The sequence below is a fragment of the Carex rostrata genome, chromosome 1 (genome assembly GCF_964058835.1).
Source record: "Carex rostrata chromosome 1, lpCarRost1.2, whole genome shotgun sequence".
Classification (NCBI taxonomy): domain Eukaryota; kingdom Viridiplantae; phylum Streptophyta; class Magnoliopsida; order Poales; family Cyperaceae; genus Carex; species Carex rostrata.
In genome coordinates, this window is record NC_135918.1 from 15,399,021 (window position 1) to 15,471,109 (window position 72,089).

Here is a 72,089-nt window from a genome sequence, read left to right on the forward strand (position 1 = left end):
AGCCAATTAATGGTTTGATTGAGACTTTAATTATATTAATGCAACCAAAATTATATTTATGTGATAAATGACAGTGGGAGGGTATTATAAACCCTCTAGGCTCTGTTTTGGGGCTTAAAGAATTATTTTGAGTGTCCAATATATTTTAAAAGGTTATTTTATTATGATTATACAGAGCTTCTTTTGGAATTACGGTTTTTCAAATTTTTTGTGTCAATTTGTAAAAGTTGCGAATGGTTTTTTGGACATTCCTATCTCTTACTTGTTGTGTGTAAATACAACCTGTTTTTTAATTAAGACAAGCTAGGTGAATTTAGAATTAATTAAGCGGGTTAAATGCATCAAAATGTTCATGTAGGAAATGTATATTGTATATATGCTATCTTTCTTTTGAAGGAATGACTAATGTGGGTTTGTATGATCTCTATTCAATGCTTTGTGTGATGTATTAAATGATGTGAATGATGTGTGTAACACGGCTTTTGATTGTCTTCTTGTATTCATTTGTGGTTTGCATGCTATTTTAATTTGGGATTGTAAATTCTCAATATATATTTCATTTCCAAATTCATTTTAGAATAGTTCTAAGTATAGAATGGCAATGGACTTTAGTTGCTTAGGGGTAACATTAATCATGCACGTTATGGATGAAGCATTGAGATGAAAGTAATTGGTCATACAAACTCACACAACAAGAATGAGACACTTTTCGCGAGGATAAAAAAGTAACTTTTTGCGACGGACTACTCTCATTGTTCAGCTTTTTCTTTCTGCGACGGTACTTTTAGCGACGAACGACCGTCGTAAAAGCGTTTTTTCTCTCGCAAAAAGTATCTACTTTGTTGTAGTGTCACAACGCATGTAATGTGTTTTGTGAATATTATGTGTTTAAGATTTCTGTGCATGATATGTTATAGGCTAGGTATGGGTGTTACACGAACACCAAACACATAAAGTGAAATTCCCTCTAATATTAAGACAATCGCACTCCTTGCTCTTCCCTCCTCAATTTGTCTATCGTTAGTGGCGTGACCTGCTCATTATGCGTCATTATCCATCTTTGGTGCGAAATTTGTTGACCTATATGAGATGTTTCTTAACAAACCAAGAGTCACATGGTGATATGTTCGGTAGGTTTTACCTACCAAAAATAAGAAAGTTCAAGTTTGATGCTGACGTTGGTTTGACTTGGTGAAAATATGAATCTTGGACCTACTACATATTTGAGACAATGATAAATTGTAGTAAAAGTTTTTATTAAAGTTGTTTAGTGAAACATAACCAGAACAAAAATCTAAACCTTTACTTTTAATGTTGTAGATAATGACAAATCAATTCTCTTTCTTGTTGCGTTATTTTCTTGACATTGACAAGATCTCTTCCCACGGTGTTAATTTCATGAATTGGCATCGGACCTTGAGAATTGTTCTCAGGCCAGAGAAGAAAGGATATGTCTAGTCCACCCCGATTTCTGACTCATCAGGAGATGTTGCAACCCAAGAGGGAAATGACAAATATGACAAGCATTTCGAGGATGAATATAGTGTTCAATGCATCATGATTGCTTGCATGGGTCCTGAGCTTCAGAAGCGATTCATGGACTCAGGTATTGACGTCTTCTCTATGATGAACCAGCTCAAGAAAATATTTCAAAAGCAGACTTGTATGGATTGGGTCAACGTGATAAAGTCTCCTATGGGTTGCAAGATGGTTGAGGGTAGTCCCATAGGAGCTGTTCGGTAACACAAGTAGGATTAAATTTTACTCCGTGCTAAAGAGCTCATGTTTGGTTGTCTTAATTAATGGGTAAAAGCAAAGGAGGGTTAATTCAGGGTAGAGATGTCTTAAGCCTAAATGAGGGGTTCTTAATTCTTGCTAAGGAATCAATATTCGGAAAGATCAAGCGATCAAGGATGCTAAGGGATGTTCAAGGAAGCTTAAGGAGGCTTAATCCACCTTTGCCGAACAGCTCCATAAGGACTCACATGCTAAAAATGATGAGCTAAATGGATCAAATTGTGATGTTGGACTCTTCCGTGGGCTAAGGGTTGGCCATGGACATCCTCCTCAAGTCTTGCCCTCCGAGTTTTCTTGGTTCATTAATTAATTATGAACTATCGTATGCATGGCATGGCGAAATCTTTGGATGAATTGAGTGATTTCATGAATAATCCAGAAACCAACCAAAACATTAAATATAACAAGCTTTTGAACAACCGTTTTCAATCACAATTTGTTACCACCGAACTATATATACACGAAACCAATCAAAACATTAATTAGTAGATGTTTCTTTCTTATGATTATACAAGGAAAGCATTGGTATTGGCATTGAATGGTCCATGGACAAAAGCCACCTACAACCAAATAATTAGAACAAGTCCATTTTTGCATCTTTTAGGTATCACGTTTTATGTTTCGAACGAGAACCTTAAAAAAAAATTATGCATTTAATTGTATCTGTTAATGTCTGCATGCAGTTAATTAAAGATAAAATTAAAATATCAAACACTTAAAAAATACGGATATATATGATAGTAATTTATTCAGCTTAGGAAAAAAAAATGAGGACACAGCTTAATTAGAAATTAATAATTAGTTATTAATATTATTTAATTTAGTAATTTATATTTCTGTATAATATTATTTAATTTAGCAATTTATATTTCTGTATAATATTATTTAATAACCATATACATCTTTGGTATGCTTAATACTATTATGCACATGTTAAATTTTGTTGAGTATATTTTTTATGGCTATTTTTCAACATGTGGAATTTGATAATTTTTTTGTTAATTGTTGTAATTAACCTTTCGCGATCTAAATATAAAATATAAATAAATATTGATACAATAATAATAAACTAAGTTTTAATTATATATGTACATGACAACATTTCTCCTCATTCATACGCTCATAGCTACACAGTATTTCTCCAAGTCAATTGTCTTTAATTTCTTTTGATAGTACCGAACTAGTGATAGTATCTTAATTAGTATAATGGTATCCTCATTAATTCATGGTTGTGATTTCCCGAAGTATATAGTGCTCGGTGAATCAATTTTCTCTACCCACAATGGATAATATTCCCACCCAAACTACAACTGCCATCTTAAAATTGTGGGAACAAAAAATTCGTTGCTCAACCTTGATGGTTTTTTTCCAGCGATTACAACTATTTTCTTGATAATCTTCTTTTTTGTTGTTAATATCCCCGATATATATGGGAATGAAAATGAAAAAGACAAAAAAAAAGTGTTTATTTTTATCGTCCTTATTTAACCTTGTTATTGATTCATGTAATAATCAATTTACTAATTTAAAATTTTCATTAGTCTTGGGTGATCGGATAATAAATTTTTACTGTCTAATGCTGTTTATTTAATTATACCAATAATTATTAATAAGTAAAATTATATGATCAACTCTGTGTTATACTCCTTTAGTTTTATAATTTAGATTGCTTTTGTCCATTAGTCACATGGATATACATATTTCAAGAACATATTATAATTTTCCAAAACAATTTATACTGTATAATTGAACATTCATTTGAAAACATTCCCATAAACATTTCCGTTCATACCCATGGGCACGTGTTTCTAAAAATTGATAAGCTGGTTCCCGTAACAACCGAACAGACCATAATAGTAATAACTTGCTATTAACGTGTGGCGAAATTTGGATAGGATCAACAAATAATATTATTTTCTTAATGTGTCGAACCCAACCCAATTTGTGGTCTTCTTTTTTTAATCTAAGGTGACCTGAGGAGTCATAGGTCAACTTAGGCCTAATTATTAAAAATTTACCAAGTCAAGGATAATATATATCAAACCGCATCATCTTCATAAACCAAGTATAATATTTAGAACTAAAGTACAAAATATTAGTTATTAATTTTTCCACTGATGACTAAAGTGGCGAGTCCAATTAATATTCGCTAAGGATGCAAGCGTCAAAAGTTTAGGGGCGAGTCCACTAATGACCATTTGAGTTCTTAATTAATTTTGGGTTAGCAAGTGTCCCACAGCATACAAATTGTCATATATGCGCGAATTGTCATTAACTATTTGTAAGAAACAAAATTCTTATACTTGATAACCATTTACAAACACGCTACTAACCATAGTTCCTTTTAATCAATTTGAGGCTAAACACATATGTAACAATAAAAAATTCTCAAATAAACTTCAATATCACATGATGAAAAGACTAAAATTGATAGCCTCGCCCTCACCTCCTGCTCCTCGAAGGGGGAGCTGGATGATGTGCACCGATAACCTTCTCATCTTCCTCCTCATCTTCTCTGTCTTCTCCACTCCCTCCTCTGCCCTCTTCCACTCTCGTCCAACTCTCTTTCTCTTCAAAAAATTCTAGTCGCCAGCAAGCGCTACTCTTTCCTGCCCTCTATACCAGCACTTATCTATTGGGAGAAGAGAAAGTTAACAATAATAACTCTAGTCGTCATCTCTTTTGTCTATCAGCACCTTCTCTTCCTTCACCATTGTCGGGAGAACTAAGAACAGTTGGCGGCAATAGCCCTAGTCATCGGCTCTCCTCTCTTTTTGCACTCTTACCACCGCGACACCCTGCCTTCTTCGTCCGCAAGAAGAAGAAAAAATGAGAAAAGATGTCTCATTTTTTTTTATCGCTAGCCATCACCGGTGTCTACCACTAAAGGACATGGTTTTTTTCTTTCGTTGTTTTAGTTGTTTGTGTTGTTAGATCTTGATGTTTATTAGATGTTGATGTAGTTTCAATGATATTTTGGATGTAAAACGATAGATGTATTTACGTTTTAATTAATGAAAATTATACTTGACAACCACTATCAAGAGTTCAAAAATAAAAAAATAAAAAAGAACTAAAATTGATTATTTTGATTGATAGGCAACAGGTAGTGTGCCAAGGACCCATACCTCTTGAAATTATAGTGGGTCATTCCTCCGTTGGTGGGCTCAAGGCTGCAATTAGTCCACCAACAACTTAAATTGTACGAGGTTCATGCTGCCCAGTAGTCACTATTACATGATTGAAGATTGAATGTACTTGGAGCATGCTTAATTCAGACACGACAGGTATATAGGTAGCGCACACAATATATGTCTACCTCTTTTGACATCCAAGTCGCTATTCATGTACTTGTTGGAATTAATTTCAATTAATTACAACATATATGGGCTTATATGTGATATAAATATATATTGAATAATAGACTGTCAAATATCTAATTAGACTCGTTATGAAGTGATCAAATTAAGTATTATTTATCGGGTCCAATATGTGTCATGAGGAGTGGGGCCTTTAATGTGTAGAATGCGTATTAATAACTTTATGATTTAGTGATGGTCTAAATTATATAAAGTTTGGAAATAATACAATTATGCTATTGGTCCCTGGGGAACACAATTAAATAAGGCAATGTTCTGTAAATAAGGAAATACCCAATTATTGGCAAGTTCTGAATTCAGACCCGCTAAGGATCCAATAAGAAAATAGGCTACAGATCCGCTAAGGATTAATTAAGCAATTAATTAATTAATTAATCAATTAAGAGGTGCCTATTCATTTTCTAAAACCGATTCTCTCTCTCCCGCTCTCTTTAAGAATTCAGATCTCTCTCTCTCTCACGTAAAAGAGAAGAAGAAAAGAAAAAAAAAAAAAAAAAATCAGAAAAGTTAGGAGAGGAATTAGAGAGAAGGGTTTTTCGATAAAGAACTTGCGATTCGGGTGTCTCTCCTTGTGCAAAACTTGAGATAGTTGCCGTTGCCGCCTCTCTCGATCTCTCCATCGGACTTGAGAGGGATTACTTGGAAATCTAAAGGCTTCCGGTGATCAACGGTGATTGTGTCTCTCCGGAAGATCATAGCTATGGATCAAGGTAATTTTAGAATTTCATATTTAAGGTTCTCTAGAGGATCATGGCAAATTTAGGGATAATGAATTGCGGTATGATTATGCATGAATTGAAATAATTCTATCAAGTGGTATCAGAGCCTACTCTAGATGAATCGTTAAATTTTGATTCTGGTTCGGATAAGATAAGGTTTGCGCAAAAGAGATTAATTTTCGGAAGTTTTGATTATGGCGCAATTTTGTTTCTCTGTTATGGTATCAATTCGGTAGTTCTGATCTTCAAGAATTAATGGTCAAAAGTTTGATTTGATGGTCAAAAGTATTAATTTAATCTACCAAAGTTTGGAATTTAATTTTGACCATGAATCTGTTAAGAATAATTTTATTATTTTAATATGGCGCATATATGTTGATATGGTTTGATTAATTTGTTAAGCCAAAATTTCTATTCGGCAATTTGTATATTGTGAATAAATAATGTAATATGCTCAAACGGTTCAGATATTCATAATAATGTAAATTGCCGTATATTTAGGAAATTTTTTATTTGCCACTAAATAAATAATTGCCGCATATTTAATGGAATCTGAATTGGCGCATATTTAATGTAAACAATTTTGATTTGCCATTAACTTGTTTGATTATGCCATTAACTTCCATTAACTTGATATGCGCCTCTGTAAATTCCTGAATGGCTTTTGATTTGTATAAAATAATTAAAAGCACCTCAAGACAATTAATTTTGGTATTTATGGCAATTAATTGTTTATGGGCAATTAATGGCGCAATTTTCTGATTGCTAAATCCGATAGCAATTTTGGTAAGACAATTAATATCCGCTAAAGGTTTAATTTTCTGATTCCTTAATGACAAATTAATGCCTTCATGAAATGCGCCAAAATGAAATACTTTGCATTAGTATATATATATATATTTCTGAAAATTTTGATTCTGTGCAAATTTTCAAAATTGATTCGGAAATATAAAAATTGATTATTTCTTTCTGCTATGATCATTGCTTAAACCAGAACAGAGTATATCCGAACCAGAACAAAATAAATAAAAATTTTATTATTCGGTCAAGTAAACTTTTGTTTACTATATTTGGTTAAGTCAGTAGAAGTCTATTTTGGATTCTATGTCTAACTCTTTTTTGCAAGTTACGGTATATGTGAATAGTATGACCCCGTTGCCTTGTGTGATATGTTGTAATGAATGTTTGAATGATGTGTGTAAATGCGGCCTAAGGTGCCCCGTGAATTAATTTATTTTATAATTAAAAGTGACTTGCATGTCGCTTATATGTATCATTTATGCGGTCTGCGAGCCGTTATCCTTAGGACTTTAATGTAATTTCTTTATTACTATTAGAGTAGTAGTTTGGTATAGAAAATTACATGAAGGATGGATGATGGCTATTGTCAAGTGGAGTCTTACAATATTGAAGACCATCGTGCTTCGGGTCATACTATCTCACTTATGATTTGGGCTCATGTTATTTATTGATTGTTTTATATCATTGCAATCGTATACCGTTATGCATGACCCCATTATGATTAATTCGGTTAAGCCAAATTTTGATAAATGTTTCTTATGGATAATATTAAATCATTATGAAGGCTTTAGATTGAGATATATTTTGGAAAATGATTGATAAAGGTATCATCTTACCAAAGTAAGCTCTCATACTGGCGTTGATCATTTGCCAATTTATACACAGAAGATATACATATAATGTTTGGTTATTGGACTGGCCCAAAGGAAAGACAATAATCAAGTATTGTATGTGTATACTTGTGGTAATGAATGGGCAATAGTCATTAAGTTTTGGATGTAATTAGTTAATCGGCCTAAAGGAAGGTTGACTAATTGACATCAATTGGACTGTTACATTCATTAGCTACACTATTTATCTTAGAATAATGACTGACTCCAAAGAGCACTTATTATTCGAGGATACTTAGTTGATGGAATATGCCTTATTTTGATTTTTATTATAATTCGGTAATTTCATTCGTTCTTTTTGTGAATATTTTCAGCAAAAATTACTGATCTTACAGCCGGCATTAATAGCATTCCGATGCTGACGGGTTCTAATTACAAGGATTGGAAAGATAATCTAGAGATTATCCTTGGGTGCCTTGATCTAGACATAGCGTTACAGGAGGCCAAACCACCTGTGCCTGTTGAAACTAGTCCTGATAAGGATCAGAATGCACATGCACGGTGGATGAGGTCAAATCGCTTGTGTCTCCGGGTCATGCAAAAGACCATTCTTGAAAGTTTTAGGGGACCAGTTTCTGATTCCACTCTTGCTAAAGACTATCTTAAGGAACTTGAGCAGAGGTTTGTCAGGAATGAGAAGGCTGAAATAGGCATTCTCTTAAACAAACTCTGCTCAATGAAGTACCATGGTAAGAGCAATGTCAGGGAGCACATTCTTGAAATGATGCATACCGCTTCTAAATTGAAGGGACATAAGCTAGATATATCGGATGATATGCTAGTATATTTGGCCCTTAACTCTCTTCCTGCCTCATTTGGACAGTTCAAGGTGAGTTATAACTGTCAGAAGGATTCATGGACAGTTAATGAACTCATCTCGCACTGTGTTCAAGAGGAAGAGAGGTTGAAGTCGGACAAGAGCGAAAGCGCAAACATTGCTTCTACCTCTAAGGGAAAAGGGAAACAGAAACGTAAGGCAAATTCAGATGCTGCAACTACAAGTTCGCAGAAGAAGCCCATTAAGGACAAGAGACCGGTTACCGGATCGGAGCCGAATAAAGACAAGAAGAAGGGTTGTTTTTTCTGTGGATCTGAAGGGCATGTAAAGAAGAATTGTACCAACTATCACGCATGGCGTGCTAAGAAAGGTATTAATTTTTCTTTTGTTTGTGAAGAAGTTAATGCAGTTTCAGTTTCAATAGACACATGGTGGATAGATTCGGGTGCAACTACTCACATCTCTGTGTCTATGCAGGGTTGCCGAAGTTACCGGAAGCCAAATGATGGTGAAAAATACATCTATGTAGGCGATGGAAACAAGGCAGAAGTTGAAGCTATAGCGCATTTTAGATTACTTTTGAAAACTGGCTTGTATTTGGACTTGTTTGATACTTTTGTTGTACCGTCTTTTAGGCGGAACTTGATTTCTATTTCTGCATTGGACAAATTAGGTTTTACTTGTTCATTTGGAGATAGAAAGTTTGGTTTGTATCAAAACTCCAATCTGGTTGCTTCTGGTTTTCTATCTGTTTTGGATAATCTTTATGCTTTAGATACTATTGCTTCCTATAATGAGACCTTGAACAATGAAACTCGAAACGTTAGACAGAAATTAACACATCAGGATTCAGCTGCACTCTGGCATAAGCGTTTAGGTCATATTTCTCAACAGAGAATAACACGTCTTATTCAAAGTGATATTCTGCGGCCCTTAGACATGTCGGATCTCGGTCCGTGCATTGAGTGTGCAAAGGGCAAACAAACAAGCATGCGCAAATATACAGCCAATCGTATGACAGACGTCCTTGAACTGATACATACGGACATATGTGGGCCATTCCCTACAGCTACTAGGAATGGGCATGTATATTTTATCAGTTTCATTGACGATTATTCTAGATATGGTTATATATTTTTAATTAAAGAAAAGGCTCAAGCTTTGGACACATTTAAATCCTTCAAGGCTGAAGTTGAGTTACAGCTCAACAAAAGGATTAAAAGCGTCAGATCGGATCGTGGTGGTGAATACTATGGTCGATATGACGGCTCAGGAGAACAACGTCCAGGGCCTTTTGCTAAATTTCTAGAGGAAAATGGAATTGTGCCACAGTATACAATGCCGGGTTCGCCCGCAATGAACGGTGTAGCTGAAAGGCGCAATCGAACATTAATGGAGATGGTGCGGAGTATGATTTCTCATACCTCGCTTCCATTGAACCTCTGGGGAGAAGCACTTAAGACAGCAGCATATATTCTGAATCGAGTACCGACTAAGGCAGCGAACAAAACTCCATATGAATTGTGGACCGGGCGGAAGCCTAGTCTTCAGCACTTTAAAATATGGGGTTGTCCGGCTGAAGCTCGGCCTTATAGGCCACAAGAGAAAAAGCTGGACGAAAGGACAGTTAGCTGCTATTTTGTCGGCTATGCGGAAAGGTCCCGGGGGTATAAGTTTTATGATCCCACTAATAGAACAATGTTCGAGACAAATACAGTTAAGTTCTTTGAGGATGTTATGGTTCAAGGGGGAAATACAAATCAAATTGTCTTTGAAGAGAAACAAGATTCTCCTATACAAGAGGCACCAACAATGGTACCAATTGTAATAAGAATATCTGGAGATTCATTGGTTCAGGATCGTACAGTGAATGAACCTACAGTTAATGAACCTTCAGAAGTGGAAGAGAATCCTGTACAAGACAATATTGATGTTGAAGAGGAACCTATACCACCTCAAGAACTTCAAGAACAAGTGCCTTTAAGGCGGTCCACAAGAGAGAGAAGAAGCGCAATATCTAATGATTATGTTGTGTTCCTTCAAGAACATGAATTCGACATTGGCATGATGGAGGATGACCCTCTCAGTCTCCGTCAAGCTTTGGAAAGTGCGAATTCTCAAAAATGGATCGAGGCCATGAATGATGAAATAAAGTCAATGTATGACAACAAAGTCTGGGATATCGTCCCATTACCTCAAGGTGTGAAGCCTGTTGGTTGCAAATGGATATTTAAGACCAAGAAGGATTCAGAAGGTAATGTGGAAAGATACAAAGCGCGACTTGTTGCTAAGGGATTTACACAGAAAGAAGGCATTGACTTTACGGAAACTTTCTCACCTGTGTCTATGAAAGATTCCTTCAGAATAATCATGGCTTTAGTGGCACATTTTGATCTTGAGTTACATCAGATGGATGTTAAGACTGCGTTTCTCAATGGCGACATTGATGAATCCATTTATATGGTGCAACCACCGAACTTCGAGTCTGATGACTCCAAGCAGATGGTTTGCAAATTAAAGAAATCCATCTATGGACTCAAGCAAGCGTCTCGACAGTGGTATTTCAAATTTCATCAAGTAATTATCTCATTTGGATTTGAGCCTAACTTGGTGGATGAATGCATATATCACAAGTTCAGTGGGAGTAAGTTTATGTTTCTGATTTTATATGTTGATGACATATTGCTTGCCAGTAACGATATACACATGATGCGTGAAACCAAGAGATTTCTTTTCAAGCATTTTGATATGAAAGATCTTGGCGAAGCATCATATGTGTTAGGCCTTAAAATACATAGAGATCGAAATAAGGGTATTTTGGGGCTTTCACAACAAGCATATATCGATAAAATTCTCAAGCGATATGGCATGGAACACTGTAAACCAGGAAATACCCCTGTTGCAAAAGGAGACAAATTTAGTCTCAATCAGTGCCCAAAGACAGAATTCGAGAAATCAGAAATGCACCAGATTCCATATGCTTCGGTAGTAGGAAGTCTGATGTATGCTCAGGTGTGTACGCGTCCGGATATTGCGTACATCACAGGAATGTTAGGCCGGTATCTCAGTAATCCTGGTATGGATCACTGGAGAGCAGCCAAAAGGGTACTAAGGTACTTGCAAAGAACGAAGGATCATATGCTGACATATCGGAGATCAGAAAAGGTTGAGGTCATTGGATATACTGATTCCGATTTTGCGGGCTGTGTGGATAGCTTGAAGTCAACATCCGGTTATATCTTTATGTTGGCTGGAGGAGCTATTTCTTGGAGGAGTGCAAAGCAGACAATGATTGCTTCTTCCACCATGGCAGCCGAATTCATTGCATGTTTCGAGGCATCGAACCATGGAATATGGCTAAGAAATTTTGTCACTGGGCTGCGTATTGTGGATACTATTAAGTTGCCACTTAAGATATATTGTGACAATAATTCAGCAGTGCTGTATTCCAACAACAACAGGAGCTCGTCGAAATCCAAACATATCGACATTAAGTTCCTTGCTGTGAAGGAAAGAGTTCAGAGTGGACTTATAAGTGTTGAGCATATTGGTACAGCTTCCATGCTAGCAGATCCGCTGACTAAGGGATTGGTACCCAAACAGTTTCACGAGCATGTCGCTCATATGGGTATCTATGTAAAAGAGGATTGTCAGATTTAGTGGGAGTCTGTATTTTATGTATCATGTTTATGTTTTATATGATATACTTTTACAGATATCATGAAGTTAATTTTTATATGATATTCTGTTATTTGTATGTATCATGCAGTTATTTAGCTTTCAGTTATTCAGTTTATTATGCACTCTGAAATTATGGTTGACCTCAAATTAAGATAAAGTGACCAAATTGGAGATAGACATGTGGATCACATTGCATGTAATTTCCAAACTACACATCCCCTTCATGATTCATGTCATTCAATTATGTTTACACAGTGATTTATATTGGTTTAGTTTCGTTTTATGAGACGGATACTAATTAAGTCCTTGTGGATATAATTGATGGACGGAATTGGTTGATGACGCAAAAGGCTATGACAGCACAGTTTGAGTACTCACTTCGGTTTTATCAATATATATTATTCGGATACACATATAGCCCAAGTGGGAGATTGTTGGAATTAATTTCAATTAATTACAACATATATGGGCTTATATGTGATATAAATATATATTGAATAATAGACTGTCAAATATCTAATTAGACTCGTTATGAAGTGATCAAATTAAGTATTATTTATCGGGTCCAATATGTGTCATGAGGAGTGGGGCCTTTAATGTGTAGAATGCGTATTAATAACTTTATGATTTAGTGATGGTCTAAATTATATAAAGTTTGGAAATAATACAATTATGCTATTGGTCCCTGGGGAACACAATTAAATAAGGCAATGTTCTGTAAATAAGGAAATACCCAATTATTGGCAAGTTCTGAATTCAGACCCGCTAAGGATCCAATAAGAAAATAGGCTACAGATCCGCTAAGGATTAATTAAGCAATTAATTAATTAATTAATCAATTAAGAGGTGCCTATTCATTTTCTAAAACCGATTCTCTCTCTCCCGCTCTCTTTAAGAATTCAGATCTCTCTCTCTCTCACGTAAAAGAGAAGAAGAAAAGAAAAAAAAAAAAAAAAAAAATCAGAAAAGTTAGGAGAGGAATTAGAGAGAAGGGTTTTTCGATAAAGAACTTGCGATTCGGGTGTCTCTCCTTGTGCAAAACTTGAGATAGTTGCCGTTGCCGCCTCTCTCGATCTCTCCATCGGACTTGAGAGGGATTACTTGGAAATCTAAAGGCTTCCGGTGATCAACGGTGATTGTGTCTCTCCGGAAGATCATAGCTATGGATCAAGGTAATTTTAGAATTTCATATTTAAGGTTCTCTAGAGGATCATGGCAAATTTAGGGATAATGAATTGCGGTATGATTATGCATGAATTGAAATAATTCTATCAGTACTATGTTGCATTCAATTGTAACCAAGTAAGTTATTAGTAAACAATTGGCGGTCCACTGGACTTGCCTGTTTCTTTAAACTTTAAAATTTTAATTCCAAGCTGCTGTTTCCTGTCTCACTACCGAATTTATATTATATATAAGAGGGCCAGCTCTGATGCCTTCATAACAATCACAACATATAAGTTAAGCTTTTCCCATTTCAGCAGCAATGAGAGGCATTCTCTTATTCCTTGCAATCTTTCTACTCCCTCTGGTTCAATCTTCCGATCTCACATCCCAAGCACAAGCTCTTCTCCAATGGAAATACACTCTTCAGACTCAACAACTGCTTCCTTCTTGGAATCTGCATGTTCATCCATGCAACTGGACCGGAATTACTTGCCGCAATACCAACAAAAGAAGGCAAGTCATCACTACAATCTCTCTTTCCCAGAAGGGTCTTATTGGAAAATTAGATGCTCTTAATTTCTCTGCTCTTCCATCCATCAAAATTTTTAATCTCAGCAATAATAAACTCAATGGAACAATTCCTCCATCAATATATCTCTTGTCAAAACTCACATATATTAATCTCAGTGATAATGATCTTAGCGGTTTCATCCCGTCTAACATTGGAAACTTGACAAACATAAAGAGTTTGTGTCTTTTGCGTAATAATCTCTTCGGACCGATCCCTCCTGAAATTGGTAAACTTAGACATTTAAGAAATTTAGACTTATCAGAAAACTTTCTGAGTGGAGAAATACCTACTAATTTCATAAACTTAACCAATCTTTTCTTTTTGCAACTGCGCAATAATAATCTCTCTGGATCGATCCCTCCAGAAATCGGTAAACTTAGACATTTGAGAGAATTAGAACTATCAGAAAACTTTCTGAGCGGAAAAATTCCTAGTGGCCTAGGAAGCCTAATTAATATGAGCATTTTTAATGCTTGGAACAATAGTCTCTCTGGACCAATCCCTTCTGAAATTGGTAATCTTACACATTTGACACATTTAGATCTATCAATAAATTTTCTTAGTGGAGAAATACCTACTGATTTAGAATATTTAACTAATCTTGTAATGTTGGACAGAGTTGAAACTACCCCACAACTTTTTGAGCGTTAATATACCTACTAATTTAGAGAACTTAACCAATCTTGTCCATCTGGATCTTTCATACAATAATCTCTCCGGACAGATCCCTCCAGAAATTGGTAGACTTAGACAACTGATTGATTTAAAACTATCAGAAAACTTTCTAACTAGAGAAATTCCTACCACTCTAGGAAACCCAAGTAATTTGACCGTTGTTCATCTATCATCAAATTCTCTATCAGGGATCATACCGGCAGAACTCGGTAGATTAAATAGATTGATTGAATTAAATTTAAGTCACAACAATTTAATAGGACATGTACCAAAAGAGTTGGGAATGTTGCATGCGTTATTAAAACTTGATTTATCGTCAAACAGTCTGACAAGTGTGCCAGAAGAATTAGGCAATTGATTGGAACAATTCCATCTCATTTTGGAAACTTGGTATACTTATTGGACCTCCTAGATTTAAGCACAAATAATTTTATCGGAGATATACCAATAACACTAGCCCACTTAATGAAGCTACAAATTCTTAATCTATCACACAACAATCTAACTGGTCAGATTCCGTCTTTATTGGGCGACTTGTTAAGCTTGTCTACTATGGATTTGTCATACAATCAACTGGAGGGTCCAGTGCCAGATAAAAAGTTTTTTAAGAAAGCCCCAGAACAATGGTTTATACACAACGCAAACCTTTGCGGCACTGTTCAAGGTTTGCCCTCTTGTGATGGAGTTAAAGATAATAATGGCTCAAATAAACAACGAATGGTTTGGTTGAGTGTAGCTCTAACTTGCGAAGGTGCATTAGTATCGTTCTTTTTATTATGGCTACTTTACCGACTATACTCAATAAAGAGAAAATCGAAATCAGGGCACATTGGGCCTCCTAATAGAGGAGACATTATATCTGTGTGGAATTTTGATGGGAGAGATGCATATGAGCAGATTATAAGGGCCACAGAGAATTTTAGTGAGAAATACTGCATTGGAAGTGGAGGTCATGCAAGAGTTTAGAAAGCAATTTTAGAGCCAGACAACCTCACACTAGCTATAAAAAAAATTCAGTTAATAGGTGGTGAAACCTCACTAGTTGTTGAAGCATTCCACAGAGAAATTTGCATCATAACTCACATTCGACACCGTAACATTGCTAAATTATTTGGTTACTGTTCCTCACCTCAAAATAAGTTTCTTGTATACAAATATTATGAGAAGGGGGATTTACATAATATTCTCAATAGTGAGGCAGCAATAGAATTGGATTGGGCAAAGAGGAAAACAATATTGAGAGATATTGCCTATGCTCTCTCACATTTGCATCATGATTGCTATCCACCAATAGTACATCGGGATGTAACTTCTAGAAATATCTTGCTCGATTCTGAGTTTATTGCAAGTATCTCAGATTTTGGTATTGCTAAATTTCTCAAGCCGGAGTCTTCTAATTGGAGCATGCTTGCTGGAACCTGCGGTTACATAGCACCAGGTTATGTATACTTAAGCACTCTATTATCATATTTTAATTTCCATGACTATACTTGTATAAAAAAATATAGTGGGAAATAATTGCAATCTGAATTCTTTCCTTTTGCAGAACTAGCTTATACCATGAGGATGACTGAAAAATGTGATGTGTATAGTTTTGGAGTAATCATATTGGAACTACTTATGGGAAAGCACCCTGGTGATATGATCACTCTGTCGGTTTCTGATGAAGATAAAATCATACTCCAAGATATCCTTGACCAACGCATTGAACCACCAACAGGAGAAGTCATCAATGAAATTCTCAAAATGATTCAAATTGCTTATGAGTGCTTGAATAATGACCCGTCACTCCGTCCATCAATGCAAGAGGTGGTGAATAATATCTAGACGTCAAAAGTCAAGTGCATCATATATTTGTTGAAGCAGACGATGCACCGTGTGTGCAACTTGTACGGACTGTGTACCTGGCTGCCAGACCAGATATGAAAGGCGGCAGCTGGCTCTTGTGGTGATATGGAAGGTGACAGCTGGGATCCGTTTGAGATTTACTTTATGTTTCTGAGTTATTTTGTTTCTTATTTTAGAAGATTCTGAGTTATGTTGTTTCTTATGTTAGAAGATTGTAATAATAAGAAAAAAGTAAAGAAAGGAAAAAAAAAAAAGAAAAAAGGAAAGTAGGATCTAGAAAATTGGAGGGAGGTTCCTTCTATAAAATCTACCCTTCTTCCTCTGTAAGATTTAGCTTTCTGAAAATAAAAAAAAGGTGTGTGTGAGTGTGGAGGACGTAGGTACCAAGTTGGTACTGAACCTCGTTAAATTATGTGTTCAAGTCTTTTTGTCATTGCTTGTACACGGACCATGTCCAGTGGTACACGGACCGTGTGTGAAGTTCTGTTGTTCAAACTGTTACAATATTCTGGTAATACGTAGCTTCTGTGTTTGAAGATTAGTTTACTTGGCTGTTAGAATTCAGTTTTAGAGCATTATACTTTAATTCGTATTTTGTATTTGAAAGTTGTTATACTTTATTAATATTCACTTATTCTATGAATGTGTGGCGCAAAATATTCATCGTGCTAATAATATTATTGTAATATCTTCTGTATGTTTTGTGAGTTTACCATCAAATATTCATCATGTAGTAATGATATTTAATTGCAACCTATAGGATAAGAATAATTTATTTTTTCACAGATCATCAAATATGTTGAATATACTAATAAAGCAGGCTGTAATGAGATTTAGTTGTCAGCTCAGAAAAAAAAATACAAACTTATCGACTAAGACTATCGATAAGAATTGTTGGTAGCATCTACTGAGCTTTAAAAAAAAAGACTGTCGATAAGAGCTATTTTGTATTTATTATTCTTGTGGTAATTAGTATGTACAAAATCATATTTGGCATTTATTAATCATTCATTTGAGCATATATTATTTGTAATGGAATGACTTGATTTTTCAAACATTTTGTATTGTATTATATAAATAAGTAATTGATATTTTTTTAATGTTACAAGATCTACAACTATATACATGTTTGCTATATTTTATGGTATTATGCATTTTTATAGCATAGTATTGATTGCTATTTTTTTACAAAAAGAATAATTACAACATAAGGTTGACACCACTCTCCTCAATTCCTCCCTTCCTTATTTTATATAATGTGAAAATTTTGTTACATAATTTGATGATCTACTGTAGCACCTCTAGATCTACATTGAGAAGGGAGCACCCTATATATATACATAGAGAAAAATAGCGGCTTGGGCATACCTTTTTCTGCCAACAAACTTTCCTAATTATTATGGTACATATTTTCTTTTATGTTTGGACCAACAATCTTTCCTAATTATTGTACATTTTTTTATTCTATATTTTAATATATAACAAAAGGAAACAAATTTTCCTCCTTGTATACCAAGGGTAAGCCGCATCAACACTCCCCCTCAAGTTGGTGCATAGATATCTGTCATGCTTAACTTGACAAGCACATCATCAAATGTTGCACTTGAAATGTCCTTAGTTCACTACAGCATAATGGATTTTTTGCGACCGGTATCAGCGACCGGGGCTGACGCCGGTCTCAGAAAGTTTATTTTCTCCCCAAAAAAAAATACAGCAGAAATCAGAAGCGACGATGAACTTTTTGCGACCACCTTTTGAGACCGGCGCCATCGCCGGTCGCTGAAAGTTTTGGGGAAAAAAAAATAAAGGCGCGCGCGCCATCTCTTCTCCGCAGAACCCTAGTCGACGCTCTGTCTCGCGCCAGCCAGAGGTCTCGGCCACCGGAGATCGTCGCTGCCGGCCTGTGCCTAAACCCTAAACTACCTTTTCTGTCCCATTCGCCAGCCTCTCTCCCATCTTGTTGATTCTCTGTCCCATTCGGTTCCTCTTTGCGAAACGCCAAAATCGAGCAGCCGGTGGTGACCGTCGCCTCCACCTGCGCGAAGAAGAAGGCTCGCCGTTGCTGCGCCTGTGCCACACTGCCTGTGCCATCTCTACTGTTGCAAGGTAATTTTAATTTTGAACGCAATGTGAGCCTTTTGATCGGTTCTCAAGTTCTGATTCAGTGTTATTTTGAGCGTAATTTAGACATTAATCAGTTATTACTGCCTGTGCCAGACTGTTCTGATTTAGGGTATTTGATTTTGGATTATATTTGATAAAATTTGGTCATGCAAATGCTACTGGATTGAGTGCTGTTCTTCTTTTTGCTTGCCATAATTCTAGTTCAACTCTATTCATCCTTTTTGTGTATCCTTCAATTATTGTGCGTCCCAAAAGCATGTATTAAGCACAGGCCCTTATAATTGTCTTATTTATGCTTATAAGCATTACACAGGGGGCTAAATTGTATTGTAAAATGGAAAAACAAATCAATGTGTGTCAAGGGGAATTTGAGCTAGTCTCGACACCTATCATGTGAAAATATATCTATTAGGTTTCAACTATAATGTAAAATTCTAACTATTAGGTTACACATTATTTACAAAGAAGGGTTAAGCATTCTTGGCATATGTTCGATTCGATTCGATTTTTTGGCATACTTGAGAAATTCTGAAATTCTGACCCTAATAGATATATTATTTTAAGATGTGAATATGAATCACATATTCCTATAAGATGTGAATATGAATCACGTGGCTTCCATTTGTTTTTTATGTTGCGTTCAAATAAAAAAATTAAAGCTGCAACTACCTAGTTTATTTTGAGATTTTTAAATGACCAACTGCATTTCTGGTTACAAAGGTGTCAAGCAGCAAGAGTACGACTTCGATTTGTTTGTGATCGGTGCTGGAAGCGGTGGCATTCGTGCTTCAAGGACTTCTGCTGGCTTTGGAGCAAAAGGTTTCTGTTTTTCATCTCCCTTCCCTAGTATTTCTGCTCAAGGTGTTAAATCAAACTCTTTTTAATTCTTAGAATTTGATTTTGTTGTGATTCCTAAATAGGTGGCTATTTGTGAGCTTCCTTTCCATCCTATTAGCTCGGAGGTCATCGGCGGAGTTGGTGGGACGTAAGTTCTATTTTCTCTTAACTTGTTGTTGTTCAAAATTGTACCTCATGCTACCTGTTTCACTTACCATAAAACAAAGTGTTTGTATCTATTTTCTCTTAACTTGTTAAGTTCAATTATGGTCCAGGGAATGTTTGGTAGTTGTATTGGTTGAGGCTGTGCTGGAATAAGGCCAGACAGCTATTCTCATTCTATAATGGAATCAATTTAATGAGTTGGTCAAATCCCTGCCCAATCTACACTATTTGTTCTGATTTGCTGGATTTATTATTTGTAAATCCTTACAGCACTGGAATGTAATTCTCTTGAGTTACATCAAAATCCTTACAGCACTGGTAATTGTTAAATGTTATACCAGTACCAGTACCAGATAAGGGTAGCCCCTTGTAATTGTATAGATTGATAAGGAGTGGACCATTTTGAGGAGTTGCAATCCTTTTCAAGGCTATTATTTTTTGTGACCATAATGCCCCTTGGTTGGATCAGAATCGTCTTTCCAACTCCCCAAGCCCGAATCAGAAAACAAACATTTTACTTATATCTTGTTGATGTATTAAGTATAATTTAACATGTACTGTAGCAAGTTTTGATTTTTGTTTGTTGCTATCTCATAGGAAAATAAGGAAAGAGGCTCAAAGAGAGGTACGGAGAAACTAATTAATTTTTATATCAGGCTAATATTTTTATATTTGTTTCTTTTTCAATTCGCTTGAGTGAAACTAATTAATTTTTATCATCTCAACTCTAGATATGGCACCGAGTCGAAAAGGGAAGGGAAAGGCACCGGCAGAAGAGGAAGGAGAGGCTAGTCAGAAAAATGGTCGCGGTCCAAATGCTTATATTGCGCTGGCGGGAGATCCGACTTTGTGACCAGTGCTTCGGATAGGGGGTTACAAGTAATATTCATTTTTTGTTTATTTTTTAATTATGCATTAATTGTAGTGGTTGTAATAATTATTCTTATTTGCAGGACTTTTGATGCAGGGCATCCGGAGAAGGCAAAGCAAGTCGCGAAAGTTATTTCGCAGACAGTACGTCAGAATTATCCTGGCCCGTACTACAGATACATGGATTTCCCTAAGGATAATAAGGATGTTATCCAGGAAGAGTTTTTAGTAAGTAAATCTTTCTGAAACAAAACCTCTAATAATTACTTTTTTTTTTTTTGAAGCTAACAAACGATATTAATTCTTAACTATACATTGCAGAAGCACTACTAGTTTCATCCGGATATACCTTTGACAGATGCATGGAGTGTATTTAGAAAGATAGCTGATGTACGGCTTCAGGATATGCTGAATAAATGCAAGGCGACAGCAAAAAAGTCGTACGGAGAGTCAATGCTCGAGTGGAAGGAGCGTGGGGCTGCTCCTCGCCCCTACGACGCCTGGATCCAGCCAGCGTACTGGCCCGGACTCGTCGATCACTGGTGCAGCGACGCTTTTGTGAGTCGGAGCCAGCGGAATGCAGAAAATAGGGCCAATGTTGAAGGTGCAGGGGCTTCGACAGGCTTTGTGAACATGCTTGTTCACAAACAGCGCTTCGTAAGTTGTTTTTCATTAAATTAATATATTTTCATTCTTATTGAATAAAATCGAACTAACCTTGATAATCTTTTTTTAAATGAAATTGTCTTTCAAATTCTTAACAGGAGCAAACACAAGGGCGCGAACCCAGATGGAGCGATGAGCTGTTTCAGCCTACCCATACGAACAAGCAGACGGGGGAATACATTAGTACTAAGGCTAAAAATGCACAGGTAATAGTACTTTCAAATCGTTGTATAAAATATCATGGTTCATATTGTATGTAACATTATTGTTATATTTTACAAAATTTGCAGCTAAAATATGAGAAAACTATGAAGGACAAGTATGGAGAGGATAAAGAGAAATGGCCCAGATATGACGGCGATCTCTGGTTCACTACGGGCGTTGATGATCAGAATGCCCACGGCGATAACTATGGTCTCGGTGCTCTAGGTAAAATAAACATTCTTTGAAATTTGAAATTTATTTTTAGTTTTGTCAGATAATTCTAATTGTCTTACTTTTCATGTTTCAGGCACTTCGAGAGGCATGTTTCGCTCTGGTGGGTCTACCAGTGCTTGGTCGCACTCGTCACAGTCATATTCTTCTATGCCGCCATCGACGCATCTCACAGAAGAAGATGTTGAGAGGATATCTTCCCGGTTACTTGATAAGATGGCACTAGTACAAAAAACCCCTTCACCGACCCTTAATCACCGACTGTTTTAACCGAAGCATCAGTGTTTCTACGCCTACACTGACCCTTTTATTAAATAATAGTCAGTGTTGTTGTTCAACACTGACACTTGAAAAACAGTCAGTGCTTGTTATCAACACTGACGGTTTAAAAAAAAAACAGTCAGTGTTGGTTGTCAACACTGACGGCTTGTAAAGCGTCAGTGTTGAACACCAACACTGACAATTTTTAAAGCGTCAGTGTTGCTACTCAACACTGACGCTTTAAAAACAGTCAGTGTTGATAACCAACACTGACTGTTTTTTGAAAAAGCGTCAGTGTTGGTGCTCAACACTGACTCTTTCAAAAACAGTCACTGTTGGATATCAACACTGATGGTTTTAAAAAACCGTCGGTGTTGAGCACCAACAGTGACTGTTTTTCAAGCGTCAGTGTTGGTTCTCAACACTGACGCTTGAAAAACAGTCACTGTTGGTGCTCAACACCGACGGTTTTTGAAAACCGTCACTGTTGGATATCAACACTGACGGTTTTGAAAAACCGTCGGTGTTGAGCACCAACAGTGACTGTTTTTCAAGCGTCAGTGTTGGGTCTTAATTGTTTTTTTTTTTCAAATATCATAATTAAAAATATATTATTTTGGTTTGAACATTTCATTGAACACATGTAATATATTAATTTATTTAATAAAATCAAGTTAAAACTTAAAAATCTTTCAAGTTTTTACGGATACGAATTTAATAATTACAAGATAATGCAAGAAGACGGAGAATCCTAAAGAAAATCACAAGTTATATGAAATGTGATTTCAACCGGGATTTTATGTCTGTTGACAAATTTTATAAGGAAATCCAATTAAGTAATTTGTGGATATTTTACAATACAATTATGTCTTCCAAAATTTTTAATATATTTTAAACTTTGATTAGTTGTTAAGGAAGTACATACATAAATAAATAATATGATAATTTAATTTATGTTAAACAAAATAAAAATATGTTAATTAGAAACTTATAATTTTGTAAATTTAAATTATAGATAGATTTCATGTTAGTCTTGAGAGGAAAAATGAAATTAATTTCACTTGTATATTTAAAAATAAATTGTTAGCAATGTATAACTATTTGAGAATAAAAATTTATGCACTGTGTATATTTTGTAAGATATTTAATAATTAAGTTTGATTGTTTAAATTTAATTTATAGATGCAATAAATATTTTATTGTTGTAATTCATAAAATATAAATCCTACCTTTGTACTTAAGAACACTCTAGTTCTACTCGTACTTAAGAACACTCTAGTTCTACTCGTATAGAGTCCGTATTTTTTACACAAACCAATCTACAAAGCTTGACATATTTTTTTACATTTTTTTTTTAGTTTAATTGAAAAAAATTATTACTAAACTTACCAAATAAATCCTACCTTTTAATGATGTAGGGATTCATCGTAGAAAAATTTATGAAAATTGATGTTAATTTTACTGTTTATCAAAATATTAAATGAGTAGAGTTAAAATGTAACATTTGTTTTATTCTCAAGTTATTCTCCACTTTTTTCCGTTTTTAAAATCTAAACAGTCGATCGGAACCGTTTAAATTAAAGAGCACTACATTTATTGTCTTGTATCAAAGTTTGATCAAAATTCGTTTTTATTTATTCATCCACCTAGTTAACCGAAAATTGAAGCATCGTATGGCCATAAATCATTTACTGACTGTTTATTTTCAGAGCCGTCAGTGTTAAATCATTTACTGACTGTTTTTATAAAAACAGTCAGTGTTGAACACCAACAGTGACTGTTTTTAAGGCGTCAGTGCTGAGCACCAACACTGACGCCTTAAAAACAGTCACTGTTGGTGTTCAACACTGACGGTTTTTAGAGCGTCAGTGTTGAATACCAACACTGACGGTTTTTAAGGCGTCAATGTTGAGCACCAACACTGACGCTTTGAAAACAGTCAGTGTTGGTGTTTAACACCGACTGTTTTTATAAAAACCGTCAGTGATTTATGTTTTTTTAATATCTCTAAAATTTTGGAAAAAACGCGCGGCTAGAAATATGAAACGCATGTCCCTCTTCGCCAAAAATCGAAACCCTCTCCGCCAAAACGCCCAACCCCAGACAGCACTCCCCCCTCTTCCCGCGCGCCACCCCTCTCCTCCCTAGCGCCCAACCCTCTCCTCCCGATCGAGACCCTCTCCTCCCACGCGCCACTCCTCTTTGAACAACGGCATATCGCGCCGGCAGCCAAGGAGTGGTGGGTCAAGAGACTCTCCAGGTCTGGATCCTTCAGATCTGGCTTCAATTTCTCTTTCTTTTGTGTAACTCGATTCAGACTTGTTTGCCTTTTTTTGTTTGGTTTTTAACCTTGAGCTTGTTTTGAACAGATGAAGATGGAACTTTAGAGATGCCACAATCAACAACCACCTGATTGAGAGACCACGCGAGCAAGAGAGACCGGGACAGAGAAAGGGAGAGATTGAGCCGAGGCAAGAGGAGGCGAGACAGCATGGCCCTTCATGGCGGGCGTGAGGAAGGAGATGACAGCTCTGACAAGAGTGTCGATGAAGACGAGGATGACGAAGAAGATGATTGAATTAGTATGTGATTGAATTCTAAGATGATCTCACAAGATTTTTGTTGGGTGGGTTAATTATCATGACAGGGTGGGTCACAAGATTTTTGTTGGGTTACAATTATCAAGGTTTCTGTGCCAATGGGTGTGCTGTTTATGCAATTCTGAACTCGGCTCCCTCTTCCGAGTATGTCAATGTTGCTAGGTGGTACAGCCACATTGATGCCCTTACAAGAATTTAGAGGTACTTGTTGGTTTTTAACTCAATTTAAGTCAATAATGAAATTAAGATGCTGATTTTATATCATCAGCTCTTATAACAAATGCTTGTCAATTCATGTAGAACACCAAAGGTGAGAGTTGTTAATTGCAATTTAGCATTAACATAGATGTTTTCTTTTAATAAATTGATCCTGATTATAAATGAGATAGCATTTGCATTAGCATTGACTGAGTCTGTTATTATCTTTGATTTCTTAGTTTAAATGAGATAGCATTTGCATTATAATTATAAAATGAAGTAAAATTGAAACTTTTGGGTGCAATTTACTGATATCAAAAGTTAAGATTTGCTACTTTTTAGTTAGTTTTCTGTTGCATGGTGCATCTTATTCTTTTTTCCTTTTTTAAAATAATGTATAATGATTCTTCGTTGCTGGTTTCTGACTTTGTAATTTTGAAGTTTTGAAGGGTATATAGAAAATTAACCCCTGTTAATTTGTTAATACTTGTAATTTTGGTATTGTGACTGAGGAGACAAAGGGTGTGAAGTTGTTATATAGTTAGAAATCAAATTTATTATTTTTTATTACTGTCATGTGCAAATAGTGTTCATGGTAGCTAAGGGTATAGAACTTAATTAAATTGTGTCTTACATTTCTTTTTGTTGATTTATTAATACTTGTAATGTTCAGTGGTGTGACCGAAGTGGGAAAGGGTGTGAAGATTGAATGCTCTGCCGTTGTTGAGGAGTCTCCTGTCACACCTCCAGTCACAGAAGCAAAGGTTATTTATAATCCACCCATCAGATTTTGTTGTAGCTTCATTCCAAAACTGTTGTAAGCTATAACTAAATTCTTCATTCTATTTTCAGGCACCAGCAGATGAGGATGACGATGACGACGATGTTGATCTGTTTGGTGAGGGTCTCCTCTGGGGTGTCTAAACTATTTACAAGACATGTAATGCTTTGTAAATTTTATTATATTTGCATGTTTTGTTCATATTTTAGTTGTATATTTTTTTTATCTGTCATGTAAATTTTGTTATAGTGTGTTCTTTGGTGAATGAATCTATTATGTTGTGTGTTTTTTGGTGAATGAATATATTATGTTGTCTAAATTATTTGTATGATACATTGTTTAACATCAATAAATGTTAAATAGTAATATATGGCTAGCAAGAATATGGAGGCTAGCCCAAATATAAACAGAACCATGCCGAAATTTTTATATCAACACTGACGCTTTTTTAAGCGTCGGTGTTGAACACCAACACTGACGGTTTTTTAACCGTCGGTGTTGAACACCAACACTGACACTTTTTTAAGCGTCAGTGTTGGTGTTCAACACCGACGGTTAAAAAACCGTCAGTGTTGGTGTTCAACACCGACGGTTAAAAAACCGTCAGTGTTGGTGTTCAACACCGACGCTTAAAAAAGCGTCAGTGTTGAACACCAACACTGACGCTCTAAAAACAGTCAGTGTTGTGCTCAACACTGACTCTTTTTCAAGCGTCGGTAAAAGGTAACCTTCACTGGCGCCGGCTTTACTGACGTCGCTATAACAGTCGGTGTAGGGGTATTTTAACAGTCGGTGAAAGGGTTTTTTGTACTAGTGTGGAGGCTCGCATCGAGGCTCAGGTGGAGGCTCGGTTGGAGGCTCGGTTCAGAGCTTCTTCGGTACGAAATTTGATATTTCAGTATGTTTTTTTAATTGTGAACTCTAAATCTCGCTCAGGATGATGAGGATGATGACGGTGATGATGACGAGGGGCATTACTCAGATGTCGCTGGCGATGGTATTGCTTAGGTCTTTTTATATATTTATATCTTGTTAGATGATACTGTTTATTGTTTATGGTATTGTTTACTGCTTGAGTTATTCGGATATTTATGTTTGATGAGATGATATACAGTTTCTTGATTTTTATGTTATATGCGATGTTTCTGTTGTATGCAATTGTTATGTTGTTTTTGTATCGATTTTTATGTTTATGTTATGATGTATGTTATATGCGATGTTTTTGTTGTATGCGATTGTTACGATGTTTCTGTCGGTACGTGTAGAACCAATTAATTAAATGGTGCAAATATAAATAACAAAAACAAATATCACAAACCTAAAATAAGGTATCTGCGACCGTTTTTAGTTTCAGCGACCGTTTTCTGTCATCGCAGAAACTTTTTCATGACGTAAGCAAGAACAACAGCGACGAAAAAAAATGGTCGCAGAAAAAGTATCAGCGACCGGCTGACGTCTTTCAGCGACCGTTGACGTCAGCAGAAAAGTAACTGCGACGATGCTTACAGCGACCGTTTTCCCTATCTGATACCGGCGACCTAACTTTCTGCCGTAGTGGTTAAGATATCAGCTAGTTGATTACCTGTCCTTACAAAGAGAAGAGAAGAGATGACATTTTGCTCTACATTTTTGTCTTATGAAATGTCTCCTCACTTCTCTGTGTTTTGTATGGTCAAGTTGTACAAGATTCTGAGATATGACAATGTTGCCTTGTTATCACAAAAAAGCTTCATTCCTTCTCTCTGATAAAATTCGAGTTCACTCAGTATCCTCCTTAACCATATTACCAGAAGAATTAATAAACCTAAAATAATATGTTGGAAGCTAAAAAACAATAGTACCACAACTCAAAATTTCAAAAACAAGAATCACATTGTTGCAGTCTTAATGTCGGCAAAAATTTGAACTCAGGCCCAAAGTAGCAAAATTCCAGTTGTTAATTTTTTTTTGAGAAAATTAGTTATTTGCCACTCCAAAATTTTCAAATTTGAAAAATATCATCCCGAAATTTGAAATTGTAATAATACCACTCTAGTAGTGTCCCAAAATAACAAGATCAAATGGCATTTACAACCCTAATACAACACTTCATTTGATGGTGTTTGGACCACCCTAGTAGTGTCCCTATATGACAAGATAATAGGGAATTTACAACCCAAATACAACGATCCAATTGATGGTGTTTGGAGCACTATAGTAGTGTCTCTATATGGCAGGATATTGGAGCACTTACAACCCTAATAGAACCTTCCAATTGATGGTGTTTGGAGAACTCTAGTAGTGTCCCTATATGACATGATAATAGGGCATTTACAACATAAATACAACACTCTAATTAGATGACTCTAGTAGTGTCTCTCTATGGCAAGATAATGGGGCATTTACAACCCTAATACAAAACTTCAACTGATGGTGTTTGGAGCACTCTAGTAGTGTCTATATGGCAAGATAATAGGGCATTTACAACCCTAATATAACATTCCAATTGATGGTGTTTGGAGCACTCTAGTAATGTCCCTATATGACAAGATAATAGGGTATTTACAACCCAAATACGACACTCAATTGATGGTATTTGTAGCACTCTAGTAATGTCCCTATATGACAAGATAATACGGTATTTACAAATCTAATACAACACAACAATTGATGGTGTTTGGAGCACTCTAGGAGTGTCTCTATATGGCAAGATAATAGGGCATTTACAACCGTATAACAACCCTCCAAAAGATGTGTTTGCAGCACCCTAGTAGTATCTCTATATGGTAAGATAATAGGGCATTTACAACATCAATACAACAATCAAATTGATGGTGTTTGGAACATTCTAGTTGTGTCTCTATATGGCAAAATAATAGGGCATTTACAACTCTAATACAACACACCAATTGATTTTGTTTCAGGCAATCTAGTAGGGTCCCTATATGACAAAATAATAGGGCATTTACAACCCTAATACAACACACCAACTGATGGTGTTTGGAGCACTCTAGTAGCGTCCCTATATAGCAAGATAATATGACATTTACAACACTAATACAATGCTCCAATTGATGGTGTTTGGTGCACTCTACTAGTGTCCCTATATGGAAAGATAATAGGGCAATTAAAACCCTAATACAACCCTCCAATTGATGGTGTTTGGAGCACTCTATTAGTGTCTCTATATAGCAAGATAATTGGACATTTACAACACTAATTCAACCCTTCAATAGATGGTGTTTTGAGCACTCTAGTAGTATCCCTATAGGACAAGATAATAGGGCATTTACAACTCCAATACAACACAACAATTGATGGTGTTTGGAGCACTCTAATAGTGTCTCTGTATAACATGATAATAGGGCATTCACCACCTTAATACAACACTCTAATTAAGGATGTTTGGAGCACTCTAGTTGTGTCTATATATGGCAAGATATTAGGGTATATTTACAACCTTAATACAACACTCCAATTGAAGGTGTTTGGAGTACTCAAGTAGTGTCTCTAGATGGCAAGATAATAGGGCATTTACAACCCTAATAGAACACTCCAATTGATGGTGTATGGAGCACTCTAGTAGTGTAGCATGATAATAGGGCATTTACAACCTTAATACAACGCTCCAATTGATGGTGTTTGGGGCAATCTAGTAGTGTCTCTATATGGCTAGATGATAGGGCATTTACAACCCTAATACGATGCTACAATTGTTGGTATTTGGGGCACTCTAGTAGTGTCTCTATATGGAAATATAATAGGTCATTTATAACCCTAATAGAACATTCCAATTAAAAGTGTTTGGAGCACTCTAGTAGTGTCTCCAGATAGTAAGATAATAGGGCATTTACATATCTAATACAACACTTCAATTGATGGCATGTGGCGCACTCTAGTAGTGTCTCTATATGGCTAGATGATAGGGCATTTACAACCCTAATACAACACTCCAATTGATTGTGTTCGGAGCACTCTAGTAGTGTCCCCATTTGGTAAGTTAATAAAGCATTTACAACGCCAATACAACACTCTAACTGATGGTGTTTGGAGCACTCTAGTAGTGTCTCTATATGGCAAGATAATAAGGCATTTCACATTCAAATACAACACTCCAATTAATGGAGTTAGAAGCACTCCAGTAGTGTGCCTATATGGCAATATAATAGGGCATTTACAACCCTAATAAAATGCTCCAATTGATGGTGTTTGGAGCACTCTATTAGTGTCTCTTTATGGCAGGATAATAGGGCATTTACAACCCTAATACAACCCTACAATTGATGGTGTTTGAAACACTCTAGTAGTGTCTCTCTATGGCAAGATAATAGGGCATTTACAACCCTAATACAAAACTCCAACTGATGGTGTTTGCAGCACTCTAGTAGTGTATATGGCAAGATAATAAGGCATTTACAACATCAATACAACACTCAAATTGATGGTGTTTGGAGCACTCTAGTAGTGTCTCTATATGGCAAAACAATAGGGCAATTACTACCCTAATACAACACACCAATTGATTTTGTTTCGAGCAATCTAGTAGGGTCCTTATATGACAAAATAATAGGGCATTTACAACCCTAATACAACACACCAACTGATGTTGTTTGGAGCACTCTAGTAGCATTCCTATATGACATAATAATAGGGAATTTACAACCCAAATACAATGCTCCAATTGATGCTGTTTGGACCACTCTAGTTGAGTCCCTATATGGCAAGATAATAGGGCATTTAAAACCCTAATACAACACTCCAACTGATGGAGTTAGGAGCACTCTTGTAGTTTCTCTATATGGCAAGATAATAGGGCATTTACAACCCTAATACAATGCTCCAATTGATGGTATTTGGTGCACTCTATTAGTTTCCCTATATGGCAAGATTATAAGGCATTTAAAACCCTAATACAACCCTCCAATTGATGGTGTTTGGAGCACTCTATTAGTGTCTCTATATGGCAACATAATTGGACATTTACAACACTAATACAACCCTCCAATAGATGGTGTTTTGAGCACTCTAGTAGTGACCCTATAGGACAAGATAATAGGGCATTTACAACTCCAATACAACACAACAATTCATGGTGTTTGGAGGACTATAATAGTGTCTCTGTATAACATGATAATAGGGCATTCACCACCTTAATACAACACTCTAATTAAAGGTGTTTGGAGCATTCTAGTTGTCTCTATATATGCAAAGATATTAGGGCATTTACAACCTTAAAACAACACTCCAATTGATGGTGTTTAGAGGACTCTAGTAGTGTATGTATATAGCTATATAATAGCGCATTTGCGACCATAATACATAACTCCAATTGAAGGTGTTTGGAGTACTCAAGTAGTGTCTCTAGATGTCAAGATAATATGACATTTACAACCCTAATAGAACACTCCAATTGATAGTGTATGGAGCACTCTAGTAGTGTCACTATATAGCATAATAATAGAGCATTTACAACTTTAATGCAATGCAGGAAATCACTCAAAAGGTGATTCCGGACGAAATATTTTAGTACTAACTTTGATCCCTATATCGGAACAAATTAATTAAGTAATAATTTGATGTATACGGAGAAAACTAATTATAATAACTAAATTAAAATTTCGTTGCTCGAAATTAATGTGACACCGTTACAAAAAATATTGTTCCAAGCAGTGTTGTAAATAACGATATGTATTTTTTGGACGGGCAGAACACTGCCAAGCGATTAATCAAGAATAATTGGAAATAATAGATCATAATTGAGAATAATTGGGGGAAAAAATCCATGATAATTTGATACGGTCAACAACTAATTGAATAATTAATCGACTTAAATTGATGTTTTTTATAACACTGGTTCTAAGTGTGCAACATATTGAGAAATAATAGTCATGAAAATATTGCTTGTGAAGAGAGACGGAAGAAAGAGATCAATAGTCACTGGAGTAAAAAATAGATAGAGGTCGGTGTGACGTGTCCACTATCCATCACTTAAAACGACTTAAACTTTGGCGGTCAATAGCATCATTTTTGTTTTTGATTTTAAAGCTCAAAAGACAGCTGAAGATGAATTTTTTTTAAAGAAAGACAACTAATTAAAGATGATTAAAACCACTAAACCTTTGACGCAAGAATCCCTAATTATGAATTTTTGGACTCACCACTTTTAGGCATTAGTGGTAAATCTAATAAGTGATATTGTTTTCCACTTTAGACTTGAATTCATATTTGTGCAGAGACTAAGAACACAATATGTATGCATGCGATTACTGGTTTCGAAATTTTGAATCGAGGAAAGTCCGTTTTTGTTCCTATTTAATATATTATTCTACGAAAAGACTATTGACTCAGAGAAATACTGTGTGGCTATGAACGTATGAATGATGAGAATTGTTTTCATATACCTATTCATTAAATCTCCTCATTGACACAAAATAAATAAAACAACATAAAAAATAAATAATAAATAGATCACAAAATAAAAATTAACCTTCAGAGAGGGAAGAGATGGGGGCAGGATCTTAAATCCGAATGATTGAGAATTAATGTTAAGATAGAGAACAAACTTCTAGCTTTAAATTCGCCACACGGAGAGATGGCTGGGAGAGAAAAGATAATCTTTTTTTTATCTAGAGAACACCATCGGTTGAATTAATGTAGCAGCTGCTGTTTAGTTGACCTAGATCCAATTATTTACCAGCGCTTCCCTCAAAAAAGCATCATCAGTTCAGTGAAAAAAAAAGCAGTTGGTGTTGATCAATCCAACACCAACAGCTCGTATTTACCCAAGGATGGTAAATGTCACCCACTCAATGCCATCGATCCCTGGAGCGCAATTTATGTCGAAGAGTCACTCAATACCAGCTGGAATAAAAATTTAACCGATCGCAAAGGAGAACCCATCACGCCATTGGTGGGTTAGACGCGAATAGTCAGTTAAAAGTTGCAAAAGTACTTACAACACTTCTGGATTCAAGCACCATCCTTTCCTTAGGCCATCCAATGGTGAAGGGGCGATGGTAAATATGTTTTTTTTAGTAGTGAACTAATTTTTTTTATTGAGAAAATCAAATATATATAATATTTAGGACCTAAAAGGGACTTAAGACTCAAAATTTATAAAGCAAGAATTACATATTGCATTCTTAGTCTCGGCTCAAACGTGAAATTAGGCCTAAATTAAGTAGAAAATATCACTTATTAGATTTTCCATTAATGCCTAAGTGGCGAATCCAATATTCATCAAAGATTTATTGATTTTAAACAATCTTTAGCTTTCTTTCATGGGCTGAAATTAATAAAAGATGCTTTTGACCGAGATAGTGGACACCGACCGAGATAGTGGACACTGAAATTAATAAAAGGTCTCTCTTTCAATTACAGAACTGAAAAGTACAGTCAACTTGTTCAAATCCCATTCTTGACCATTTTAATTTTTAGTTTCCCAAAAAATAAAAATAAAAATAAATGAATCTAGTGTTGACTCTCTGTCTCACCACTGAGTTTATAAGGGGGGCAGCAATCTGGTTCCTTGATAAGTAACTACAAGCTATAACTTGAGCTTTTAGCATTACGACAATGAGGGGCATTCTCTTGTTCCTTACTGTCTTCATACTTCCTCTGGTTCAATCTTCTCTCACATCTCAAGCACAACCTCTCCTCCATTGGAAATCCACTCTCCAGACTCAACAGCCACTTTCATCTTGGAGTTTGCATGTCCATCCATGCAACTGGACCGGAATCACTTGCCGCTACACTAACAAAAGAAGGCAAGTCATTACTGAAATCTCTCTTTCGAATAAGGGTATAGTTGGGAAATTAGAGGCTCTGAATTTCTCTGCTCTTCCATCTATACAAGCTTTTGATCTCAGTGATAATAAACTCAGTGGAGTAATGCTTTCTGGATCGATCCCTCCTGAAATTGGCAGGCTTACACATTTGATAGATTTAACAATATCAGAGAACTTTTTAATTGGAGAAATACCTACTAATTTAGAAAACTTAACCAATCTTGTTTCGTTGCGTCTTTGGAGTAATAAGCTCTCCGGATCAATTCCTCCTGAAATTGTTAGGCTTACATATTTGATAAATTTGGATCTAGCAAATAATATATTTTTTGGATCAATCCCTTCTGAAATTGGCAGGATTACACATTTGAAAATTCTTGCACTATCAATGAACTTCCTGAGTGGAGAAATTCCGACTTCTTTAGGAAACTTAACCAGACTTGTCCGTCTATATCTTTTTTATAATAAACTCTCCGGATCTATCCCTCCTGAAATTAGTAGATTTACACATTTGATACGTCTGGAATTGGCATATAACTTTTTGAATGGACTTGTACCTGCCGATCTGTGCAAAGGGGGAGTTCTTGAGTACATTACTTTGCATGATAACAAATTTGAAGGTCCAATTCCTAGTAGCTTGAAAAACTGCAATACTTTAATATGGGTTACTCTACAAAGAAACCTACTTCATGGAGATATATCTGAAAATTTAGGGGTTTACGAGAATCTATATTACATGGATTTGAGCTCTAATAAACTTTCAGGAACTCTTTCATCCACGTGGGCTCATTGTCACAACTTATCATTTCTAGACATATCAGAAAATAAAATTAGCGGAGTCATACCACCTGAGATTGGTAGCTTACATCAGTTACAATATCTTCGTCTATCATCAAATTCTCTATCAGGGATCATACCGGAAGAACTCGGTAAATTAAATAGATTGGTTGAATTAAATTTAAGTCACAATAATTTTATAGGAAATGTACCAAAAGGGTTGGGAATGTTACATGTGTTATTAAAGCTTGATTTGTCATCAAACAATCTTCAATTAAGTGTGCCAAAAGAACTAGGCAATTGTGTTAATCTTGAATTATTAAACCTCAGCAATAATAGGTTGACTGGAACAATTCCATCTAATTTTGGAAACTTAGTACACTTACTGGACCTCCTAGATTTAAGCTCAAATTTTTTAACTGGAGAAATACCAATAACCCTAGCACAATTAATCATGTTACAAAATCTAAATCTATCTCATAATAATCTTGCCGGTCAAATTCCATATTCTCTGGGCAACATGTTAAGTTTGTCAACAATGGACTTGTCATATAATCAATTGGAGGGTCCAGTACCTAATATAAAGATTTTTCATAAAGCTCCAGAACAATGGTTTATACACAACACAAATCTTTGTGGCACTATTCAAGGTTTGCCCTCGTGTGGTGGGCTTGTTAAAAATAATAATGGCTCGACCAGACAACGGATCGTTAAGTTGAAGGGAACTCTAATTTGTTGTGCAGCATTACTAACCTCTTTCTTACTATGGATACTTTACCTACTTTACTCAAAAAAGGCAAAAGCAAAGTCAGAGAACATTGGCAATCCTAGTAGAGGAGAATATTTTTCCGTGTGGAATTTTGATGGAAGAGATGCATATGAGGAGATTATAAGGGCTACAAAGAATTTTGATGAGAAATATTGCATTGGAAGTGGAGGCCATGCAAAAGTTTAGAAAGCGATTTTAGCACCAGATAACCTCACAGTAGCTGTAAAGCGAATCCAATTAGTAGGTGATGAAACCTCACTAGATGTTAGAGCATTCCACAGAGAAATTAGCACTATAACCCAGATTCGACACCGTAACATTGCTAAGTTATTTGGTTATTGTTCCTCACCACAACAAAAATTTCTTGTATACAAGTATTATGATAAGAGGGATTTACATAATATTCTCAATAGTGAGGAAGCAAAAGAACTGGATTGGAAAAAGAGAAAGGTTATACTGAGAGATGTTGCTTGTGCTCCTCATATTTGCATCATTATTGTTATCCACCAATAGTACATCGGGATGTAACTTCCAGAAACATCTTGTTCGATTCTGAGTTTACAACAAGTATCTCGGATTTTGGTACTGCAAAATATCTCAAGCCGGAGTCTTCTAATTGGAGCATGCTCGCTGGAACCTGCGGTTACATAGCCCCAGGTTATGTATACTTAACACCCCTATAATTATATTTTAGTTTCCGGCACTATACTTTTATAAAATTCTAAAGTGGAAATAATTGCTATCTGATTTTTTTTTTCTTTATGCAGAATTGGCCTATACCATGAGGATGACTGACAAATGTGATGTATATAGCTTCGGAGTAATCATGTTGGAAATGTTTATGGGAAAGCACCCTGGTGATATGATCAATCTATTGGCTTCCCATGAAGAGGAAATTATACTCCAAGATATTCTGGACCAACGAATTGAACCACCAACTGGACAAGTCATCAATGAGATTCTCAAAGTGATTCATATTGCATATGAGTGCTTGAATAATAACCCATCACTTCGTCCAACAATGCAAGAGGTGGTTAATCGTATCTAGAAGTGAATAACCAACTGCTTAATAAATTCTGGTTGTAATTCTATGTTTGAAGATTAGTTTGGTGTTGGTAGTTAGAATTAAGGTTTAGAGCATGATGCTTTATTTCATATTTTGTATTTGGAAGTTTTTATGCTTTATTAAAATTATGTTTTAATGGCATTTCAAGCATTTATGAGAATTTGTAGGTTGTGGAAACACTTGTTAACCCAGAAGAAATTGATAACTAAAACTGGCTTGAACTGCTATAAATGAAATGCAGAATATTTTTGTACTTACTTTGATCCCTTTATCGAAACAAATTAAGTAATAATTGAAGAGATAAATTGTTTAAGTAGAAGGCCGGGGAGCTCTGGAACATCAAAATTGTTTGTTGATGCGATCAAACCCACTCTTTTTCTCATATCCAGTCTTTTCTTTCTTCGAAATGACACCCTCTTTTCTAAGAGCACTCTTTTTTGTAGTCATTCTAGCTAGAAAGTCGCATATGCGCTTTCAATGTCTACTTCAAAGCCGATGGTTTCATACAGCAGAGCATTCAACCATTGTTTTTTGATGGAACTGGATAACTTGCGTGCGTAGTATCTCCCCTGGTTTCAATGGAAATCTTCACATTCACAGTCTTAACGTGATCCTGTACTGTAGTTCAATAATGATTCATATAAATGAGGAGTCTCTCAAAGTAACCAGCAAACCTCCCAACTTGGTTGACTCATATCATTAGATTGAAGATCTCAGGGAATCTTTGTTCCCAGAACTTTGTATAATGCATCAGCAACTTCGTATGCATCTGTACCCTTTGGGGAGGTGGCACAAATAATTATCTGAAGAGATTTGGGATACCGGTGTCGGAGGGTCAAAATGTAATTTGGGTAATTGTCACCGTCATAAAAAAATATTGTTTTAAGTGTGCTATATAATGAGAAAAAATAGTCATTAAAATATTGTTTGCAAAGAGAGAGACCAATAGTCAGTGAAAAATCATATTTGTGCCGAGGTTAAGAAAGCAATATGTGTGTGATTCTTGCATTCGAAATTTTGAGTTGAGGGCAGTCCGATTTTCCTCATATAAAATATTGGATTCTGATAATTATTTCCACATCTCCATCCCCGTATTTTTCCCCACATTAACTTCCATAACTACCATGGAGGACCATAAAAACTTGAGCACTGTTTTTTTTTTTTTTTCCTAAAGTATTCATACTTATTCATGTAAGTATTTATACCTAAAAAATGAAGTATTTGTACCTATGAGATAAATAATTTTTATATAAATAATTGTTTCTCCAACCAAATATCAAACTATATGGGAGAACAATACACATTTTTAGATGTAGTTTTTTTTTTCCGTTTAATCTCATCCACATTTTTTACAATATATGAAGAATTTTGTGATTCTAAAACAACGAACGTCTTCTATGCAATTTCTCCTTCAAATGAGACACATGATGACGTACTTCCGAGCTCATCGTCACACAAGTATTTATACCTTGTTATTCAAATATTTATACCTATACTTACAAGTATTCTTTACATATAACACAGACTGACATATAAAAGTATTAATATCAAATATTACAAGTATTTCTACTTATACACTAGAGTATTTATACATATGTAAAAAATACTTTGAATAATCACCTCGTATACATTTATCGTGATGAATATTTTTTTTGTATGGATAAGTAATTAGTGTGGACCATAGTATAACTTTTAATTTTAGAAGTGGATTCTCTAATTTTAGAAATATTTAAATAATTAGTCGGGACCATAGTACAACCTCTAAATAATTACCACCTCCTTATTTAACGTAGACCATATAATTTTAGAAGTGTTTAAATAATTAATGGGGACCAACCTTTCTAAATTGTAGCTGCAGGGATAGAGGGGGAATAAAAGTGTGGAGATGAATATAATTATTCCAAAATATTATACAATGAAAAGACTATTGACTTCTACAAATATTGTGTGGCTATGAACGTATGAATGAGGAGAAACGTTTTCATCGACATATTAAAAGTGTCGAAAGCAAGATTCACATACATATTGCGTTCTTACTCTCGGCCCAAATATGATTTTCCACAAATGCCTAAAAGTGGCGAGTCCAATATTCGTTAGGGATATTGCTAGCGTCAAAGGTTTTTATTGGTTTTAATCATTTTTATTTGTCTTTCTTACAAAAAAATCATCTTTAGTTGTCTTTGTTAGGCAGGAAAAAAAAGATATATACTTTTTGAGCTTTAGGAAAAAAGAAGAAGATGCTATTGACCGTTAAAGTTTAAATCGTTTTAAATAAAGGATAGTGGACACGTCACACCGACCTCTATCTATTTTTTAATTACCACAGTGACTATTGATCTCTCTACTTCAAATATATATATATATACACACACACACAAATATATATATGTATGTATACACAGATATATATGTATATATATATATATAGAGAGAGAGAGAGAGAGTAAGGCTTGGGTGCTATGGATAGCATAGAGGGCTACGGTGCTATGGCTCAATATTAGAGTTTTCAAAATACTAACGGTCGATCCGAACGTTCATCTTGTTTTTCATATTAATATGTGTTTGGAGACCAAATTTTACATTTTTTGGAAATTTTTTACTATTTTTTTAGATAGGTATAAAATCAAATATCTGAATAATGCAAAAATTTTTAGATCAAGTGATTTTCTACCTATCTAAAAAAATAGTAAAAAATTTTCAAAAAATGTAAAATTTGGTCTCCAAACACATATTAATATGGAGAACAAGATGAATGGTTCGGATCGACCGTTAGGATTTTGAAAACTCAAATATTGAGCCGTAGCACCGTAGCCTTCTATACTATCCATAGCACCCAAGCCTTACTCTCTCTCTCTCTCTCTCTCTCTCTCTCTCTCTATATATATATATATATATATATATGTTGGCTAAAATCAAAGTGGTAGTTCCTGAGCTTTGGTGCTACCAATTTGTTTTTCAATTTTCAAAGTTCAAAACGTCGACCCGAACCGTTCAAGTCAATCTCTATATTAAAATATGCTTGGAGACCAAATTTTATATTTTTTTGAATTTTTTTACTATTTTTTTAGCTAGGTAGAAAATCAAATATCTGAATAGTGCAGAATTTTTTAGATCAAGTGATTTTCTACCTAGCTAAAACAATAGTAAATAATTTCCAAAAAATGTAAAATTTGGTCTCCAATCACATATTAATATGGAGAACAAGATGAACAGTTTGGATCGACTGTTAGGATTTTAAAAACTCGAATATTGAGCCGTAGCACTGTAACCCTCTATGCTATCCATAGCACCCAAGCCTTACTCTATATATATATATATATATATATATATATATATATATATAGAGTATGACTAAATTGCTACTGGTAGCACTTCGACCTAAGTGCTTATGGGGTCATATCTTTGTATTTGATGTTCAAACAACAAATCCAAACCGTTAGATGTTCAATCTATATTAAAATGTGCTTGGAGACCAAATTTTATATTTTTTGGAATTTTTTTACTATTTATTAAGATGGTTTGAAATCGCTGTTTTTTAATAGTGCATAATTTTAATAAAAACAGCGATTTTCAAACCATCTTAATAAAGAGTAAAAAAATTTCAAAAAATGTAAAATTTGGTCTCCAAGCACATTTTAATATAGATTGAAAATCTAACGGTTTGGATTTGTTGTTTGAACATCAAATACTAAGATATAACCCCGTAAGCACTTAGGTTGAAGTGCTACCGGTAGCAATTTAGCCATACTATATATATATATGTATGTATGTATATATATTATTGATCTCTCTCTATCTCTTCAGAAACAATATTTTGATGACTATTTACAACAATAATTTTTTTTTCTGACGGAGTCACAATTCGAGCAACAAAATTTTAATTTAGTTATTTTAATTAGTTTAGTTAATATCCATCGAATTATTACTTAATTTGTTCCGATAAAGGGATCAATATAAGTACAAAATTATTCTGAATTGCATTTATACCAGTTCATGTCAGTTTTAGTAGTTAATTACTTGCCTTCAAACTTATATGTCATACTTGCCTTCAAACTCCAGCTGGCCGTGACTTTGTCCACTGGTGGGCTCCAGGCTGTAGTTATTACACCAACGACTTAAATAGTACCAGAGACTAAATCTTACAACGATCGAGCATGCTTAACTCAAATATGACAAGCAAACACACATGGGAACAATTTGGGTTCAATGTCTTCGGACTCAAATTTAAGTCCGATAAATTTTGCATATATCTGTCTGAACTGATTTACAATTCTATTAGTGATGATATTCAATTATCTGCATGCATAGATAAACGTATAAATAAAGCAGCAGCTAGTGATGAGATTCAATTATCTGCATAGAAAAAAAATACTTATTTATTGGCTAAGAGTACGAATAAAAACTATTTTTGTGATAATTAACAAGTACCGTACAAAATCATATATGATAATTATTTATCATTCACCATATATTGTTTTTAATGGGAACCCAGTTCCATTTTCTCAATTTCTGTATAATATTATTTAAATAAGTAATTGATTTTTTTTTTAAATACGAAGATGAACAACCATGTACATATTTATTATCTTTTATGGTATTATCCAGAACTTATCGTCTATACACACAAAAAAAAACAAAAGTCGGAATACTTCCCGCTGCAATTTGGGCCTATATTTGGACAGTGTGGATAATACTGGGTTCTATTCTTTCAATGTAGAAGCAATATTATTATGTCCGTATAATCCTGTTGGAACTTGAGTTCTAAAAACTAAAAATTATTAAAATCACCGTTTGTAATATTAATTAGCTTGAGGGGCTAAACTGAATAATCTCATATTTATTTCATAGAAATAACTGAAGTACAATAAAGTCAATGAATTATGTTCTCTGATTGATATCGGAAAATGAAAATATTTAATTTAATAATTAATATTAAGGCGTTACAGAGAGCCATCTATGTATCTAATTAATCTCTCTATTAATCTCTTCTTAAGACAATTAATCAACGCATAAGTTGCTAATGTTTTGAATATTATAAATTGTACATCCTTCTCTGTTGAAAGGCATCCGAGGAATAAAAACCAAATATGTTTCTTTGATTTACTCCCACACAAAGTCCTTTGATTAATCCTCCATTTATATTTTATTCCAATTAATCAAATTCTGATCTATGCTGGATATTGCGGAGTTATCGTCAATTGCTTCCATGGCGTGCCTAAGGAGCAACAACCCCGGATTATCTTGGTTGCGGTTCCATCTTGCACGATGAGACGGAATACGCTTAAGGAAAGTGCTTCGCACGATCCGGGTAACTCTATTTCAATTTGATTTATTTTAATTAATTTCTAACTATCCGAATATTCTGAAACTTTATACCAACATAATCTGGGCCTATAAAAACCCATTCCTCTTCACAGTCCCATTTTTGTTCCAAGTATCCAGCGAATACAGAACTGTACCGTGACGGAGTGGAGTTCAGGTCCAGTGAAGTAACTCAAAGATTGGGTTTTAAATCGGAACCGTCCAATTTGAATCCGGGATAATCTATTCTTGCACTTAACTTTGATGTGATCAATCAGGTGAGAACATTTGTTGCGCGCATTGCTCGGTCTTATGGATATCCAATATATATATATATATATACTTTGATTGAGATGTCAATGGCAGTTCTTCGCAGGGTATGTGCACCTGGCGAGTAGTTATGAAAAATCAACTGTGTGAGTGTCAAGATTAAATGCAAAATGTTTTTGCCCTACTGTGGTGGTACTGTGGTACTATTCAAGTTTGTATTGCAACATGCTTGTAAAAGACAGAGAATATGTACACTTTTTAGTTGGAAACTGATTGTAGCAGCCTTTTGCTGGTAAAAAAAAAAGTTTTGACAAAAAAATTCTGGTAAACAGAAATCTGCTGCTGAACAAAAAAGTAATTTCTCAAAATTGCTCAATTCTCCTTTATTACTCCATGCAACCAATTACATAACATGCATACAGATTTATAAGAAATACATGCATTTATGTAATTTTAGAACCCGCAACAATCTAAAATTAGCGCCTATTACCATAAATAGCCCTGCTGACCAGAACTGCAGTTCATCCTACTTATTCATCCTAAACTAGATATTGCTAATAATAGCATCCGCATCTCTGAGGCTAATTATAACAACTTTTAATCAATTTTCAACAAAAACTTGTACTACGTTTTGTTTTGCATTTTTCATTATCTGTATGTTCTTTCTTCATATTGGCTAGCTATTCTTCATTTATGACCGTTTAAAAAATGCATCAATAGAGAAATATTTAGTTCCTATTTTGCAATTCATTTTCTTTTTTTTTCTTTTTTTGTAAAATCTACATACTGTGAAGAAATAATAATAGTATTTATATATTCATTTTCTAGACCATCGGATAATTATCCAATGAATCACTAAAACGGCATCAAATAAAACACACTATTGACCGCACCGGTGGATCAATATCCAAGGTAAGAACAGTCTCAAATTCCTAGTGAATAAATCAGGGCTTAAAGGCAGCATTATTTTACACTACGGCTGTTTATATATTACAAGATCACACTTATATGAGCATAAAGACTGTATGTTTTATATGTTTAATCTTATTTGATATGTAAATTATTGAGATATGAATTTTATTATTTAATAAATCTAAGATTTTACTTGTACCTTATCATATTATAATATCTTTTACTAAAATTCTTACAAAAAAATATCCTTCTTAATACATAACTTGTCATATTTCTATATACACATCAGCATATACATATGGTCAAAAATCTTTCTTATTGACACATCATAACACATATTCATCTCCATAATGTCTGGGCGTTATCCAGTAGTCAACTGCACGCATAATGCGTACACTTATGATGTTGTAATAATAATAGTAGTAATATCAGTATTTAGGATAGATGTGACGTACAAAACTTTTTTATTATTAATACAAATGTTAGTGACCTATTTGCTCACTGACCTTAGAAGAAAAAAATGATACGTGCACTTCAGAATAGAATCACACTTTCAAATAGACATACAACTTCGTGGGTTTTTAAAAAAGAAAAAAAGAATTCCAAATAGGTTAGTTCGTTCCAAATCGCAATCTTTCATTACACTCAAAAACTTTGTCGGTACATTCTTCTAGTAACAATTTGTAAACTGAAAATCGGCTCTATAGTAGAATATTGCATTGTGCAATTAAATGCACTTATTTAAACAATATGTTGAGACATCCCCGATAATTGAATTAATTATATGTTTACACATAAGAGTTTAAACTATGTTTAATCCAAAAAATAGATACTTCAGCATTTTATTATATCCAAAAGAATAGATATTTGAGATGCATGCATTTAATTTTAGGGTAATTATAATATCTCCCACCTATCCATCCCCCATTTCATCCCCCAACTAACTTTCTATTTTAACTATAACTATAACTACTATTTCTAACAACCTTTATTTCTTTCCTCTTTCTCCCTTTCTCTTCCACCTCTATTTTCCTCTTTCACCTCCATCTTCTTCTTCCACCTCCGCCTTCCACCTCCCTCTCCCACCTCCGCCTCCCACCTCCCTCTCTCACCTTCACCTCACCTCACCTCCGCCTCTACCTCCCTCTCCCACCACCGCATCCCACCTCCTCCTCCACCTCCGTTTTTCCATTGATAAGCTCCCCTCCCTCTCCCACCTCGAAATGATAAATACAATAAGCTCCCTCCCTCTTACACTTTCGCCTCGATTTTTTTCCTCTATGCCTGCTGCTCCTGCTCTAGCGAACATTCTGCCGGAGATCATCCGTCACTCCATCCCAATCAAGCACGCCTCTGCCAGGAATGAATACTTCAATGTGTATGAATGAATACTTCAATGTGTTTGAATGAATACTAGAACACGTCTCTACCGGGTCAGATCCGTCACTGTCAATCGTATCAAAATAATATTGTATATGTATATGCAATTAATTTTTTTCATGTTTATGTTCCCCTTCCTTATGAAGTAGCGAGCTTTGCAAAGAACAAAGTTTTATTAATGGTGAATTAGGCCACTGCGTATTAAATAAATAACATAAAAACAAATTTTGAAAAAAAATAGAGATTTATGAATGAATACTTGATGTCTTAGATATGAATACTTCAATGTGTATAAATGAATACTTAATATCTTATGTATAAATACTTGCGTGACAAGATATTAATACTTGTGCAACAGACAACTCGAAAGTATGTCACCATGAATCTCATTTGAAAGATAAAATTGTGTAGAAAATGTTCGTGATTTTAGATTTGCAAAATTCTTCCCAGGTCGTCAAAAATATTGGTTAGATTGAACGGAGAAAAAAAAACCCACCTCTAAAAACATGTAAAAAATGGATGAGTGATGTGTCCAGTTTTTATATTTACACTTACACGATGAGGATTAATACTTTCTCGATAAGAGATGAATACTTGTGCAACGGACAACTCGAAAGTATGTTATCATGGATCTCATTTGAAAGATAAAATTGTGTAGAAAACGTTCGTGGTTTTAGATTTGCAAAAATCCTCATAGATCGTTAGAAATATTGGTTATATTGAACGGAGAAAAAAAACCACCTCTAAAAACGTGTAAAAGATGGATGAGTGATGTGTCCAGTTTCTATATTTGCGCTTGCACGACGAGGATAAATATTTTCTCGATAAGGATGAATACTTGTACAACGGACAACTCGAAAGTATATCATCATGGATCCCATTTTAAAGATAAAATTATGTCAAAAACATTCGTGGTTTTAGATTTGCAAAATTCCTCACCGATCGTCAGAAATATTGATTAAATTGAACGAAGAAAAAAAAATCTCACCTCTAAAAACGTGTCCAGTTTTTTTTTTTTAAATACTTGATATATTAGGTATGAATACTTGATGTGTTATAGATGAATACTTGATACATTATAGATGAATACTTGCGCGCGTCAGTTATAAAATCTTTCAAATATTATGTGGTCCCCAAATAATAAGTGGTCCCCCTAGGTAGTTAGTAGTTATTGAAGTAGTTAATGACTGGGGGATGAAATGGGGGGATAGTTAGATGCTCCCTTAATTTTATTTGTTGATGTATGTGTTTAAAAATAAAAATAAAATTGTCAAAGATTTAAGAATACAAATATTATTGTTATTTATTCCGGATAGTAAAAAAAATCAGTATATTTTTTGCCACCATTTTTACCTACATTCTTTCATTAAAGATGCTATTTGGAAAGTGCCATATTATTAGGCAAGTGTAATCTGGCCCAATAAAGCCCATTCCTCTTCACCAGTCCAATCGTTGCTCCAAGTATATATCCAGAAATTTATTCTCTCGCTTTCCCCTTTCGTCTTCTCTCCTCGCCAAAAACCTCTCAAGCTATTTAGTAGATAATATTAAAGTAACTTTTTTTTTTAAGGTTGGCATGCTACCAAACCTTAAATAATCGTCGCCAACAATTTCCTCTTCTGATCTCATTGCCAAAAACATTTAAGAAGTGGGTCATTGGTAAAAAAAATTAATTTGAGAATGGTTAGTTGAGAAAGCGAGAACAAAGACTACACGGTTTAAAGTAATAATCTGTGATTGGAGAGATTGGTGATAACTATACACGGCTTTTCTCAAACTAACTGCGTACAATTATAAACTATAATGCACGTACGGTGCAGTATTATCAAACCATGTACACAAGTTGGTGACTTTCGGACACGGTTTGATACTATTGGACTGTGTGTTTATGTGTAAGCTTTTTTCACGAAGTGCCTCCTCCTATTACCCACCATTAATGTGTAATTTTTTCTCATCCGTTTATGATATTATGTCATGTACGGTCGCATTTTATGTGCTAGTGCTTTGACTTCATCATCGATTTGTGAAAAACCCCATTCTTTCCATCTACGTAGCCTAAGGCTACACAAAACCAATGGGCTCTACGCAGTATTTGGCTCCATAAAGGGTTTGCCTTCTGAAACCAAATAGCGCATAGAGGCCCTAGGCTCTACGTAGCATTAGGCTGCGTAGAGGTCTCCTTTTTTTTTTGCAAAATGGTAAATTCGAAGGATGAGTAAGTACAAGGTATAAAACATCAGCGTATAATCGATGTTTTTGCCATAAACATCGAATAAACAGCTGCCGGAATTAACCCAGAGTATAAATCATCGATGTATTGTTTCTAATTTGATGGTAATTCAGAAAGCTCGTGAAGAGGCAGAGGGTCGACAAAGCATATGACCATAGGAAGTCGACAAAAACAGAATTACAAAGAACGTCGTTTAAGGTATCAGAAAGTCAGTAGATGTTTTTGATTCTCAACAGTTACGTGTTTTATTTTATTTCAACTAGAAACGGTTGTTAATTATTCATTAGGAAATTTAAGTACTCATATTTGGAGGTTTTTCTTTTCTAATTTATTTGTTTTTGTATACCATGACTTAGAATTAACCATTTTCCAAAAAAAAAGATAACAAAAAAGAATTAATGAATGTCTTACCTAAATAATTAATTGATATTATTTAAATAACAAGATCAGCAACTATCAACATTTTTGTATATTTTGATGATATTATGCATATGTTAATTTTTATCTTAGTATATATGTCACACCCCAAAACGGGTATAACAGCCTGCCACGTATATTTATTAAAATATATACGTAAGGCAGTGGATCTTTTATATGCATTACCAATAACACCATTACATATTAACCACATCCCAATATTTCTTACAAAATTTATCTGACAGAATAAGGCAAACTATATTTTAGGAATATCTCCCACATCCTGTCAGTTTCAACATCCCAAATCCCCAATTTCATGTGGTTATGCTGTCAGATGCGATCCAGAACCGTCTCTCTGTATCCGTATAATAAACCTGAAAATAACCCAAAGGGTGGGGGTGAGAAATAATATAAATATTATCTCCCAGTGCGAATTTGCCACAATCAGGCCACTGGACTTGCAATCAATCCATATCCAGAATTAAATCCTCGCAACTTAATATTAACAATTCAGTTTATATATATTAAATGAATGCATATGCTCAATCACAATAGTCAATCGAATCTCAACTCATAGAATTTCAAATGATGCTTAACGGAGATATATTTGGCTTAAACTCAGATTATTAGGTCTGGTAGCACAAACAGATGATCCACCAACTTGTCACACAGGTGGCCACGCTAAACCCACACCTGCCGGTACTCAATACCATCCACTAACCCTCATCTGATGTGCTTAGGCTTATACCGTTAATTAAAGACTGGTTCATAGTCAGATAATATTTCGTATGCAATAAACTCAGAATCGGTAATTCTCAACACATTAAACAAACCTGTCATTCCGGTCCCAGACTGGATATGACATCAATCAGATGTCTCTTTATAGTCACCCATAGTCACCGTCAGAATCAGAATCAGAATCAGATTCCCCCTCCCAACCGGTACTGGGATTAGCGAGGGCCGTTCACCATATGCGCATAAGGATTCCGTAACCAAAGTCTAGTCTATAGCTCCTAGACTTTGCAGAGCTCAACATATTTCCATAAACATAAACTTGTGGTGACTTAATCATAATTCAGAATAGGAGATTCATACAAACGGTAAACCGTACAAAATGATAGGTCAACAATATCACACAAAATTCAGTTATAATTTGGTTGGGCTATGCATATGATTCACACATCTCAAATAATGCAACAAATAATCATTCAACATGACAAACGAATAACAATTTAATTCTTAAAAATGTAATATCAAACAAGTCCAGTAACCCCGCACCTGATAACGTAGGGTCCAAGGTCAATCGAAGCCAAGTTACTGTTTAGTATGCACATCCGATGAGCCAATTCGATTTGAATTCTCAAGTTCATATTCTACGTCATGGGTCTTACAAAACAAGGAGAGGGTCAACCATCACTGTTTTCCAAGGCCAACTTTCTTCGCCTCATCTATATTTCCTTCTTGTGTCGCCTTCTTTAAAGTTTACACTCAGCAAGAGAGAGAGAGAGTGATCATACACAGTCAATGATTTAGTTTGTAAGAGCCCAGTCAACGAGAAAGAGGAATTGAAATGTTAAGTCGGTTAGAGAAATACAAAATATTGGAGAGGAATGAGAGTTTCCCATAGGGTAAGTGAGAAGAGGCTAGGCGGTACAGGAGAGAAGGTTGAGCGGTACAGGGTGAGAAGTTTCCAGAGAAAAATATAATAATATATATATAAGGAAATAATAGAATAAAGAAAATGGATAAGAATGGAAAACGTGGGTCCCATGTGTAATAAAAGAACGGTCCATTAGAAATCTTAATCACTCATTTATAATATTGTAATTATTTTATTATGGTTTAATTATTCATTAATGAATCTCAGTATTTTGTACTAAGGTTTCGTTTCTAATTTCTTGTACAAATACTTGTATATATATGCTTGGACAAAAATAATTTCTAAATAATTTGAAACTATGAAATTGACATTATATATTTATTTCCGTCAAATAAATTTTGAATGACACATTTTCTTGTAAGTAAAAATAGAATATTTGAAATACCTCACTAATATGTTTAAATAAAATATGATATATATTATTGAAAAGTTCCAGGTATTCATTTTAATGTGAAATTTTCACATATACATTTTACTATATGTAACATTAAATTGTCACAACCCCGCCGCCGGGCCGGGAGTCGCGACAATAGAGGCACCCTCGCATCCATCCATCGTCCTGTCAACCTACGTCGCAAGCAGAAAACACAAAGAAACAATACGGCGTCAGCTACAAAGCTCAGTAACCGGTTATTTAACGACGCGCTTCTCTATAACTGGCTTAATTAAACAACCATTCAAACAGACTGGATTAATCCACACAAATTCAAATCAAATTATGAATACATATTTAACCGGCGATAGCACATGGGTCTGGGTTATCAGTAAAACAAGTCACACAATATCCACATCATTATATTTCCTTTCACACAATCATATCATTTCACAATATCTCAGAACATACAATCATATCATTTCACAAATCAAATTCGAACCACAGACCCGCTATCCCGTTAAATATGAATCATAATCCAATACCCAATTCAATCATCCAATTCAAAATTCAATTCAACCAAACAAAACGAAAACACAAATTATAGAGAAGTCCGGTTACCTGATAGTGATCAATTCAGAAATCCAAATCAGATTGCAATAATTGTACATAATCAGCGCGACGTAGTCAGAATTTCAATCGGACGGATTATCAATATCATAACAATATTTCTTTTATAAAAATATTTCTATTTTTTTTTCTCTCATTCTTTCGCTTTCTGTTTCTTTTTATTCTCTCCTGATTTTATTCAAATGGAGAGATTAAATGTATTTAAGATATACAAATGAAAGTCGGTTAAGAGTGGGGGTAATTCATGCATGGGGCCCACGTGGTAAAAATAATGCCACGTTTTCTTTTCAAAAATAAAATGGACTATTTGTGTTTTAAACCTTCACATTTTTCATAATTATAAATAAGTAAATAAAAAAAAACTAAGTTCAGAGGTATTTATAAAATTACGGATGTTACAATATATCATTGAAAAGAATATACTACGACAAAATTATTAATTGCTATTATTTTTCAATATAAATTAAGAATATGAGAAATTCTCTGTTAGTTGCATGTACTCATTGCGAAGTAAAGATAAAATATAAATAATAATAAGATAAGATTAATTAAAGAGTCAGTACCGAACTAGTTATGGCATTATTAATGGTGTATCATTTGCATTAATGTCTGAAACCCGCAGATCTAGAGTAGTAAGAGATTAAAATTCTTTGCTGGACCCGCCAAACGACACAGCGCAAAAAATTTCGTTGATCGTTTGTGGTGGTTAATTTCTGGAGAAAAAGTAATGTCCCTGGGCTACAGTCCTCCAAAAATCTCTGTGTATAAAAGCCTTCCCTTTTTAGCTTAGTTCTGACGCGTTTTTAACTGCTACAACTGTCATAATTTCAACTGCTATAATTTCAAGTACACTATGTATGTTTACAGAATAATATGTGTATGTTTACACGATAATATGTGTATGTTTACAGGATATTATGTGTATGTTCACAGAAGGTGGTCCCCAACAGCTTATCACGCGTTTTCAACAGCTGTCACGCGTTTTCAACAGCTGTCACGCGTTTTCAACAGCTGTCACGCGTTTTTTAACAGCTTTCACGCATTTTTAACAATTTTCACGCGTTTTTGTGTTTACAGGATTTAGTATTGATGTTTACAGAATTAGTTGAAAATCTCCGAAATTTTTTGAGAAACTGGAGTTAGAGGACTATTAGTTGCTTCCTAATTTCTTTTCTACACATAACTGTAGCTTTCTTTTATCCCGTAATAGTTAAAATTTGAACTCGTTACACAATTAACATAAGACATTTAGTTGCCAAATTAGAAGAAAAAAGTAATTCAGGTGATAAGACGTAACATAGCATCTTCCATCAAATCACCTCCCTGAAACCTAAGCTTCCATCAAAAGTAACTTCCCTAACAACCAACCAAGTCATAATTATCCCACTCCACCTACCAAGTACCACTAACTACAAATTTCACCTACCAAGTACCACTAAACTACAAATTTCACCTACCAAGTACCATTAATGAGGAAATAACCAATAGACTCAAACTCACCCTTCCTTATGTAAAATTTCTTACTGAATTTTTTATTTCGTACCTCAACCAACGCCGGCCCCCCCCCGACACACACACCAAATCGGCGAAATTAATTCTTATAAAATACGAAATTAAAGTGAAATGGAGAAAATTGAGAGGAATATAATTAATTTTCATCCTTTCTTAATTAATCAAAAACCCTATGAATGGTCCTTAAATACACATTCCTTCCTCTCCAAGTGTGTTGCTTTTCATTTTCTTCCTCTTTAGCCGCATAAATTTTCTCTCCTTAATCAACTTATATTCTGAAGTGTTGAGTAAAATTTCTACTGTAATATAAGTGTTTTCCTGAAGGATAGAAACCTTGATTAAGGAGCAATAACAAATAGTATTCTCTAGCAGGAAGAAATTTATTTTTTCTAATCAATCTATTACCGGATACTAAGAGAGGCATCATCTATTTGTTGCTTGGAGGTAGACCAAGGAACAAGGAAGCCGACTAATTCATCAGTGGTTCTTCACCTTTGATTACGATGTCAAAAGAGGTAGGAAATATCTAATTAACGCTTACGAGTAGGTTTATATACATCTAAACAAGATTCGTTCTTTAGTTGATTTATAATTTTTTTTTAAATTCTGCTTTTAAACCAATGTAAAATCCTATCGGTTGGTATCAGAGATTAGGACCTTGTTTATATCTTTTCTAGCATTAATTAGTGCATACTTGATTGATGGTTGAGTTAATTAATTGACTCCCTAGCTTGTTGGGTAGTATTTTTACATTAAAATGTGATTGTAGTGCATAATAAGGATTAAAATGCAAATATTTGTCAAAATAGTTTTTATGGGCTTTATTGAACATATTATATGTTAATTAGCCACTGGAATAATTAATTTATATGATAGATTAATTATTTAAAGTATTGAATGCATATTTAGTAAAAAGGATAAATTGTTATTTTTATTTATTAGCTCGGCCATCATGGCTTGAGAATAAAAAAATATTTTTGATGGGCCTTTGTGCAAAAAAAAAATTACAATGTTATTGTAGCATTATAAGGATTCAGTAAATGTGAGTTTTTTTTTTTTTTTTTTTTTGTTGTTGTGGGTATGAAATTTCTGAGGTTTCAATCTTAGTTCATGTAGAAATTTAATTTTATACATTTTTGGGTTGATATTCACTCATAACTGTTTTAATGGATGTAACATCTCAATTTTGAATATTTGAAATTTTTATGTGACAAGAAATAAAACACATAATTTAGGAAACTTCATCTTGAATTTGTGTAGATTAATATCAACAATATTTTAGAAAGTTATCTAGTTATATAATAAATGATTATACACGCGCGGTTTCTTTTTCTCTTGAAAGTCATAAGTAATTAATATTTTTAAAAACATTGTATTTCAAAATTTGTAATTAATATTTTTACTAGTCAGGTTATGTACGTTTTAAAAAAAATTATGAAATATATAAATGAATAATTCAAACATTAATATGCATGGGGACACATGTCATCCACTTGTTTCACCAAACCCACCTATTCTCTTTCTTGACCTCATTTTGCCTATTCTAAACAAATTAAATAAAGGAAAATAATTGATGACCTTTAAGTTTAATATTTAAAAAACAATACATGAGGACACCTGCCACAGACCGCCATTCCCTCAAAACTTAGAAAATAACGAAAATGAAAAATTGGGAAAATTGAGGACAAGAGAAAAGGAGATGGAAATTAAGAGAGAATGGAAAAGAGAGGAAAGAAGCAAAGAAGTGAGAAAGTAGGCGTCTGTACGAGTGCAGTCGGGAGACAATAAAGATGGAGCAGAAGAAACTTGCGGGTTTGCTAGGTTGATTGCTTGTGTTCTTGTTGCCGATGTCAAACGATTATATTGGATTGATTCTATCATCCTTTGATTGTATTGGAGCATTTTCAATTAAAATTGAAGTCCATAAAAGGGTCAATTCTATCCGATCTATTTGGTGATTCCCTTAAGATCCTCTCATGTTTAAAAGCTAAAGGGTGTATTTTTTCTTAACGTAATGCATATTAGGCCCTTTTGAAATTAATCACACTCATTAAGAAGAAACATATTTATGTTTTGATAAGCATGGCAATTCTTAGACCTCTTCTGTTCACATGTGTTCCATTATATAGATGGAGGGGCTTAAGTATGCAATTTTAATTAAAGACAAGCTCAAACTTAAAAAAAAATATGAAGAAAACTACGATGCTTTAGTGTAGGCTTGGTATGTTGAGCTCAACCAGATTATACATCTAAAGTCACACAAAGTAAAATAGTGATTTTTGATTAAGTCTGGAATTAGTTCATAAATTCTAAATCGAACGGGTCTTTATAATATGCTTGCTGAAGAGTGAACCTGACTTGAGTCACGTCATGCCCATCATTAACATGTGCGGATTTCGAGTTATTCCTAGCTCCTTCTATCTTTCTTAATTGTTGATGTATGCTTGTGGGTTGTTTGCTTACTTTTGGGTTGCATGTTGATTGATTGATGATTGTGATTTCACTGCGGGATTATTTGATTAGCGATGTCGATTTGGTTTGCTTGATTGCCATTGTTTTGATAGTTGCTTGTTGATTACTAGCTTGTCATACTATAGGTATTTGATATATCTTTGACTTGTATGATATGAAGGCATGAAATGTCTTAGGTGGCATGATCATAATTTTCTAAAGTTGATGCATGACTTGACATAAAATGATTTGCTTGAATCATAATTCTGTTTTAAGTGAACAATGGCATGATATTGATGCATATTATTTCTCATGAAGCATAGCATATAATCATATGTGCACTTGATTGAATATTGAACTTGCTAAATTGATCGGTCATGTAGTCTTTTCGTAGTAGCGCATGACCGGGGTCATGTAGGCGCTGTTTTCGGGATAAGCGCGCAATTTCGGTTATGTAGGCGCTGAACTTGTAGCGCATAATAGAAATTGCATAGGCGCCATTTTTGTAGTAGCGCATGATACGGTTATGTAGGTGTTGACTGTAGTCATGTAGGCATCATATTCATGGTAAGTGCATAATTTCAGGTTATGGCCATAACAGAAATTGTGTAGGCACCGTATTCGTGGTAGCACATGACCCGTAGTCAGATATGTGTTCAATCTGGATCACAAGATAGAAATGTTTAAAGAATTGCTTTACAAGAACATTTGTGCATTAAGTAAGATTCATGAGCATTGCATCTTTGCATCTGGGTACTTAAATCATATCATATATGCATGACAAAAGATTGGATTTTCTTTTGGTGTTTCTCTTATGGTTGCTGCTATTATTATTACTTTTCGTGTATTGTTCTTTTATTTGAACGCAAGCATTTCACGTCTTGAAAATTTCAAGCATACTACTTAGTATTTGATCATTGGGTCTTATAATAACTCGACTGGAACTGAATACCGCATTGTGAGATTTTTCAATTTCTCATCTTTCCACTTTGTGGGTTCCAGGTACAAAACTCAAGATAAGACAATGTGATGTCAAACATGAAGACTGCGGAACTTTCAAAAAAAAAAAGAGTAAGTTATGTCAATGGTAATGTATATGTATATATGATTTTGTAAAATATTAGAAATTGCCTTGCGCCGATGAGCACGGTGGGTTGTCTGCCCTGTTGTTGGGGTGTGACAATGGATTATTATACATGCTAATAGGAATCCAATAATATTGTTGTTGGATTTTTATGACAAAAAAAATAAATATTGCATTTTGTGGAGCCAATTAATGGTTTGATTGAGACTTTAATTATATTAATGCAACCAAAATTATATTTATGTGATAAATGACAGTGGGAGGGTATTATAAACCCTCTAGGCTCTGTTTTGGGGCTTAAAGAATTATTTTGAGTGTCCAATATATTTTAAAAGGTTATTTTATTATGATTATACAGAGCTTCTTTTGGAATTACGGTTTTTCAAATTTTTTGTGTCAATTTGTAAAAGTTGCGAATGGTTTTTTGGACATTCCTATCTCTTACTTGTTGTGTGTAAATACAACCTGTTTTTGAATTAAGACAAGCTAGGTGAATTTAGAATTAATTAAGCGGGTTAAATGCATCAAAATGTTCATGTAGGAAATGTATATTGTATATATGCTATCTTTCTTTTGAAGGAATGACTAATGTGGGTTTGTATGATCTCTATTCAATGCTTTGTGTGATGTATTAAATGATGTGAATGATGTGTGTAACACGGCTTTTGATTGTCTTCTTGTATTCATTTGTGGTTTGCATGCTATTTTAATTTGGGATTGTAAATTCTCAATATATATTTCATTTCCAAATTCATTTTAGAATAGTTCTAAGTATAGAATGGCAATGGACTTTAGTTGCTTAGGGGTAACATTAATCATGCACGTTATGGATGAAGCATTGAGATGAAAGTAATTGGTCATACAAACTCACAACGCATGTAATGTGTTTTGTGAATATTATGTGTTTAAGATTTCTGTGCATGATATGTTATAGGCTAGGTATGGGTGTTACACGAACACCAAACACATAAAGTGAAATTCCCTCTAATATTAAGACAATCGCACTCCTTGCTCTTCCCTCCTCAATTTGTCTATCGTTAGTGGCGTGACCTGCTCATTATGCGTCATTATCCATCTTTGGTGCGAAATTTGTTGACCTATATGAGATGTTTCTTAACAAACCAAGAGTCACATGGTGATATGTTTGGTAGGTTTTACCTACCAAAAATAAGAAAGTTCAAGTTTGATGCTGACGTTGGTTTGACTTGGTGAAAATATGAATCTTGGACCTACTACATATTTGAGACAATGATAAATTGTAGTAGAAGTTTTTATTAAAGTTGTTTAGTGAAACATAACCTGAACAAAAATCTAAACCTTTACTTTTAATGTTGTAGATAATGACAAATCAATTCTCTTTCTTGTTGCGTTATTTTCTTGACATTGACAAGATCTCTTCCCACGGTGTTAATTTCATGAATTGGCATCGGACCTTGAGAATTGTTCTCAGGCCAGAGAAGAAAGGATATGTCTAGTCCACCCCGATTTCTGACTCATCAGGAGATGTTGCAACCCAAGAGGGAAATGACAAATATGACAAGCATTTCGAGGATGAAAATAGTGTTCAATGCATCATGATTGCTTGCATGAGTCCTGAGCTTCAGAAGCGATTCATGGACTCAGGTATTGACGTCTTCTCTATGATGAACCAGCTCAAGAAAATATTTCAAAAGCAGACTTGTATGGATTGGGTCAACGTGATAAAGTCTCCTATGGGTTGCAAGATGGCTGAGGGTAGTCCCATAGGAGCTGTTCGGTAACACAAGTAGGATTAAATTTTACTCCGTGCTAAGGAGCTCATGTTTGGTTGTCTTAATTAATGGGTAAAAGCAAAGGAGGGTTAATTCAGGGTAGAGATGTCTTAAGCCTAAATGATGGGTTCTTAAATCCTTGCTAAGGAATCAATATTCGGAAAGATCAAGCGACCAAGGAAGCTAAGGATGTTCAAGGAAGCTTAAGGAGGCTTAATCCACCTTTGCCGAACAGCTCCATAAGGACTCACATGCTAAAAATGATGAGCTAAATGGATCAAATTGTGATGTTGGACTCTTCCGTGGGCTAAGGGTTGGCCATGGACATCCTCCTCAAGTCTTTCCCTCCGAGTTTTCTAGGTTCATTAATTATGAACTATCGTGTGCATGGCATAGCGAAATCTTTGGATGAATTGAGTGATTTCATAAATAATCCAGAAACCAACCAAAACATTAAATATAACAAGCTTTTGAACAACCGTTTTCAATCACAATTTGTTACCACCGAGCTATATATACACGAAACCAATCAAAACATTAATTAGTAGATGTTTCTTTCTTATGATTATACAAGGAAAGCATTGGTATTGGCATTGAATGGTCCAAGGACAAAAGCCATCTACAACAAAATAATTAGAACAAGTCCATTTTTGCATATTTTAGGTATCACGTTTTATGTTTCGAACTTGTGAACCTTCAAAAAATTATGCATTTAATTGTATCTGTTAATGTCTGCATGCAGTTAATTAAAGATAAAATTAAAATATCAAACACTTAAAAAATACGGATATATATGGTAGTAATTTATTCAGCTTACGAAAAAAAAATGAGGACACAGCTTAATTAGAAATTAATAATTAGTTATTAATATTATTTTATATTTCTGTATAATATTATTTAATTTAGTAATTTATATTTCTGTATAATATTATTTAATTTAGCAATTTATATTTTCTAAATTACAACATCAACAACCATATACATCTTTGCACATGTTAAATTTTGGTGTGTATATTTTTTATGGCTATTTTTCAACATGTGGAATTTGATAATTTTTTTGTTAATTGTTGTAATTAACCTTTCGCGATCTAAATATAAAATATAAATAAATATTGATACAATAATAATAAACTAAGTTTTAATTATATATGTACATGACAACATTTCTCCTCATTCATACGCTCATAGCTACACAGTATTTCTCCAAGTCAATTGTCTTTAATTTCTTTTGATAGTACCGAACTAGTGATAGTATCTTAATTAGTATAATGGTATCCTCATTAATTCATGGTTGTGATTTCCCGAAGTATATAGTGCTCGGTGAATCAATTTTCTCTACCCACAATGGATAATATTCCCACCCAAACTACAACTGCCATCTTAAAATTGTGGGAACAAAAAATTCGTTGCTCAACCTTGATGGTTTTTTTCCAGCGATTACAACTATTTTCTTGATAATCTTCTTTTTTGTTGTTAATATCCCCGATATATATGGGAATGAAAATGAAAAAGACAAAAAAAAAGTGTTTATTTTTATCGTCCTTATTTAACCTTGTTATTGATTCATGTAATAATCAATTTACTAATTTAAAATTTTCATTAGTCTTGGGTGATCGGATAATAAATTTTTACTGTCTAATGCTGTTTATTTAATTATACCAATAATTATTAATAAGTAAAATTATATGATCAACTCTGTGTTATACTCCTTTAGTTTTATAATTTAGATTGCTTTTGTCCATTAGTCACATGGATATACATATTTCAAGAACATATTATAATTTTCCAAAACAATTTATACTGTATAATTGAACATTCATTTGAAAACATTCCCATAAACATTTCCGTTCATACCCATGGGCACGTGTTTCTAAAAATTGATAAGCTGGTTCCCGTAACAACCGAACAGACCATAATAGTAATAACTTGCTATTAACGTGTGGCGAAATTTGGATAGGATCAACAAATAATATTATTTTCTTAATGTGTCGAACCCAACCCAATTTGTGGTCTTCTTTTTTTAATCTAAGGTGACCTGAGGAGTCATAGGTCAACTTAGGCCTAATTATTAAAAATTTACCAAGTCAAGGATAATATATATCAAACCGCATCATCTTCATAAACCAAGTATAATATTTAGAACTAAAGTACAAAATATTAGTTATTAATTTTTCCACTGATGACTAAAGTGGCGAGTCTAATTAATATTCGTTAAGGATGCAAGCGTCAAAAGTTTAGGGGCGAGTCCACTAATGACCATTTGAGTTCTTAATTAATTTTGGATTAGCAAGTGTCCCACAGAGCATACAAATTGTCATATATGCGCTAATTGTCATTAACTATTTGTAAGAAACAAAATTCTTATACTTGATAACCATTTACAAACACGCTACTAACCATAGTTCCTTTTAATCAATTTGAGGCTAAACACATATGTAACAATAAAAAATTCTCAAATAAACTTCAATATCACATGATGAAAAGACTAAAATTGATAGCCTCGCCCTCACCTCCTGCTCCCCGAAGGGGGAGCTGGATGATCTGCACCGATAATCTTCTCATCTTCTTCCTAATCATCTTCTCTGCCTTCTCCACTCCCTCCTCTGCCCTCTTCCACTCTCGTCCAACTCTCTTTCTCTTCAAAAAATTCTAGTCGCCAGCAAACACTACTCTTTTCTGCCCTCTATACCAGCACTTATCTATTGGGAGAAGAGAAAGTTGACGATAATAACTCTAGTCGTCATCTCTCTTGTCTATCAACACCTTCTCTTCCTTCACCATTGTCGGGAGAACTAAGGACAGTTGGCGGCAATAGCCCTAGTCGTCAGCTCTCCTCTCTCCTTGCACTCTCACCACCGCGACACCCTGCCTTCTTCGTCTGCAAGAAAAAGAAAAAAATGAGAAAAGATGTCTCATTTTCTTTGGTCGCTAGCCATCACCGGTGTCTACCACTAAAGGACATGGTTTTTTTCTTTTGTTGTTTTAGTTGTTTGTGTTGTTAGATGTTGATGTTTATTAGATGTTGATGTAGTTTGAATGATGTTTTGGATGTAAAACGATAGATGTATTTTACGTTTTAATTAATGAAAATTATACTTGACAACCACTATCAAGAGTTCAAAAATAAAAAAATAAAAAAGAACTAAAATTGATTATTTTGATTGATAGGCAACAGCTAGTGCCAAGGACCCATACCTCTTGAAATGATAGTGGGTCATTCCTCCGTTGGTGGGCTCAAGGCTGCAATTAGTCCACCAACAACTTAAATTGTACGAGGTTCATGCTGCCCAGTAGTCACTATTACATGATTGAAGATTGAATGTACTTGGAGCATGGTTAATTCAGACACGACAGGTATATAGGTAGCGCACACAATATATGTCTACCACTTTTGACATCCAAGTCGCTATTCATGTACTATGTTGCATTCAATTGTAACCAAGTAAGTTATTAGTAAACAATTGGCGGTCCACTGGACTTGCCTGTTTCTATTAACTTTAAAATTTTAATTCCAAGCTGCTGTTTCCTGTCTCACTACCGAATTTATATTATATATAAGAGGGCCAGCTCTGATGCCTTCATAACAATCACAACATATAAGTTAGGCTTTTCCCATTTCAGCAGCAATGAGAGGCATTCTCTTATTCCTTGCACTCTTTCTACTCCCTCTGGTTCAATCTTCCGATCTCACATCCCAAGCACAAGCTCTTCTCCAATGGAAATACACTCTTCAGACTCAACAACTGCTTCCTTCTTGGAATCTGCATGTTCATCCATGCAACTGGACCGGAATTACTTGCCGCAATACCAACAAAAGAAGGCAAGTCATCACTACAATCTCTCTTTCCCAGAAGGGTCTTATTGGAAAATTAGATGCTCTTAATTTCTCTGCTCTTCCATCCATCAAAATTTTTAATCTCAGCAATAATAAACTCAATGGAACAATTCCTCCATCAATATATCTCTTGTCAAAACTCACATATCTTAATCTCAGTGATAATGATCTTAGCGGTTTCATCCCGTCTAACATTGGAAACTTGACAAACATAAAGAGTTTGTGTCTTTGGCGTAATAATCTCTTCGGACTGATACCTCCTGAAATTGGTAAACTTAGACATTTGAGAAATTTAGACTTATCAGAAAACTTTTTGAGTGGAGAAATACCTACTAATTTCAGAAACTTAACCAATCTTTTCTTTTTGCAACTGTGCAATAATAATCTCTCTGGATCAATCCCTCCGGAAATCAGTAAACTTAGACATTTGAGAGAATTAGAACTATCAGAAAACTTTCTGAGTGGAAAAATTCCTAGCGGCCTAGGAAGCCTAATTAATATGAGCATTTTTAATGCTTGGAACAATAGTCTCTCTGGACCAATTCCTCCTGAAATTGGTAATCTTACACATTTGACACATTTAGATCTATCAATAAATTTCCTTAGTGGAGAAATACCTACTGATTTAGAATATTTAACTAATCTTGTAATGTTGGACCTTAATTATAATAATCTGTCCGGGTCAATCCCTCCTGAAATTGGTAGACTTACACATGTGATAGGTTTAGATCTGTCAGAAAACTTTTTGAGAGGAGTAATTCCTAGCGACCTGGGAAACCTATCTAATTTGAACACTTTTTATGCTTGGGATAATATGCTATCTGGACCAATTCCTCCAGAAATGGGTAAACTTACAAAGTTGATAGATTTGGAAATATTAAAAAATATTCTGAATGGAGAAATACCTGCTAATTTTGGAAACTTAACCAAGCTAGTAAGCCTGCATCTTGGTGGTAATAATCTTTGTGGACCAATCCCTCCTGAAATTGGTGAACTTAGATATTTGACAGAGTTGAGACTACCACACAACTTTTTGAGCGTTAATATACCTACTAATTTAGAGAACTTAACCAATCTTGTCTATCTGGATCTTTCATACAATAATCTCTCCAGACAGATCCCTCCAGAAATTGGTAGACTTAGACAACTGATTGATTTAAAACTATCAGAAAACTTTCTAACTGGAGAAATTCCTACCACTCTAGGAAACCTAAATAATTTGACCGTTGCTCATCTATCATCAAATTCTCTATCAGGGATCATACCGGCAGAACTCGGTAGATTAAATAGATTGATTGAATTAAATTTAAGTCACAACAATTTAATAGGACATGTACCAAAAGAGTTGGGAATGTTGCATGCGTTATTAAAACTCGATTTATCATCAAACAGTCTAACAAGTGTGCCAGAAGAATTAGGCAATTGTGTTAGTCTCGAATTATTAAACCTCAGCAATAATAGGTTGATTGGAACAATTCCATTTCATTTTGGAAACTTGGTATACTTATTGGACCTCCTAGATTTAAGCACAAATAATTTTATAGGAGATATACCAATAACACTAGCCCACTTAATAATGCTACAAATTCTTAATCTATCACACAACAATTTAACTGGTCAGATTCCGTCTTTATTGGATAACTTGTTAAGCTTGTCTACTATGGATTTGTCATACAATCAACTGGAGGGTCCAGTGCCAGATAAAAAGTTTTTTAAGAAAGCCCCAGAACAATGGTTTATACACAACGCAAACCTTTGCGGCACTGTTCAAGGTTTGCCCTCTTGTGATGGAGTTAACAATAATAATGGCTCAAATAAACAACGAATGGTTTGGTTGAGTGTGGCTCTAACTTGCGAAGGTGCATTAGTATCGTTCTTTTTATTATGGCTACTTTACCGACTATACTCAATAAAGAGAAAATCGAAATCAGGGCACATTGGGCCTCCTAATAGAGGAGACATTATATCTGTGTGGAATTTTGATGGGAGAGATGCATATGAGCAGATTATAAGGGCCACAGAGAATTTTAGTGAGAAATACTGCATTGGAAGTGGAGGTCATGCAAGAGTTTATAAAGCAATTTTAGAGCCAGACAACCTCACACTAGCTATAAAAAAAATTCAGTTAATAGGTGGTGAAACCTCACTAGTTGTTGAAGCATTCCACAGAGAAATTTGCATCATAACTCACATTCGACACCGTAACATTGCTAAATTATTTGGTTACTGTTCCTCACCTCAAAATAAGTTTCTTGTATACAAATATTATGAGAAGGGGGATTTACATAATATTCTCAATAGTGAGGCAGCAATAGAATTGGATTGGGCAAAGAGGAAAACAATATTGAGAGATATTGCCTATGCTCTCTCACATTTGCATCATGATTGCTATCCACCAATAGTACATCGGGATGTAACTTCCAGAAATATCTTGCTCGATTCTGAGTTTACTGCAAGTATCTCAGATTTTGGTATTGCTAAATTTCTCAAGCCGGAGTCTTCTAATTGGAGCATGCTTGCTGGAACCCGCGGTTACATAGCACCAGGTTATGTATACTTAAGCACCCTATTATCATATTTTAATTTCCATGAGTATACTTGTATAAAAAAATATAGTGGAAAATAATTGCAATCTGAATTCTTTCCTCTTGCAGAACTAGCTTATACCATGAGGATGACTGAAAAATGTGATGTATATAGTTTTGGAGTAATCATATTGGAACTACTTATGGGAAAGCACCCTGGTGATATGATCACTCTGTCGGTTTCTGATGAAGATAAAATCATACTCCAAGATATCCTTGACCAACGCATTGAACCACCAACAGGAGAAGTCATCAATGAAATTCTCAAAATGATTCAAATTGCTTATGAGTGCTTGAATAATGACCCGTCACTCCGTCCATCAATGCAAGAGGTGGTGAATAATATCTAGAAGTCAAAAGTCAAGTGCATCGTATATTTGTTGAAGCAGACGATGCACCGTGTGTGCAATTTGCGGCAGCTGGCTCTTGTGGTGATATGGAAGGTGACAGCTGGGATCCGTTCGAGATTTACTTTATGTTTCTGAGTTATTTTGTTTCTTATTTTAAAAGATTCTGAGTTATGTTGTTTCTTATGTTAGAAGATTGTAATAAAAAAAAAAAAAAAAAAAAAGTAGGATCTAGAAAATTGGAGGGAGGTTCCTTCTATAAAACCTACCTTTCTTCCTCTGTAAGATTTAACTTTTTGAAAATAGAAAAAGGTGTGTGTGAGTGTGGAGGACGTAGGTACCAAGTTGGTACTGAACCTCGTTAAATTCTGTGTTCAAGTCTTTGTGTGATTGCTTTTACACGGACCTTGTCCAGTGGTACACGGACCGTGTGTGAAGTTCCGTTGTTCAAACTGTTACAATATTCTGGTAATACATAGCTTATGTGTTTGAAGATTAGTTTACTTGGCTGTTAGAATTCAGTTTTAGAGCATTATACTTTAATTCGTATTTTGTATTTGAAAGTTGTTATGCTTTATTAATATTCACTTATTCTATGAATGTGTGGCGCAAAATATTCATCGTGCTAATAATATTATTGTAATATCTTCTGTATGATTTGTGAGTTTACCATCAAATATTCATCATGTAGTAATGATATTTAATTGCAACCTATAGGATAAGAATAATTTTTTTTTTCACAGATCATCAAATATGTTGAATATACTAATAAAGCAGGCTGTAATGAGATTTAGTTGTCTGCTCGGAAAAAAAAATACAAACTTGTCGACTAAGACTAACGATAAGAATTCTTGGTAGCATCTACTGAGCTTTAAAAAAAAGACTATCGATAAGAGCTATTTTGTATTTATTATTCTTGTGGTAATTAGTATGTACAAAATCATATTTGACATTTATTAATCATGAGGAGGGTTCAAATGCACCCAAATTTTTGTGCACCCAAATGCACCCTATCATTTTTCTCTGTTTTCAAAGTCCGAATAGTCAATCCGAACCATTAGATGCGATCTATATATTAAGATGTGCCTAGAGACCAAATTTTACAATTTTTGGAATTTTTTTACTATTTATTAAGCCACTTTAAAAATCGCTGATTCAATGGTCCAGAAAATGCAAAATTAGCGATTTTCAAAGTTGCTTAATAAATAGTAAAAAAATTCCAAAAAATGTAAAATTTGGTCTCCAAGCACATCTTAATATATAGATTGTATCTAATGGTTCGGATTGACTATTCGGACTTTGAAAACGAAGAAAAATGATTTGAAAGATATGGTGCATTTGGGTGCACAAAAATTTGGATGCATTTGAACCCTCCTCATTAATCATTCATTTGAGCATATATTATTTGTAATGACTTGATTTTTCAAACATTTTGTATTGTATTATTTAAATAAGTAATTGATATTTTTTTAAAGTTACAAGATCTACAACTATATACATGTTTGCTATATTTTATGGTATTATGCATTTTTATAGCATAGTATTGATTGCTATTTTTTTACAAACTCTCCTCAATTCCTCCCTTCCTTATTTTATATAATGTGAAAATTTTGTTACATAATTTGATGAGCTACTGTAGCACCTCTAGATCTACATTGAGAAGGGAGCACCATATATATATACATAGAGAAAAATAGCGGCTAGGGCATACCCTTTGCTGCCAACAAACTTTCCTAATTATTATGGTACATATTTTCTTATATGTTTGGACCAACAATCTTTCCTAATTATTGTACATTTTTTTATTCTATATTTTAATATATAACAAAAGGAAACAAATTTTCCTCCTTGTATACCAAGGGTAAGCCACATCAACACTCCCCCACAAGTTGGTGCATAGATATTTGTCATGCTTAACTTGCCAAGCACATCATCAAATGTTGCACTTGAAATGTCCTTAGTTAAGATATCAGCTAGTTGATCACCTGTCCTTACGAAGAGAAGAGAAGAGATGACATTTTGCTCTACATTTTTGTCTTATGAAATGTCTCCTCACTTCTCTGTGTTTTGTACGGTCAAGTTGTACAAGATTCTGAGATATGACAATGTTGCCTTGTTATCACAAAAAAGCTTCATTCCTTCTCTCTGATAAAATTCCTTAACCATATTACTAGAAGAATTAATAAACCTAAAATAATATGTTGCAAGCAAAAAAAACAATACTACCACAACTCAAAATTTCGAAAACAAGAATCACATTGTTGCAGTCTTAACTTCGGCAAAAATTTGAACTCAGGCCCAAAGTAGCAAAATTCCAGTTGTTAATTATTTTTGAGAAAATTAGTTATTTTCCAACCCTAATACAAAACTCCAACTAATGGTGTTTGGAGCACACTCTAGTAGTGTCTCTATATGGCAAGATAATAGGACATTTACAACCCTAATATAACATTCCAATTGATGGTGTATGGAGCACTCTAGTAGTGTCCCTATATTACAAGATAATAGGGCATTTACAACCCTAATACAATACTCCAATTGATGGCATGTGGCGCACTCTAGTAGTGTCCCTATATGACATGATAATAGGGCATTTACAACCCTAATACAACCCTACAATCGATGGTGTTTGAAGCACTCAAGTAGTGTCTCTCAATGGCAAGATAATAGGGCATTTACAAGTCTAATACAACCCTCCGAAAGATGGTGTTTGGAGCACTCTACTAGTGTCCCTATATGACATGATAATAGGACATTTACAACCCAAATACAACGCTCCAATTGATGGTGTTTGGAGCACTATAGTAATGTCTCTATATGGCTAGATATTGGGGCATTTACAACCCTAATAGAACCTTCCAATTGATGGTGTTTGGAGCACTCTAGTGGTGTCCGTATATGACATCATAATATGGCATTTATAACTCTCATACAACACTCTAATAGATGGTGTTTAGACCACACACTAGTATGTCTCTATATGGCAAGATAATAGAGCATTTACAAACCTAATATAACATTCAAATTGATGTTGTTTGGAGCACTCTAGTAGTGTCCCTATAGGACAAGATAATAGGACATTTATAACTCTAATACAACCCTCCAAAAGATAGTGTTTGGAGCACTCTAGTAGTGTCCCTATATGACATGATAATAGGGCATTTACAACTCTAATACAACACAACAATCGATGGTGTTTGCAGCACTCTAGTAGTGTCTCTATATGGCAAGATAATAGGGCACTTACAACCCTAATACAACCCTACAATTGATGATGTTTGAAGCACTCTAGTAGTGTCTCTCTATGTCAAGATAATAGGGCATTTACTAACCTAATACAACCCTTTGAAAGATGGTGTTTGGAGCACTCTAGTAGCGTCCCTATATGACATGATAATAGGACATTTACAACCCAAATACAATGCTCCAATTGATGGTGTTTGGAGCACTATATAGTAGTGTCACTATATGGCAAGATATTGGGGCATTTACAACCCTAATAGAACCTTCCAATTGATCGTGTTTGAAGCACTCTGTTAATGTCCCTATATGACATGATAATAGGGCATTTACAACTCAAATACAACACTCTAATTGATGGTGTTTAGAGCACTCTAGTAGTGTCACTCTATGGCAAAATAATGTGGCATTTACAACCCTAATACAAAACTCCAACTGATGGTGTTTGGAGCACACTCTATTAGTGTCTCTATATGGCAAGATAATAGGGCATTTACAACCCTAATATAATATTCCAATTGATGGTGTTTGGAGCACTCTAGTAGTGTCCCTATATAACAAGATAATAAGGCATTTACAACCCTAATACAACCCTCCGAAATATGGTGTTTGGAGCATTCTAGTAGTATCCATATATGACATGACAATAAGGCATTTACAACTCTAATACAGTACAACAATTGATGTTGTTTGGAGCACTCTAGTAGTGTCTCTATATAGCAAGATAATAGGGTATTTAAAACCTAATACTACCCTACAATTGATGGTTTTTGAAGCACTCTAGCACTGTCTCTCTACGGAAAGATAATAGGACATTTACAACCCTAATATAACCCTCCGAAAGATGGTGTTTGGAGCACTCTAGTAGTGTTCCTATATGACATGATAATAGGGCATTTACAACCCAAATACAACGCTTCAATTGATGGTGTTTGGAGCACTCTAGTAGTGTCCCTATATGACATGATAATAGGGCATTTAAAACTCTAATATAAAACTCTAATTGATGGTGTTTAGAGCACTCTAGTAATGGCAAGATAATGGGGCATTTACAACCCTAATACAAAACTCCAACTGATGGTGTTTGGAACACACTCTAGTAGTGTCTCTATATGGCAATATATTGGCGCATTTACAACCCTGATAGATACTTCCAATTGATGGTGTTTGGAGCACTCTAGTAGTGTCCCTATATGACAAGATAATAGGGCATTTACAACCCTAATACAACCCTCCGAAAGATGGTGTTTGGAGCATTCTAGTAGTGTCTCTATATGACAAGATATTGGGGCATTTACAACCCTAACAGAACCTTCCAATTGATCGTGTTTGAAGCACTCTATTAGTGTCCCTATATGACATGATAATAGGGCATTTACAACTCAAATACAACACTCTAATTCAAAACTAGTAGTGTCTCTCTATGGCAAGATAATGTGGCATTTACAACCCTAATTCAAAACTACAACTGATGGTGTTTGGAGCACACTCTATTAGTGTCTATATATGGCAAGATAATAGGGCATTTACAACCCTAATACAACCCTCCGAAATATGGTGTTTGGAGCATTCTAGTAGTGTCCATATATGACATGACAATAAGGCATTTACAACTCTAATACAATACAACAATTGATGTTGTTTGGAGCACTCTAGTAGTGTCTCTATATAGCATGATAATAAGACATTTAAAACCTAATACTACCCTTCAATTGATGGTGTTTGAAGCACTCTAGCACTGTCTCTCTACGGCAAGATAATAGGGCATTTACAACCCTAATACAACCCTCCGAAAGATGGTGTTTGGAGCACTCTATTAGTGTCCCTATATGACATGATAATAGAGCATTTACTACCCAAATACAACGCTCCAATTGATGGTGTTTGGAGTACTATAGTAGTGTCTCTATATGGCAAGATAATAGGTCATTTACAACCCTAATACAGCCCTACAATTGATGGTGTTTGAAGCACTCTAGTAGTGTCTCTCTATGGCAAGATAGTAGGGCATTTACAACCCTAATACAACCTTCCGAAATATGGTGTTTGGAGCACTCTAGTAGTGTCCCTATATGACATGATAATAGGGCATTTACAACTCTAATACAACACAACAATTGATGCTGTTTGGAGGACTCTAGTAGTGTCTCTATGTGGCAAGATAATAGGGCATTTACAAACCTAATACAACCCTAAAATTGATGGTGTTTTAAGCCATCTAGTAGTGTATCTCCATGGCAAGATAATAGGGCATTTACAACCCCAATACAAAATTCCAACTGATGGTGTTTGTAGCACTCTAGTAGTGTCTTTATATGGCAAAATAATTGGGCATTTACAACCCTAATAGAACAAACCAATTGATTTTGTTTCGAGCAATCCAGTAGGGTCAGTATATGACAAGATAGTAGGGCATTTACAACCCTAATACAACACACCAACTGATGGTGTTTGGAGCACTCTAGTAGTGTCGCTATATAACATAATAATAGGCAATTTACAACCCGAATACAATGCTCCAATTGCTGCTGTTTGGAGCACTCTAGTAGTGTCCCTATATGGCAAGATAATAGGGCATTTACAACCCTAATACAACACTCCAACTGATGGAGTTAGGAGCACTATAGTATTTTCCCTATATGGCAAGATAATAGGGCATTTACAACCCTAATACAACCCTCCGGAAGATAGTGTTTGGAGCACTCTAGTAGTGTCCCTATATGACATGATAATTGGGCATTTACAACCCTAATACAACCCTACAATCGAGGGTGTTTGAAGCACTCTACTACTGTCTCTCAAAGGAAAGATAATAGAGCATTTACAACCCTAATACAACCCTCCGAAAGATGGTGTTTGGAGCACTCTAGTAGTGTCCCTATATGACAAGATAATAGGGCATTTACAACTCCCATACAACACAACAATTGATGGTGTTTGGAGCACCCTAATAGTGTCTTTGTCATGATAATAAGGTATTCACCTCCTTAATACAACACTATAATTAAGGGTGTTTCGAGCACTCTAGTTCTGTCCATACATGGCAAGATATTAGGGTATTTACGACCATAATACATAACTCCAATTGAAGGTGTTTGGAGTACTCAAGTAGTGTCTCTAGATGGCAAGATAATAGGGCATTTACAACCCTAACAGAACACTCCAATTGATAGTGTATGGAGCACTCTAGTAGTGTCGCTATATAGCATCATAATAGGGCATTTACACCCTTAATACAATGCCAATTGATGATGTTTGGGGCAATCTAGTAGTGTCTCTATATGGCTAGATAATAGGGCATTTATTACCCTAATACAACCATCTAATTGAAGGTGTTTGGAGCACTCTAGTAGTGTCTCCAGATAGTAAGATAATAGGGCATTTACATCTTTAATACAACACTCCAATTTATGGTATGTGGAGCATTATAGTAGTGTCTCTATATGGCTAGATAAGAGGGCATTTACAACCCTAATACAACACTCCAATTAATGGTGTTTGGAGCACTCTCGTAGTGTCCCGATTTGGTAAGTTAATAAGGCATTTACAACGCCAATACAACACTCTAACTGATGGTGTTTGGAGCACTCTAGTAGTGTATATGGCAAGATAATAGGTCATTTCCCACCCAAATATAACACTCCAATTAATGGAGTTAGAAGCACTCCAGTAGTGTCCCTATGTGGCAATATAATAGGGCATTTACAATCCTAATACAACGCTCCCATTATGGTGTTTGGAGCACTATAGTAGTGTTTCTTTATGGCAGGATAATAGGGCATTTACAATCCTAATACAACCCTACAATTGATGGTGTTTGAAGCACTCTAGTAGTGTCTCTATATGACACGATAATAAGGCATTTACAACCTAATATAACCCACCAATTGATGGTGTTTGAAGCACTCTAGTAGTGTCTCCATATAGCAAGATAATAGGGCATTTATAATCCTAATACAACACTCCAATTGAAGGTGTTTTGAGCATTCTACTAGTATCTCCAGATGGTAAGATAATAGGGCATTTACATCTCTAATACAAACTCAACCAATTCATAGTGTTTGTAGCACTCTAGTTGTGTTTCCATATGGCAAGATAATAGGGCATTTATAACCATAGTACAACGCTCCAATTGATGGTGTTTGGAGTACTCTATTAGTGTCTATTTCTGACAGGATAATAGGGCATTTACAACCTAATACAACCCTCCAATTGATGGTGTTTGAAGTACTTCTCCATAGAGCAATATAATAGGGTATTTATAACCCTAGTACAACACTACAATTGAAGGTGTTCGGAGCACTCTAGTAGTGTCTCTAAATGGTAAAATAATAGGGCATTTGCATCTCTAATACAAACCCGACCAATTCATGGTGTTTGTAGCACTCTAGTTGTGTCTCCATATGGCAAGATAATAGGGCATTTACAACCCTAATACAACAGTCCAATTGATGGTGTTTGGAGTACTCTATTAGTGTCAATTTATGGCAGGATAATAGGGCATTTACAACCTAATACAACCCTCCAATTGATGGTGTTTGAAGCACTCTATTAGTGTCTCCATATAGCAAGATAATAGGGTATTTATAACCCTAATACAACACTACAATTGAAGGTGTTCGAAGCACTCTAGTAGTGTCTCTAAATGGTAATATAATAGGGCATTTGCATCTCTAATACAAACCCTACCAATTCATGGTGTTTGTAACACTCTAGTTGTGTCTCCATATGGCAAGATAATAGGGCATTTACAACCCTAATACAACGCTCCAAATAATGGTGTTTGGAGCACTCTAGTAGTGTCTATTTATGGCAGGCTAATAGGGCATTTACAACCTAATACAACCCTCCAATTGATGGTGTTTGAAGCACTCTAGTAGTGTCTCCATATAGCAAGATAATAGGGTATTTATAACCCTAATACAACACTACAATTGAAGATGTTCGAAGCACTCTAGTAGTGTCTCTAAATTGTAATATAATAGGGCATTTGCATCTCTAATACAAACCCTACCAATTCATGGTGTTTGTAGCACTCTAGTTGTGTCTCCATATGGCAAGATAATAGGGCATTTACAACCCTAATACAACGCTCCAAATAATGGTGTTTGGAGCACTCTAGTAGTGTCTCTATATAGCATGATAATAGGGCATTTACCACCTTAAGACAACGCTCCAATTGATGGTGTTTGGGGGCAATCTAGTAGATTCTCTATTTGGCAAGATAATAGGGCATTTATGACCCTAATACAACCATCTAATTGAAGGTGTTTGGAGCACTCTGGTAGTGTCTCCAGATAGAACGATAATAGGGCATTTACATCTCTAATACAACACTCCAATTCATGGGGTTTTGAGCACTCTAGTATTCTGTCTATATAGCAAGATAATAGGTCATTTACAACCCTAATACGATGCTCCTATTGTTGGTATTTGGGGCAGTCTAGTAGTGTTTCTATATGGCAATATAATAGGTCATTTATAACCCTAATACAACACAGCAATTGATGGTGTTTGGAGCACTCTAGTAGTGTCTGGATATAGCAAGATAATAGGGCAATTATAATCCTAATACAACACTCCAAATGAAGGTGTTTGGAGGATTCTAGTAGTGTCTCCGAATGGTAAGATAATATGGCATTTACATCTCTAATACAAACCCAACCAATTCATGGTGTTTGGAGCACTCTAGTAGTGTCTCCGGATGGTAAGATAATATGGCATTTACATCTCTAATACAAACCCAACCAATTCATGGTGTTTGGAGCACTCTAGTAGTGTCTCCAGATAGTAAGATAATAGGGCATTTACATCTCTAATACAACACCAATTTATGGTATGTGGAGCATTCTAGTAGTGTCTCTATATGGCTAGATAATAGGGCATTTAGAACCCTAATACAACACTCCAATTGATGGCATGTGGCGCACTCCAGTAGTGTGTCTATATCGCTAGATAATATGGCATTTACAACCCTAATAGAACACTCCAATTGATTGTGTTTGGAGCACTCTAGTAGTGTCCCGATTTGGTAAGTAAATAAGGCATTCACAAAGCCAATACAACACTCTAACTGATGGTGTTTGGAGCACTCTAGTAGTGTCTCTATATGGTAATACAATAGGGCATTTACATATCTAATACAAGACTCCAATTGATGGCATGTGGCGCATTCTAGTAGTGTCTCTATACGGCTAGATAATAGGGCATTTACAACGCTCCAATTGATAGTGTTTTGGGGCAATCTAGTAGATTCTCTATTAGGCAAGATAATAGGGCATTTATGACCCCAATACAACCATCTAATTGAAGGTGTTTGGAGCACTCTGGTAGTGTCTCCAGATAGTACGATAATAGGGCATTTACATCTCTAATACAACACTCCAATTCATTGGGTTTTGAGCACTCTAGTATTGTGTCTATATAGCAAGATAATAGGGCATTTACAACCCTAATACGATGCTCAAATTGTTGGTATTTGGGGCACTCTAG

At 34.9% G+C, this 72,089-nt stretch overlaps 3 protein-coding genes across 3 annotated transcripts; all 3 read left to right on the forward strand.

The window, feature by feature from the left end:
- Positions 1-5,718: 5,718 nt before the first annotated feature.
- LOC144544970 (uncharacterized) lies at positions 5,719-9,090 on the forward strand. Its single transcript, XM_078293849.1, has 3 exons — positions 5,719-5,887; positions 7,902-8,735; positions 8,843-9,090. Exons 1-3 carry the CDS (start codon positions 5,878-5,880, stop codon positions 8,869-8,871), a joined length of 873 nt encoding a protein of 290 aa, XP_078149975.1. The 5' UTR covers positions 5,719-5,877; the 3' UTR covers positions 8,872-9,090.
- A 4,442-nt stretch (positions 9,091-13,532) lies between these two features.
- On the forward strand, positions 13,533-35,745 carry LOC144565373 (uncharacterized). The gene is made up of 4 exons (XM_078315147.1): positions 13,533-14,387; positions 14,784-15,123; positions 15,439-15,897; positions 35,321-35,745. Exons 1-4 carry the CDS (start codon positions 13,533-13,535, stop codon positions 35,599-35,601), a joined length of 1,935 nt encoding a protein of 644 aa, XP_078171273.1. The 3' UTR covers positions 35,602-35,745.
- Positions 35,746-59,198: 23,453 nt separating this feature from the next.
- Positions 59,199-62,382, forward strand: LOC144565459 (uncharacterized). Its single transcript, XM_078315253.1, has 2 exons — positions 59,199-61,971; positions 62,080-62,382. Exons 1-2 carry the CDS (start codon positions 59,217-59,219, stop codon positions 62,358-62,360), a joined length of 3,036 nt encoding a protein of 1,011 aa, XP_078171379.1. The 5' UTR covers positions 59,199-59,216; the 3' UTR covers positions 62,361-62,382.
- The last annotated feature ends 9,707 nt before the right edge of the window (positions 62,383-72,089 follow it).

Coding starts and splice junctions, on each gene's coding strand:
- LOC144544970 (XM_078293849.1), top strand. Junction 8,736..8,842: donor CGCATGGCGTGCTAAGAAAG/GTATTAATTTTT, acceptor GTGTCTATGCAG/GGTTGCCGAAGTTACCGGAA.
- LOC144565373 (XM_078315147.1), top strand. CDS start 13,533: ATGAGAGGCATTCTCTTATTCCTTGCAATCTTTCTACTCCCTCTGGTT. Junction 14,388..14,783: donor TAGAATATTTAACTAATCTT/GTAATGTTGGAC, acceptor ATCGTCAAACAG/TCTGACAAGTGTGCCAGAAG. Junction 15,898..35,320: donor CTGCGGTTACATAGCACCAG/GTTATGTATACT, acceptor TTCTTTATGCAG/AATTGGCCTATACCATGAGG.
- LOC144565459 (XM_078315253.1), top strand. CDS start 59,217: ATGAGAGGCATTCTCTTATTCCTTGCACTCTTTCTACTCCCTCTGGTT. Junction 61,972..62,079: donor CCGCGGTTACATAGCACCAG/GTTATGTATACT, acceptor TTCCTCTTGCAG/AACTAGCTTATACCATGAGG.